The following is a 72,089-nucleotide window of genomic DNA, read 5'->3' as shown; positions in this document are numbered from 1 at the left end:
GTTGGGATACTACTTAAAACACTGCAAGTCTTACACACTGGCATATAGAATCTGTAAAGTCAGTTCTTTGGGTAATGATAGTAGATAGAAGTGGCCCAGAAGGACAGAAGACAGAAAATAGAGCAGAAACTATTTGTCCAGAGGTGACAATGGGTCATAGCCAAGGTTCAAGCATTACGAGGGAGGTGGTGAAAATAGTAATGGGCATAGAGTGTAATAAGTCAAGCATATCTAATGTAGTTTCCAAAGAAGGTTTGTGAAAGACATATAGCTAAAAAGATAATAGGCTGGGAAGTGAAATAATACAAAACATTTGATATATTTTTACAAGGATAAAAGAAGATAGAAATGAACATTAAAGAAGTAGGTCAAATAGAAAAATTGTAAGATGGTTAATAACCTCACAATATGATGAGGCAACTTAGATGTATTTTGTTTAAATAAATTGGTAGACTATATTTAGAGTAGTTTTAAGTTTAAAGAGAATTTGAGCAGAGTATAGAGTTCCCATACACCCCCTCACATCTATTCCCCAAACCAAAGTTTCCCCTATTATTAACGTCTTGCATTAGTGTGGGGCATTTTTTACAATTGATGAGCCAATGTTCATACATTATTATTAACTAATATCGATAGTTTACATTACAGTTTACTCTGTTGTATATCCTATGGGTTTTGAGGAATGAATGACAAGCATTGACCATTACAGTATCATACAGAATAGTTTAAGTGCCCTACCTTTTCCAGGATGTCATATAGCTGAAATCATACAGTATGTATCCATTTCAGTTTGGCATCTTTCATTTAGCAGTATGTGTTTAGGGTTCCTCCATGTCTCTTCCATTTAGTCCTCTTATAGCTCAAGCTGCCATAACATAATACTATAGGCTTGGAGACTTTAACAAGTCACAGTTCTAGAGGCTTGGAAGTCTAAGATCACGGTGCTGGCCAATTCAGTGCCTGGTGAGGGCTCTCTTCCTGGCTTGCAGACAACTGTCTTTTCACTGTGTCCTCACATGGTGGAGAGAGACAGAAAAACTTCTCTGGTTTCTTCTTATAGGGGCACTAATAGAGCCTAATCCTCATGACATCATTTAATCTAATTACCTGCCAAAGGCCCCATCTCCAAATACCATCACTTTGTTAGAGCTTGAATATATGAATTTTGGGGGGACAGAATTCAGTTGATGGCCTCATTCTTCTAACAGTATAAAATATGACTAATAAAGAAAGCTCATCATTAAATTATCTCTTTTCTAGCAATACATAGATATTTACTTGCTTTTTTAAACCATTTGCATATTTTAAGATAAATGAATTAAAGATTTTAAAAAGTCAGGTAGAACAAGATAAGAAATTGTAGGTACAAACATGTTGAAGCAAACACAGATAAACCCCCCAGTTGCATTGTCTCAAAAATTCAGTTAGAGTTCTAAGGTCTGATTTAGGTTTCCACCTCTGGTTCATGCCATTTGCTGTACCACAACAATAGGATGGGGTGGTATGCTAAAGTTAGGACGTTAGAAAAACCATTAGAAAACAGATACCTTGCTAACCTGAATGTTTATTTGGTGTGAATTGAGGCTGTTTTTTCTTAACGATATGATTCACATTAAAACTTGTCAGGACACAGTAAATTAACTAAAAGTAACTTGGGGAGAAGTTTTATTTTTTATTGAGATAAAATTAACCGTTTTAACTCGCACAATTCAATAGCATTTAGTACATTCACAATGTTGTGCAACCCTTACTTCTATGTGGTTCAAAAATATTTTTATCGCTTTAAAGGGAAGCCCTACCCATGCTTTCTTCCACCGAACCCCTGGGCAATCACCAATGTGTTTTCTGTCTCTATAGATATATCTATTTGGATATTTCATATACGTGTAAATTATACAGTATGTGACCATTTATGTCTGGCTTCTTTCACATAGCATAATTTTCAAGGTTCACCCATGTTGTGGTATGTATCATTACCTCATTTCTTTCTTCTTCCCATCTTTAATGAGGTATAATAGAGAAATAAAAATATATATCTCAGATATACAACTTGATGTTTTGATATACTTATGCATTTTTGAAATAATTGCCACAATCAAGCCAATTAACATATCCATCACCTCATATAATTACCATTTTTTTTCTTTCTTTGTGGTGAGAACACTTCAGATCTACCCTCTTAGCAAATTACAAGTACACAATACAGCATTGTTAACTATATGCACATTGTTGTACACTAGATTTCCAGAAATTATTCACCTTGCATAACTGAAACTTTGTACCTCGTGATCAATACCTGCCAATTTTCCCATCTGCTCATCTCCTGTCAACCACTGACTGCACCCCACATCTATGACTGTTTTGGATTCCACATAAAAGTAGTATCATGAAGTGTTTGTAGCTGTCTTTCTGTATCTGGCTTATTTCACTTAGCATAATCTCTTTCAGGTTCATCCATGTTGTCACAAATAGCAGCATTTCCTTCATTTTAAAGGCTGCATAATATTCCATTGTATACAGGCATACCTTGGAGATACTGCAGGTTTGGTTCCAGACCACCAAAATAAAGCAAATATTGCAACAAAACAAGCCACATGAATTTTTTGGTTTACCAGTGCATATAAAAGTTATGTTTATACTATATTATACACATATAAAAGTTATGTGTATACTATATTATAGTGTGTTAATGTGCGATAGCATTATGTCTAAAAAACCCATGTACATACCTTAATTTTAAAGTAATGCTGATTGGGAAAATGGCACCAATAGACTTACTCAATGCAGGATTGCCACAAACCTTCAATCTGTAGACAACGTAGTATCTGCAAAGCACAATAAAACGAGATATGCCTGTGTATTACCACATTCTATTTATCCATTCATGAATCTACAGACACTTAGGTTGATCCAATATCTTGGCTACTGTGAAAAGTAAACATGGAAGTGCATATGTCTCTTCACGATACCGACTTCATTTCCTTTTGCTGCATACCCAGAAGTGGGATTGCTGAGTCATAAGATAGGTGTAGTTTTAATTTTTTGAGGAACTTCCATACTGTTTTCCTTAGTGGCTGTATCAAGTTACATACCCAACAAAAATGCACGAGGGTTCCCTTTTCTCCACATCCTCATCAACACTTGTTATCTTTTGTCTTTTTGATAATCGCCATTGTAACAGGTGTGAGGTGATTTCTCATTGTGGCTTGACTTGCATTTCTCTGACAGTTAGTGATGTTGAGCACCTTTTCATACATCTGTTGGGCATTTATATGCCTCCTTTGTAGAAATGTCTATTGAAGTCCTTTGCCCATTTTTAAAAATAAATTTATTTTGTTTATTTATTTTTGGCTGCATTGGGTCTTTGTTGCTGAGCGTGGGCTTTCTCTAGTTGCGGTGTGTGGGGGCTACTCTGTTGTGGTGCACGGGCTTCTCATTGCAGTGGCTTGTCTCATTGCAGGGCACAGTGTCTAGGTGCGCGGGCTTCAGGAGTTGTGGCTCGCAGGCTCTAGTGTGCAGGCTCAGTAGTTGTGGCATGTGGGCTTAGTTGCTTCACGGCATGTGGGATCTTCCCGGATCTTCCCATTTTGTTAATGTGGTGTGTCACACTGGTTGATTTGTGTATGTTGAACCATCCTTACATCCCAGGAGTAAATCTGACTTGAGCACGGGGTATGATAATTTTAATTTATTGTTGAAATTGGTTTGCTAATATTTTGTCGAGGATTTTTGCATCTAGGTCTATCAAAGATATTGGCTGTAATTTTCTTTTCTTGTAGTGTCCGTGTCTGGCTTTGGTATCAGGGTAATGCTAGCCTTGTAAAATTAGTTTGGAAGTGTTCCCTCCTATCCAGTTTTTTGGATGAGTTTGAAAAGGATTGGTATTAATTCCTGTTCAAATATTTGGCAAAATTCGCCAGGGAAGCCATCTGGTCCTGGATTTTCTATTTTGTTTTTTTTTAAATTATTGATTCAATCTCCTTATTTGTTATTGGACTGTTCAGACTTTCTATGTCATCTTGATTGAGTGTTGGTAGGTTGTATGTTTGTAGGAATTTATCCATTTCTTCTAGATTATTCCATTTGTTGGCATAATTGATAATGGACCCTTAAGATTCCTTTATTTCTGAGGCATCACTCGTATTGTCTCCTCTTTCATTTCTGATTTTATTGAGTTGTCTTTTGTATTTTTTTCTTAATTCTTGTGGCCAGCAGTCTTTCAAATTTATCTTTTCAAAAAACACCACTTAGTTTTGTTTCTATTTTCTGTTGTTTTTCTATTCTCTATTTGATTTATTTCTGCTCTAATCCTTACTATTTCCTTCCTTCTGCTAAATTTGAGATTACTTTTTTCTTCTTTTTCTAGTTCCTTGAGGCATAAAGTGAGATTGTTTACTTGTGGTTTTACTTCTCCTTTAATGTATGCATTTATCACTCTAAACTTCTCGTGTAGTACTGCCTTTGCTGCATCCCATAAATCTTGGTGTGTTGTCTTTCATTTTAGTTTGTGTCAAGATTCTTTTTAAATTCCCCTTTGATTTTCTCTTTGACCCAATGGTTGCTCAAGACTGTATTATTCAACATGATAAATATAATTAACATTGGTGTGTGTTATATATGAAGGTTAAGAGAGTACATCCTAAGAGTTCTCATCACAAGGAAAACAATTTTTTCCTTTGCTTTTATTATATGGCCATATGAGTTGATGTTCACTAAACTTACTGTGGTAATCATTTCTTGATGTACATAAGTCAAATCTTTATGCTGTACACCTAAAACTTATGCAGGGCTCTGTGGCAGTTATATCTCAATAAAATGGAATGGGGGAAAAGAGTATATTGCTTAGTTTCCAGATATTGGTAGATTTTCTTGTTTTCTTTATTAAAAATTTTTTTTGCTGCCTTGGGTCTTCGTTGCTGCATGTGGGCTTTCTCTAGTTGCAGTGAGCGGGGTCTACTCTTTGTTGTGGTGCACGGGCTTCTGATTGCAGTGGCTTTTCTTGTTGTGGAGCACAGGCTTTAGGTGCGCAGGCTTCATTAGTTGCAGCACTCATGTTCAGGAGTTGCGGCACGTGGGCCCTAGAGCACAGGCTCAGTAGTTGTGGTGCATGGGCTTAGTTGCTCTGCATCATGTGAGATCTTTGCTTACCAGGGATTGAAACCATGTCCCCTGCATTAGCAGGCGGATTCTTAAGCACTGTGCCACCAGGGATATCCTAATATTCCTGTTTTGTTACTATTATGGGATTTCTAGTTTCATACCATTGTGATCAGATAAGATACTTGAAATTATTTCAGACTTTTTAAATTTGTTAAGACTTGATTGTGGCCTAACATATTATCTATTCTGGAGAATGTTGTGTGTGTTCTTCAAATGAACGTGTATGTGCTGCTGTTGGATGAACTGTTTTGTATATGTCTGTAAGGACCATATGGTCCATAGTGTTGTTCAAGTCATGTTTGTTGATTGATTTTCCGTCTGGGTGTTCTATCCATTATTGTAACTGGGTTATTGAAGTCCCTTACTCTTCGTGTCCTGCAATCAATTTCTCCATTTAATTTTGATATTTCCTTTAGAGCTTTATGTGCTCTGATGCTGGATGCATATATAATTGTTATATCCTCCTGTTGAGTTGACTCTTTTATTATCATATAGAAACCTTCTTTGTCTATACAGACAATTTTTGACTTAATGTCTATTTTGTCTGTCATGCATATAGGAACTCTCATTTTGTTTTGGTTGCCATTTGCATGGAATATCTTTTTCCATCCTTTCACTTTGAGCCTATATGTGTCTTTTCATCTAAAATGAGTCTCTTGTAGACAGCATAGGGTTGGATATTGTTTTTTTATCCATTCAGCCACTCTATGCCTTTTGATTGGGAAGATTAATCCATTTATATTAAACTAATTATCAATCAGTAAGGACTTACTATTGCTATTTTGTTAATTGTCTTATGTCTGTTTTACAGCTGTTTTGTCCTCTTTCTCTGTAGCTTTATTTCATTGTTGTTTGATTTTTTTTGTAGTGATTTACTTTGATCCTTTTCTGTTTGTCTTTTGTTTAATTATACTAGGCCTTTTCTTTGTGGTTAGCTGAAGGCTACATAGAAATATTGTAGTTCTAAACATCTGTTCTTTTACTCCCACCCAAACTTTGTGTGCTTATACTCAGTTTCCTTCTTTTTCTATTGTTAACAAATTTTAACTTTTATATCAGGGTTAAAGTACTTTATACGGCACCATTACAGTGTTATTATGCTATATTTGTGTGTGTGTGTGTGTATGAGTTTAACATTGAAATTTATGCTTTTGTTTGCTTTTGCATTTCTGTTAACATGTTTTCATTTCAAAGTGATCTCCATTAAGCGTTTCTTATAAGGCAGGTCTAGTAGTGATGAACTCACTTAGATTTTGTTGACTTTATCTCTCCTTTATGTTTAAAGCATAATTTTGCTAGGTATGGTCATTTTTGCTCACAGGTTGTTTTTTTTTTTTTTTCAGTACTTTGAATATATCATCCAACTCTCTCCTGGTCTGTAAGGTTTCTGCTGAGATATTCACAAATTGTTTTCTGGGAATTCCCTCATAGGTGCCAAGTCACTTTTCTCTTGTTCCTTTCAATATTCTCTCCTTGTACTTCACATTTAAGAAGTTGATTATATCGTGATTGGGTGTAGTCTTGTTTGTGTTGATCCTATATTGAGCCCTTTGAACTTACTTCTACTGCTACACTATTTATTTTCTAGATATCTTATATCCTTTTTGTTCTTCACTTCCTTCACTATTACATTCTTTTTGATTGATGTTTTTCCTAGTTTACCATTTTGATTCTCTTCTTATTTCTTTTCTGAATATTTTTGAGGTATTTTTTTTAGTGCTTATCCTAGGGGTTAATGTAAGCATCTTAATGTTATGAAAAAACAAATTTGAATTAATAACATTTTCATTTAATAATAACAAAAATTCTGCTTATTTACATCCTGCATCCTTGTTTACACTGCACTTGTCACAAATTACATCCTTACGTATTGTGTGCCCATTAATAACCTTATAATAACTATTTTATATATTTGTCTTTTAAATCACATTTTGAAAAGAGATGTTACAAACCCTAAATGCAAATGTGTTGGCCGTTTAAACTTAGTGTAGTTACCTTTACCATTGTTCTTTAATGCTTCACATAGTTTCAAGTTACGTTTCATTTCAGCCTGAAGGATTCCTTTAACAGTTCTTATTGAGCAGACCTACTAGTAATGAACTTCTTCAGTGTTTCTTCATATGAGTGTCTTAATTTTCCTTTATTTAAAAACATTCTGGTAAAATATACATAACATAAAATTTATCATCTTAACAATTTAAGAGTGCAGGCCAGAAGCATGAAATATATTTACACTGCCATGCTATCATTACCATCATCCATCCACAGAACTTTTCATCTTGCAAAACGATAATAGTCTGTACTCATGAAACAACAACTCTCCATTTCCCTTGCCCCGTCACCCCAAGAGACCACCACTGTACTTTCTGTCTCTGTGAATTTGATTACTCTATGTACTTCATATAAGTGTGATCATACAGTATTTGTCCTCTTGTGACTGGCTTATTTTACTTAGCGTAATGCCTGAAGGTTGATCCATGTTGTAGCATGTGTCAGAATTCCCTTCCTTTTTAAGAGTGAGTATTGATTTATTGTTTGTATAGACCACATTTTGTATATCCTTTCATCCCTCAATGGACCCTTTGAGTTTTTTCAGCCTTTGCCTGTAGTGAATAATTCTGCTATGAGCATGGGTGAACACATAACTCTTCGAGTTTATAATTTCAATTCTTTTTGAGTATTTAATAGGAACTTGAATTATGGGATCATATGGTAATTCTATTTTTAATGTTTTGAGGAACCACCATACTGTTTTCCTTTCTGTGTGCACCATTTTACATACCCACCAACAGTGTACAAGTGTATACATACTGGATATTAACCTTATCAGCTATAGGATTTGCAAATATTTTCTCCCATTCAGCAGGTTCATTTCATTTTTTGATGCAAGAAGTAGTTTTAAATTTTGAATACCTAGTTTATCTATTTTATTACCTCCACTTTTGGTGTCATATTCAAGAAATCTTTGCCAAATTTCATGTCATGGCTTTCTTCCCAACACTTCCTTCTAAGAGTTTTATAGTTTGAGGTCTCACATTTAGCTCTTTGATTCACTGAGTTAATTTCTGTATGTGATGTAAGGTAAGGGTCTACTGTCATTCTTTTGAATGTGGATATTTTTTTGCCAGTACCATTTGTTGAAATTGCTATCCTTTCCCCATTGGGTGGTCTTGGCACTCCTGTTGAAAATCATTTGGTGATGTATATACAGGTTTACTTCTGGGTTTCTCTTTTATTCCACTGGCCTATTCTCCTTCCTATATGTGTGTTTATGCCGGTACTATTTTGATTACTGTGGTTTTGTAGTAGGTTTTGAAATCAAGAAATTTGAAACTTCAAATTTTCTTCTTTTTACACATTATTTTAACTATTCAGGCCCTTTAAATTCCATGTGAACTTTAGGATGAATTTTTCACTTCTGAAAAAACCTCACTGTGATGTTTAAAGAGATTGCATTTAATCTGTACATCCCTTTAAGTCGTGTTGACATATTAACAACATTAAGTCTTCCAATCTGTGAACACAAGATGGCTTTACATTTATTGGTGTCTTCATTAATTTCCTTCAGCAGCGTTTTCTAGTTCTCAATGTACATGTCTTTTGTCCCCCTGGTTAAGTTATTCCTCGTCTTTTACTATACTTCATGGTATTTTAAATGCTATTTTGTTTTTGCTTTCCTTTTTCCACTTTTCATTGTTAGTGTATAGAGACACAACTGATTTTTGAGTATTGATTTTGTATCTGGCAACTTTTCTAAATTCATTTATTAATTCTAACAGGTTCTTTTTGGTGCATGTGTGTTGTCTCTGAACAAATATAATTTTATTTCTTCCTTTCCAATTTAGATGCCTTTTATTTTATATGTTGCCTGATTTATTTGGCTAGGAATTCCAGTACTGTGTTGAATAGCAGTGGTGACAACAGGCATCCTTCCTTTGTTTCTGATCTTAGGGAGAAAGATTTCACCACTGAATATAATAGCTGTTGGTTTTCTATCTGTGACCTTTATTATGTTGAAGTCATCAACTTATATTCCTGGTTTGTTGAGGGTTTTTTTCTAATCATAAAATGGCACTGAATTTTGTCAAATGTTTTTTCTGCATCAATGAAGATGATCACATGGAGTTTAGTCCCTTCAAACTGTTTACGTGCTGTACTACATTGATTGATTTTCATATGTTGAACCAACCTTGCCTTGCAAGAATAAATCCCATTTGGTCATGATGTATAATCCTTATAATGGGCTGTACTGGCTCTTATTTTTATTTTTATTTTTTTTGCGGTACGCAGGCCTCTCACTGTTGTGGCCTCTCCCGTTGCGGAGCACAGGCTCCGGACGCGCAGGCTCAGCGGCCATGGCTCACGGGCCCTCCCGATCCGCGGCATGTGGGATCTTCCCGGACTGGCGCACGAACCCGTGACCCCTGCATCGGCAGGCGGACTCTCAACCACTGCGCCACCAGGGAAGCCCCTGGCTCTTATTTTTTAAAGGATTTTTGCATCAGTATTCATAAGGGATATTGGTCTTTAGGGTACTTTTCTTGTAGTGTCCTTAGATTTGTAATTGATGTAATGTTTACCTCATAGAATGAGTGAAAATAAATTCTCTCCTCTTAAGTTGTTTGGAAGAACTCGAGAAGGATTGATGTTAATTCTGCTTTAAATAGTTGGTAGAATTCACCATGAAGATACCTGGTGCTGGGCATTCAGTTGTTGGAAGATGTTTGATAAGTGATTCCATATCTTAACTTGTAGATCTGTTCAGATTTTGTATTTCTTGGTAGGATGTGTGTTTCTAGGAATGTGTTCATTTCATCTAAGTTATCAAATTAGTTGGTATACAATTGTTAATAGTACTCTATTTTAAGCCTTTTTATCTCTACAAAATTGTTAGTAATGTCCCTTTCTTCATTTCTGATTTTACATATTTTGTTCTTATCTCTTTTTTTAATAGTCTAACTAGTTTTGTCGATTTTGTTGATCGTTTTCCTCTTTTTACAGCTATTTTGAGGCATAACTGACAAAACTATAATATATCTAAAACGTATAACGTGATTATTTGATATACGTATATATTGTAAAAGGATTCTCGCAATCAAGTTAATTAACATACCCATCACCTGTCATATATTTACTTTTTGTGTGTGAGGACACAAATTCTACTCTCTCAGAAATTTTCGGTTACAGAATACAGCATCATCAGTTAGTCACCATTGTTACACATTAGCTCCTCAGACCTTATTCCTTCATTTTATCCCTCATGTTATAACTGAAAATTTGTATCCATTTACCAGTGTGTTCCCATTTCCCCCCATTCCCAACTGCAGGCAACAATTTCTGCTCTATGTTTCTATGATTCCAACTTTTTTTTTTAGATTCCACACATAAGTGATACCATGCAGCATTTGTCTTTTCTCCATCAGGCTTATTTCACTTAGCATAATGTTCTCCAGGCTCATTCATGTTCTTGCAAGTGTCAGGATTTACTTTAAGGCTGAATAATATCCCATTGTGTATGTTATGTATGTATATTTGTGTGTGTGTGTATCAGATTTTGTTTATCCATTCATCTATTAGAGACAGGCAGGTTCTTTCCATACTATTACTGTGAATAACATTTCAAAGGTTTTTTTGTTTTTGTTTTTTTCCCGTACCACGTGGCTTGTGGGATCTTAGTTCCCCAACCATGGGTTGAACCCGGGCCCTCCCCTCAGCAGTGAGAGCACGAAGTCCTAACCACTGGACAGCCAGGGAATTCCTAAAAAATATTGTTTCTTTTTGCTATATGACCAGAAGTGGAATTGCTGGATCACATGGTATTCTAATTTTATTTTCTTGAGGAATCTCCATACTGCTTTCAGTGCTGGTTGAACCAATTTACATTCCCAACAACAGTGCACACAGATTCCCTTTTCTCCACATCCTCACCGACATTTATCTCTTGTCTTTTTTATAATACACATACTAACAGGTGTGAGGTGATATCTCATTGTGGTTTTGATTTGCATTTCCCTGATGATTGGTGATGTCAATCACCTTTTCATATACCTTTTCCCCAAATATTTGTCATCTTTGGGAAAATGTCTTTTTAGGTCCTTTGCCAATTTTTAAATTGTGTTATATGGTGTTTTTGCTACTGAGTTGTATGAGCTCCTTGTATACTTTGGATATTAACTTCCTTTTAGATAAGTGATTTGCAGATATTTTCTCACACTCCATAGGTTGCTTTTTCATTTTGTAAATAGTTACCTTTGCGGTTCAGAACCTTTTTCGTTTCATGTAGTCCCGCTTGTACATTTTTGTTTTGTTGCCTTTGCTTTTGGTGTCAAATCCAAAAGAACATTGATGAGATTAGTGGCAAGGAGCTTACCCCCTATATTTTCTACTAAGAATTTTAAGGATCAGGTCCTATGTTCATGTCTTTAATTAATCTTGAGTTTTTTTTTATATCTGGTGTAAGGTGACTTTTCCATGTGGCAATGCAGTTTCCCCAAAAACCGTTTATTGGAGAGACTCTCCTTTTCCCATTGTTTATTCTTGACTTCCTTGCTGAAAACTAATTGACTATATATGCATGGGTTTATTTTTGAGCTGTCGATTCATTTTTGTTGATCTGTGTTTCTGTTTTATGCCAATACAGTACTTATTTGATTACTATAGCTTTGTATTATAGTTTGAAATCAGGAAGTGTGATGTCTCTAGTTTTGTTCTTCTTTCTCAAGATTGCTTTGGCTCTTTGGAGTCTTTTGTGGTTTCATATGAGTTTTAGGATTTTTTTTTCTATTTCTTTAAAACATGCTTTGGAATTTTGATAGAGATTGCATTGAATTTGTAGGTCACTTTGGATGGTATGGGCATTTTCACAATATTAACCCTTCCAATCCATGAACACAGAATATCTATCCATTTGTTTGTGTCTTCTTCAATTTCTTACATCAGTGTTTTATGGTTTTTAGTGTGTAGATCTTTCACCCCGTTAGATAAATTTGTTCCTACGTATTTTACTCTTTTTCATACTATTGCAAATGAGATTATTTTCTTAATTTTTCTTCTTATAATTCATTGTTAGTTGATATTCGTTGGTATACAAATGCAGCTGATTTTTGTATATTGATCCTGAAACTTTAAAGAATTCAGTTATTCTAACAGGTTTTTTTTTTTGCAGTGTGTTTAGGGTTTCCCACATATAATATCATGTCATCTGCAAACAGACTTATTTAACTTATAACTTTAAAATTTGGATGCGTTTTATTCATTTTTCTTGCTTAATTCCTCTGGCTAGGACTTACAGTCATATGGTGAATGAAGGTGCTGAGAGTTGCATCCTTGTCTTGCTCCTGATCTTAGAGGATGCTGTTCCTTGTTTCAGCTTCTCACTGTTGCTGTGATGTTAGCTGTAGTCTTATCATATATGGCCGTTATTATGATAATGTACATTACATCTATACATAAATTGCTGAGTTTTTTTTCACACACACTGTATTTTATTTTTACAAGACATAAACTGACACCAAGCATTGTAAATGGATGACCACAACAAAAGCAACAATGATTGCAATTACCAAACACGAAACACACTCATACTATGTCATAATATTGACATTCAGTCCAGTAAACTTCCACTGTAACGGCTCATTTACTTTGCAGTGAAAATTGATTTGTATATTTTTTGCCTCTGAGTCTTTGTGGGATTTTTTTTTTTATTCAAACAAAGTTATAAAAGGGCTTCCTTGGTGGCACAGTGGTTGAGATTCCGCCTGCCGATGCAGGGGACACGGGTTCGTGCCCCGGTCCAGGAAGATCCCACATGCCGGGGAGCAGCTGGGTCCATGAGCCATGGCCGCTGAGCCTGTGCATCTGGAGCCTGTGCTCCACAATGGGAGAGGCCACAACAGTGAGAGGCCCACGTACCACAAAAAAAAAAAAAAATTATAGTCGTCCTCATCAGTTCACTCAGTCCCATGTAATTAATATTTTTCATCTTATATGAATTCATCAGTTTTACACTAGAGTTCTGAAAATGCTTATTCCTTCAATTCAGCAGTATAGTCAGTTACCAGAAACCTGTACTTGTCAGAGTCTTCTCCATGAATGCCTTGAATATGAAACCCTTTTATAGGATCATTTTTGTGAAAGCATCAGAGTACACCCAGAACTGTCTGCAAATGACAAAAGACTTAAAAATGACCACAGTTAAATATTTGATGAAAGTTCATAATAATGCAATTGACAAGGAAATTTAGTTATTGCTGAGATATATTTTTAAAGTAATAACTAGAATTATGACTTGTAACATTATACCAGAACATATAAGATTTTTAGAAATTTCATGTAATGTCTGAAACATTTATATTAACATATTTCCATACAAATAACCCAAAGAAAGTTTAGTATTAGTTGTTTTTTTGTTTGTTTTTTTATACTGCAGGTTCTTATTACTCATCAATTTTATACACATCAGTGTATACACATCAATCCCAGTCGCCCAATTCAGCACACTACCATCCCCAGCCCACTGCGGTTTTCCCCCCTTGGTGTCCATACATTTGTTCTCTACATCTGTGTGTCAACTTCTGCCCAGCAAACCAGTTCATCTGTACCATTTGTCTAGGTTACACATACATGCGTTAATATATGATATTTGTTTTTCTCTTTCTGACTTACTTCACTTTGTACAACAGTCTGTAGATCCATCCACGTCTCAACAAATGACTCAATTTTATTACTTTTTATGGCTGAGTAACATTCCATTGTATATATTTACCACATCTTCTTTATCCATTCATCTGTCGATGGGCATTTACGTTGTTTACATGACCTGGCTATTGTCAATAGTGCTGCAATGAACTGGGGTGCGTGTGTCTTTTTGGATTATGGTTTTCTCTGGGTATATGCCAAGTACTGGGATTGCTGGATCATATGGTAATTCTATTTTTAGTTTTTTAAGGAACCTCCATACTGTTCTCCATATTGGCTGTATCAATTTACATTCCCACCAACAGTGCAAGAGGCTTCCCTTTTCTCCACACCCTCTCCAGCATTTGTTGTTTGTAGATTTTCTGATGATGCCCATTCTAACTGGTGTGAGGTGATAACTCCTTGTAGTTTTGATTTGCATTTCTCTAATAATTAGTGATGTTGAGCGCTTTTCATGTGCTTCTTGCCCATCTGTATGTCTTGTTTGGAGAAATGTCTAGGTCTTCTGCCCATTTTTGGATTGGGTTGTTTGTTTGTTTGATATTGAGTTGCATGAGCTGTTTATATATTTTGGACATTAATCCTTTGTCCGTTGATTCGTTTGCAAATATTTTCTCCCATTCTGAGGGTTGTATTTTTGTCTTGTTTATGGTTTCCTTTGCTGTGCAAAAGCTTTGAAGTTTCATTAGGTCCCATTTGTTTATTTTTGTTTTTATTTCCATTACTCTAGGAGGTGCAGCAAAGAAGATCTTGCTGTGATTTATGTCAAAGAGTGTTCTTCGTGTCTTTTCTTCTAACAGTTTTATAGTGTCCGGTCTTACATTTAGGTCTTGAAACCATTTTGAGTTTATTTTTGTGTATGGTGTTAGGAAGTGTTCTAATTCCATTCTTTTACATGTAGCTGTCCAGTGTTCCCAGAACCACCCATTGAAGAGACTGTGTTTTCTCCATTGTATATCTTTGACTCCTTTGTCATAGATTAGTTGACCATAGGTGTGTGGGTTTATCTATGGGCTTTCTATCTTGTTCCATTGATCTATGTTTCTCTTTTTGTGCCAGTACCATATTGTCTTGATTACTGTAGCTTTGTAGTATAGTCTGAAGTCAGGGAGTCTCATTCCTCCAGTTCTGTTTTTTTCCCTCAATAGTGCTTTGGCTATTTGGGGTCTTTTGTGACTCCATACAAATTTTAAGATGTTTTGTTCTAGTTCCGTAAAAAATGCCATTGGTTATTTGATAGGGATTGCATTGAATCTGTAGATTGTTTTGGGTAGTATAGTCATTTTCACAATATTGATTCTTCCAATCCAAGAACATGGTATATCTCTCCAACTTTGGTATCATCTTTAATTTCTTTCTTCAGTGTCTTATAGTTTTCTGCATACAGGTCTTTTGTTTCCATAGGTAGGTTTATTCCTAGGTATTTTATTCTTTTTCTTGCAATGGTAAATGGGAGTGTTTCCATAATTTCTCTTTCAGATTTTTTATCATTAGTGTACAGGAATGAAAGAGATTTCTGTGCATTAATTTTGTATCCTGCAACTTTACCAAATTCATTGATTAGATCCAGTAGTTTTCTGGTGGCATTTTTAGGATTCTCTATGTATAGAGATATGCAAAGAGTGACAGTTTTACTTCTTCTTTTCCAATTTGTATTCCTTTTATTTCTTTTTCTTCTCTGATTGCTGTGGCTAGGTCTTCCAGAGCTGTGTTGCATAATAGTTGTGAGCGTGGACATCCTTGTCTCGTTCGTTATCTTAGAGGAAATGCTTTCAGTTTTTCACCATTGAGAATGATGTTTTCTGTGGGTTTGTCATATATGGCCTTTATTATTTTGAGGTAGATTCCCTCTATGCCCACTTTCTGGAGAGTTTTTATCATAAATGGGTGTTGAATTTTGTCAAAAGCTTTTTCTGCATCTATTGAGATGATCATATGGTTTTTATTCTTCAGTTTGTTATTATGGCATATGACATTGATTGATTTGCATATATTGAAGAATTTTTGCAGCCCTGGGATAAATCCCACTTAATCATGGTGCATGATTCTTTAGTGTATTGTTCAATTCTCTTTGCTAGTATTTTCTTGAGCATTTTTACATCTATATTCATCATTGATATTGGTCTGTAATTTTCTTTTTTTTGTTGTATCTTTGTCTGGTTTTGGTATCAGGGTTATGGTGGCCTCATAGAATGAGTTTAGGAGTTTTCCTGCCTCTGCAATTTTTTGGAAGAGTTTGCGAAGGATGGGTGTCAGCTCTTCTCCAAGTGTTTGATAGAATTCACGTATGAAGCCATCTGGTCCTGGACTTTTGTTTGTTGCAAAATTTTTAATCACAGTTTCAATTTCATTACTTGTGATTGGTCTGTTCATATTTTCTATTTATTCCTGGTTCACTTTTAGAAGGTTATAGCTCTCTAAGAATTTGTCCATTTCTCCCAGGTTGTCTATTTTATTGGCATATAGTTGTTTGTAGTAATCTCTTATCATCCTCTGTATTTCTGCAGTGTCTGTTGTAGCTTCTTTTTCATTTCTAATTTTATTGATTTTAGTCCTCTCCCTCTTTTTCTTGATGAGTCTGGCTAATGGTTCATTAATTTTGTTTATCTTCTTAAAGAACCTGCTTTCAGTTTCGTTGATCTTTGTTATTGTTTTCTTTGTTTCTATTTCATTTATTTCTGCTCTGATCTTCATGATTTCTTTCCTCCTGCTAACTTTGTGTTTTGTTTGTTGTTCTTTCTCTAGTGCCTTTAGGTGTAACGTTGGATTGTTTATTTCAGATTTTTCTTTCTCTTGAGGTAGGCTTGTATAGCTATAAACTTCCCTCTTAGAACTGCTTTTGCTGCATCCCATAGGTTTTGGATTGTCGTGTTTTCATTGTCATTTGTATCTAGGTATTTTCTGATTTCCTCTTTGATTTCTTCAGTTATCTCTTGGTTATTTTGTAACATATTGTTTAGCCTCCAAGTGATTGTGCTTTTTATGTTTTTTTCCCTGTACTTGATTTCTAATCTTATAGCATTGTGGTCAGGAAGGATGCTTCATATGTTTTCAATTTTCTTAAATTTACTGAGGCTTGATTTGAGACCCAAGATGTGATCTGTCCTGGGGAATGTTCCATGCATACTTGAAAGTTGAATCTGCAGTTTTGGTATGGCATCTCATATAAATATCAATTAAGTCTATCTGGCCTATTGTGTCATTTAAAGCTTCTGTTTCCTTAATTTTCTGTTTGGGTTATCTGTCCATTGTTGTAAGTGTTGTGTTAAAGTCCCCCACTATTATTGTGTTACAGTCGATTTTCTCTTTTAGAACTGTTAGCAGTTGCCTTATGTATTGAGGCGCTCCTATGTTGGGTGCATATATATTACAATTGTTATATTTTCTTCTTGGATTGATCCCTTGATCAGTATGTAGTGTCCTTCCTTGTCTCTTGTAACATTCTGTATTTTAAAGTCTATTTTATCTGATATGAGTATAGCTACTCCAGCTTTCTTTTGATTTCCATTTGCATGGAGTATCTTTTTCCATCCCCTCACTTTCAGTCTGTATGTGTCCCTAGGTCTGAAGTGGGTCTCTTGTAGACAGCATATATATGGGTCTTATTTTTGTATCCATTCAGTTTGCTGAGTTATTATCATGAAATAATGTTCACTTTTTTCATAGTTGCTGATCATATGATTTATCCCTCATTTTATTAATGTGCTATATCACATTTATTGAGTTACATGTGATGAACCATCTTTGCATCCCAGGAATAAACCTGTTTGGTCATGGTGTATGATTCTTGTAATGTGCTATTGAAGTTTGTTTGGTAATATTTTGTTGAGGATTTTGGCATCTGTGTTCATCAAGGATGTTGAGCATTGATTTTATTTTCTTGTAGTATGCTTGCCTGGCTTTGGTAACAGGGTAATATTGGCCTTTTAAAATGAGTTTGGAAGTTTTCCCTCCTCTTCAGTTCTTTGGAAGAATTTGAGATAGAATGGTTAATTTCTTTAAAGTGTTGGTAGAATTTACCAGTGAAGCCATCTGGTCTTGGAACTATTTTTGGTTGAGAGGTTTATTATTTACTGATTCAATCTCCTTACTTGTAATTTGTTCATATGTTCTATTTCCTTATGATTCATTCTTGGTAGGTTGTATGTTTCTAGGAATTTATCCATTTCTTCTAGGTTATCTAATTTGTTGGCATAAAATTGCTCATAGTAATTTCTTCTGATCCTTTATCTTTGTTGTTTTGCGTGGTAATATATCCCCTTTCACTTCTGACAATATTGAGTATTTTCTTTTTTGCCTAGTTAGTCTAGCTAAAGGCTTGCACATCTTTTTTTTTTTTTTCTAACCTTTAAAAAACCAGCTCTTACTTTCAGTGGTCGTCTGTTGTATTTCTAGTCCCTGTTTCATTTATATCTGCCCTAAATTTTTTTCCTTCCTTCTGATCACATTACGCTTAATATGTTGTTTAGTTCCTTTACTTTTTTTAGTTTTTTTTTTAGGTTGTTTATTTTAGATCTTTCTTTTGTCTTAATGTAGACTTTTATCATTATACACTTCCCTCTTACAACTGTTTTTGCTGCAGCTCATAAGTTTTAGTACATTGTGTTTCATTTTCATTTGTCTCAAAATATCTTGTCAATTGCCCTTTGATTTCTTCTTCAACCCTTTTGTTCAGGAGTCTGTTGTTTAACCTACACATATTTGTGATATTTCTGGATTTCCTCCTATAATGTATTTTAGTGTCATACCATTGTAGTCGGAAACAATACAGTGATTTCAGTTATATTATGACCTAATAGATGATGTATCATGGAGAGTATTCCATGTATGCTTGGGAAGAATGTGTATTCTTCTGTTCTGCATATGTCTGTTAGGTCCATCTGGTATTATGTGTAGTTTAAGTCCATTGTCTCCTTATTGATTTTCTTTTTGGATGATGATCTATCCATTGATGAAAATGGGGTATTGAAGTCCCTAAATACTGATTTACTGCCTATTTCCGCCTTCAGGTTAGTTACTATTTGCTTTATATATAATTAGGGTGCTCTGATAGTGCAGGGATAAAAATGTATAATTGTATGTCCTCTTATAAGTAAATTTACTCCTTATCTTTATATAATGACCTTCTTTGTCTTTTGTTACAGTATTTGACTTCAAGTTCATGTAAGTATAGCTACCACTGCTCTCTTTTGGTTTCCATTTGAATAGAATGTCTTTTTCCATCCCTTTACTTTCAGTGTAAGTGTGTCATTAAAGCTGAAATGAGACTCTTGTTATCAGCAGACAGTTGGGTCTTCTTATTAAATTCATAAAACCACTCTGTGTCTTTTAGTGGGAGAATTTAATTCATTTGCATATAGAGGAATCATTGACAGGGAAGGACTTACTAATTCCATCATATTAATTGTTTCCTGGATTTTTGTCATTCTTTTACTCCTTTCTTCTTTTCTTGCTGTCTTTCTTTGTGAATTGATAATTTTGTTGTGTTATGCTTTGATTTTTGTCTCTGTTTTTTGGGTATCTACTAAAGGTTTTGATTCTTTGTTAGCGTGAGCCTTTCATCCAATCTCTTAGAGTTATGACAGACTATTTTAAGGTGATAACTTAATTTTGAATCCATACAAAAGCACTACAATTTTACACTCTCCTTATTTTATGCTTTGATGTCACAATTCACATCATTTTATATTGTGAATCCATTAAAAAATTATTGCAGTGATAGTTGTTCTTGTCTTTAACTTTTATACTAAAGTTATAAGAGATTTACCCATCACCATCTTAGAGTATTCTGAACTATCTTTTGGCCTATGAGTTTTATACTTTCATGTGTTTTCATGTTCCTAATTAATTAACACGCTTTCATTTCAGATTGAAGGACTCCTTTGAACAACTTTTGTATAAACTCCTTCAGCTTTTCTTTGTTTATGAAAACTCTGTCTCTCCAATTCTAAAGGACAAGTTTGCTGGATAGAGCATTCTTGGCATTTTTTTTTCTTTGCACACTTTGAATATATCCTTCCTATCCCTTGTGGGCTGCAATATTTTGCTGAAAAATCTGTTAATCTTATGGGGATTCCCATGTATAAACAAGTGGCTTTTGTCTTCTTGCTTTTACGATTCTGTCTTTAATTTCTGATAATTTCATTATATTGTGTCTATGTGTAGGTCTCTTTGGATTAATATTCTGTGGAAAGTTTTGGGCTTCCTCGATCTGGATATCTCTTTCTTTCCCCACATTAGGGAAGTTTTTAGGCAGTATATCTTTGAATATTCTCTCTGCCCTTTCTTTCTTTCTCTTTCTTGAAGACCTCTAATGCATATATTGATCCACTTACTGGTGTCCCTTATGTGATCTTCACTTTTTTCTATTTTTCTTTCTTTTTGCTCTTTTGATTAGATAACTTCCACTGCCTTGTCTGATTCTTTCTTCCATTTGGTCTAGTCTGCTTGTGAAGCCCTGTATTGAATTTTTCAGTTCATTTATTCTTGAAATCTATGATTTCTGTTTGGTACTTCTTAATATTTTCTGTCTCTTTGTTGAAACTCACACTTTGCTCATGCTTTATTCTCCTGACATCAGCATCTTTATTACCATTATTCTGAACTCTGTTGGGTAATTACTTATATCCACTTCATTAAGGTCAGCTCCTAGAGATCTGTTTATTTGTTTGAAACATCCCCGTTTCTTTACTTTCCTTGACTCTCTGTGTTGGTTTTTGTATAAAACAGCCCCTTTTCCCAGTTTAATCTGTCTTGTGTAGGATATGAACCTCCTTAATCAGCCTGGCCTAGTTGTTGAAATCATTGTCTTTGTTGTTAGTGACTTCCAGCAGTTGAGGGTGTTCCAAGACCCATCAGTGTGCTCAACGATGTGGTTAATGCTCATATGCCTGTTTAGGCTTCTGAACAACTGCCAGTTTCCTGCTGCTTTAACTCCCTGATGCAGGTTAATTGGAAGCCCAAATATCAGGCAGGAGCTGGAAAAGTCAGAATATGACATATGTAGTCTAGCTCCTATGAAGAAGAATTCAGAGCTGGAAGAGTTTCTTCTTCCTCACTCTGCGCTGAGCCAAGGGAAATAATTACTCTGAATGCTCCTGTGTCTGAGTAAAACAGCCTTTGTTTTTAGTGGTCCCAGGCACTCATGAAGGCTGAGCCCTTTCAGGTCCCAGAGCTAGGTGAATTGGGGGCTAGTCCCTTAGGTGGCAGTTGAAAACTGGTGTGCTAGATATGTGGACAAGCTCCTTCAAGGAGAGAAGATAAAAATTTGGTCTTACTTGGAGCTGGGGGAGATAGCAGGGGACATGCTCACCAGCTTTACCAGGCTCCCAAATGGATCCCCGTGAGCTTCCACATGCAGACTAACTGGAAGCCAGAACCACAGGCAGCAGCTACGAAAATATACAACTTCCTTCCAGGGAGAAACATTCTTGCTGGGAGATGGGCATGTTTTTTGTCATCTCCCTCCATGCTGGGTCTGGGTGTATAGATATGGGAAATCCTCATGCATCCATTTAAAAACTTCTTCTTTGTTTGCTATAGTACTGTGGTGCTCGGGAATGCAAGCCCAATTGACTTTCAGAGGTAGGTTATTTGGGGGTCCATCCCTCAGGTGGCAGTTTTAAATGTCAGGGTTCTAAATGTGTAGACAAGCTTCTTCCAGGGACATGCAGGAGATTTGGCTTTATTGTTGAAGGAAGCTGGGGGGAGAGGGCAGAGTAAGTACCCACTGGCTCTTTTGGGCTCTGGGCAGGATTCCAGTCAGCTGAAATGCAAGCTGATTAGAAGCTGGACCCTCAGACAGTAGCTGGGAAAGTATGTAGTCCAACACCCTCCAGGAAGAAATTGGGAGATAAGCATTTGTGTGTGTTCCCTCTGCTCTGCGTTTGGGGAGATAGCCAGAGGGAGTGCTCAAGCACCTTGTAAAAACTGCTTATTTGTTTGCTATAATACCATGGGACTTCAGAAGGGAAGCCCTTTTGGCTCTCAGAGCTAGATGATTTGGGGGCCCATCCCTCAGGTGGCAGCCTTAAAATCTGGGGCATTAGAAATGTGGTGCAAACACTGCACTAATTGGGAAGAGGCTAGAAGTTGGTGGTTTCAGAAAGATTATAAGGTGCTGTTCTTGGGTGGGGTTTATAGTAAGAGTGTGTCTCATCCTTTCCTACACATTTCTGAGTGGGTATTTTCTCAGTTTCCCAATGTGTCGGAGTCACTAAAGTTAGTTTCTTGATATCTTTCAGAGGGAATTGATCTGTGTGTAGCTGTATATTCAGTGCATCCATGGAAGGAGGGAAATTCAGGAGTTTCTTCTGTGTCCATCTTGAGGTACGTGTTGATCTTTTCTAATAACCGACTCCTGGTTTCATTGACTTTCAATATTGTTTTTCTGTTTTGTTTATGTATGCTGTAACATTTATTATTTTTCCCATCTGCTGGCCTTGGGTTAAGCTTTTTCTACTTCTTTAAGGAAAATGTTAGATTGTGGATATGAGATCTTTATTCTGTTTTAATGTAAGCCTTTACAGCTATAAATTTCCCTCTCATCACTGCTTGTGCTCCATCCCGTAAGGTTTGCTATTATGTATATTTTTCTTTGGTCTCAAGGTATTTTGTAGTTTCTCTTGTAATTTCTTCCTTGACCCATCGGTTGTTTAACAGCGTGCTGTTTAATTTCCACATATTTGTGAATTTTTGTTTCCCTTCTGTTACTGATTTCCACTTTTATCCCATTGTGATGGAAAAAGATTCATTGTATGATTTCAGTAGTTTTAATTTTTATTAAGAATTGTTTTGTGGCCTAACATATGGCTATTCTGGAAATGTTTCACGTACACTTGAGAAAAATCTGTAATTTACTGTCTTTGGGTAGAGAGCTGTGTATATATGTGTCTGTTAGGTCCATTTGGTTTATACTCTTGTTTAACTTTTCTGTTTCCTTACTGATCTTCTGTGTGGTTGTTCTCTCCCATTTCTGAATGAAGGCTATCAAAGTCTTCAACTCTTACTGTTTCTCCCTTCCGTCAAGGTTTGCTTCATCTGTTAAGGAGCTCTGGTACAAATGTTTATAATTTTTATTTTTTCTTAGAGAATTGATCCTTTTCTTATTATATAAATTCCTTCTTTGTTCCTTGTAAAAGGTTTGACTTAAAGTCTAGTTTGCCTGATATTAGTATAGGCACCTTGTTCCCTTTTGCTCACTATTTGCATGGGATAGTTTTCCATTCTTCACTTTCAACCTGTGTATGTCCATAAATTTAAACTGAATCCCTTGTAGACAGCATAGACAGCTTATAGTTGCATTCTGTTTTTTATCCATTCTGCCAGCTTATGCATCTTAATTGGTGAGTTTAATCCATTATTCTTAAAGTAATTACTGATAGAGAAGGACTTTTTTTTGCCATTTGTGACATTTGTTTTCTGTATGCTTCATTAAATTTTTGTCCCTTCTTTATTGCCTTCTTTTGTGTTTATTTTATTTTTTTTGGAGTGACACGTTTTGATTCCCTTCTCACTTCCTTTTCTGTATACTTTGTAAATATTTTCTTTTTGGTTATCACAGGGATTACATACAATATCCTAAAGTCATAACAATCTGTTTTAAACTGTCAACAGCTGAACTTCAATAACATACAAAAATTCTACTCCTTCACAGCACCACTCCTCCAGTCTGTCATTGATGTTAAAAAATACATCCTTATATATTGTGTATCCATTAACATAGAAATTATGTCAGTTTTTAATTTTTTTACTTTTAATCCTATAATATATAAAAAGTGTGATTACCAACCCACGTTGCAATACTCATGTTTTTTATATTTCCCCACTTATTTACCTTAACCAGACAGCTATATATTTTCTTCTAGCTTTGAGCTACTTGTCTAGGATTTTATCATTTCAACTTGAAGGACTCCCTTTAGTATTTCTGGTAGGGAAGGTCTAATGATAGTAATTCCCTCCAAGTTTTGTTTATCTTGGAATGCCTTAATTTCTCCTTTATTTTGAAGTACAGTTTTGCCGATATAGGATTTTCAGTTTATAAGGCTTTTTTTTTTCACTTCAGTACTTAAAATACATCATCCCAGTGCCTTCTGGACTGCAAGGTTTCTGCTGAAAAATCTGCTAAAAATTTTATTTGGCATCATTAATACATGATGATTCAGTGTCTATTGATTCTTTCAAGATTCTTTGTTTTTTACTTTTGTCAGTTTGATTATAATGTGGTTTAGTGTGGGTCTATTTGATTTTACCCTACAGTTCGTTTAACTTGTATTTTTCTATCCAAGTATTTCACAGTTTGGGAAGTTTTTGTCCATTATTCCTTCAGACGAGGTTTGTGCTGTTTTCTCACTCTTTTTTCTTCCTGGATTCCCGTAATGTCTTCTTTTTTGGATTCCCATAATTCCATTAGGGTCTGTTCACGTTTCTTCATTCATTTTCCTTTTTGCTCTGAGAGCTAATAATTTCAAATGATTTTTCTTCAAGTTTACTGATGCCTTCCTCTGCCTGTTTCAGTCTGCTTTTGAACCGCTCTTGTGAAATTTTCAATTTAGTTACACTTTTAACTCGTCATTTGCTTTTTTAAAATAAATTCTGTCTCTTTGTTGATATTCTCACTTTGTTGATATATCATCTTCCTGATTTCCTAGGCAGTTGTTTTCAAGAGTTCATCTAGCAACTCTGAAGCCTGTGTTTCTTTAGTGTCACTTTCTAGAGATTTATTACGTTCCTTTGAATGGGCCATGTTTCCCTGTTTTTTTCTGTGTTTTGTGAGCTTTTGTCAAAAATTGCATATTGAAAAATACAGCCACCTCTCCCAGCCTTGTAGACTGGATACTTGCAGAGGAAGGCCTTCACTAATCAGCCTGGTGTAATGACTTAAGGTCTTCTCAGATCTTTTCTGAGGATGTGCCTTCACTGGACCTGTGTCTGCAGCCCAGCCACAGCCCCCTAATTCTGCCACACACAGATGTTTCATTTCCCCAAGAGCCGCACCCCTGTCTTCTTGGCCCTTAAATGTTCTGTTGTATTCCTCTGTCAGTAATCTCTGCCTTCCAAGTGTGTGCAGGTCTACAGTTGCCATGAAGTTTTCATGGGCCATTGAATCCATCATTGCTTTCACAGCCGCCAATCTGATATAAAAAATATTCCACTATTCCTATCTCAGCTGTGAGTCATGTGAGACAGAAATCAAACTCTCAGACATTGCCTGGCATGCCACACATTGCAATCAAGTTGCACTCTTTTACTTTTCTCCCAATGGAGGACCAGTAATTGGGCAGCTTTCGCTCTACTGCACCATATTGAGTCAGGAGTGGGTTAGGATAAGAGTGAGCAAAAATGTCACGAAATTTGCTATCATTTTGAGAGTGACTCTTTCTTGACTGGGCATTCACTTTGTTGCTTCAGATTACTGACTGGTTTCTAGAGCTCCCACAAAGCTATTTGTATTCTATTGTTTAGTTCAGTGTTTTCATGGGGTTACAGACCTGGAGTTTCCTATTCTGCCATCTTACCTATATCACTGCTGTCCTTCATTTTTGAAAGATGGTTTTACCAGATATAGAATTCTTGGTTAACAGTGTTTTTCTTTCAACACGTGAATATGAAATCCACCAGCCTTCTCCCTTGACGCTTTCAAAATTCTCTTTGTTGTTAGTTTTTGCAATTTTAAAATAGTGTTTTCATGTAGATCTCCTGTTGGAGTTCACTGAGTTTCTTGGATATGTACTTTCATGTATTTTATCATATTTGAGGAGTTTGGGACAATTATCTCTTCAAATATTTTCCCTGATTTTCTATCCCTTTCTCTCCATGCAGCATTCCTATTATGGATATGTTGTCATACTTGATGATGTCTTGTAGATCTTTTACGTTCTGCTCGTTATTCTTCACTCTTTCCTCTTTCCACCTCTCAGAGTGGATAGTCTCAATCAGTTCTTCTTCAAATGTGCCAATTCTTTATTCTGCCTGCTTAAATCTGCTAGTGAATCCCTCTAATAACTTTCTTATTTCAGTTGTGGCACTTTTCAACTCTAGAATATATATTTGATTCCTTTTTGTAATTTATTTCTCTTTATTAGTATTTGTCACTTGGTGAGGCACCATTTTCCTGATTTCCTTTAGTTCTTTGTCCAAAATTTCATTGAGTTCTATGGGAATATTTAAGAGAGTGATTTAAAGTCTTTTTAATGCCTGGACAATGTGTATATGTGTATGTCCACATTGTGTGGACAATGTATATGTATATATATACACACACACGCATATTATATATATATATATATACACATTTTTTTCCTCATTCATGGATCAAACTTTGTTGTTTGTTTTCATACCTCATAACTCTTTGTTGAAAATTTATATGTTAAATAATATAAAGTAGAAATTCTGGAAATCAGATACTCCCTTCCTATCAGGATTTTCTGTTACAGCTGTTTGTTACTGTTGTTGGTGGTGGCGGTGGTATTGCTCCTGTTTGTTGAAATCTAGCTTGCATTTGGGAAGATGTAATGGTTGTTACAGGTTGGAAGGAAGCTTTATGATATGAGAAGCCCATCACATTTTTTTGTGACTTTATTTTAAATTAATATAAAATGATGTTGGTTTTGTTGGATATATTTTTATGCTCCATGCTACTAATGTTTAAGATTCAAACATTTGACAAAAGTGTATTTAGGACTTTTCATAAGTATTGGATTGAGAGTATTTAGTGGTGATATTTTGTTTATTGTATATACATGGGTCTTTTTCTGGGCTCTCTAGTTTGTTCTATTGGTGTATATGTTTGTATTTAACCCAGTACTATTCTGTTTTAATTACTGTAGCTTGGTAATATGTTTTTTGGTTTTTTTTTTTTTTGCAGTATGCGGGCCTCTCACTGTTGTGGCCTCTCCCATTGCAGAGCACAGGCTCCAGACGCTCAGGCTCAGTGGCCATGGCTCACGGGCCCAGCTGCTCCGCAGCATGGGGGATCGTCCTGGACCGGGGCACGAACCCATGTCCCGTGCATTGGCAGGTGGACTCTCAACCACTGCGCCACCAGGGAAGCCCAGTAATATGTTTTGAAAGCAGGAAGTGTGATCCCTTGAGCTTTATTCTTCAAAAGATTGTTTTGGCTATTTGGGGTCTTTTGTGGTGCCCTATGAATTTTTGGATTGCTTTCTCTATTTCTATATTGACCATTGGGATTTTAATAGGGACTTCATTGAATCTGTGGACCACTATGGTATTATGTACATTCTAAAATTAGTAAGCATGAACATGGGATGTCTTTCCATATTATCAGTGTCTTCTTTAATTTTCCTCATCATTTTTTTATACTTTTGAGTGTACAGGTATTTCACCTCTGGTTACATTTATTTCTAAGTATTTTATTCTTTGTACTGAAGTTGATAATGGGATTTTTTCTTAATTTACTTTTCAGATTTTCATTGTTTGCGAATAGAAATGTAGTTGACTTCTGTATGTTGATTTTTATGTATTTCCACTTTAGTGAATTCATTTTCTGTGGAGTTGGTAAGACTTGCTACCAAAGAAATTGTGTCATCTACAAAGATAATTTTACTTCTTCCTTTCTAATATGAATGTCTTTTATTTTTTTTCCTTACTTAATTTATCCATCTAGGATTTCCAGAACTATGCTGAATAAAAGTGGCAAGATTGGACATCCTTGCCTTCATGTTCATAAAGGAAAAGCTGTCACTTTTTCACTATTGAGTTTGATATTAGCTGTGTCCTTTTCATATTTGGCCTTCTTTATGTTCATTTCCTTCTATTCCTAGTTTATGGAGGATTTTTATCTGAAAGAATGTTGAGTTTTTTCCAAATCTTTTTTCTGCATCTGTTGAGATGATCATGGGGGGGTTGTTTTTTGTTTTTTTCATTCTGGTAATGTCATGTATCATGACATTGATTGATTTATGAATGTTGAACCAAACTTGAATCCCAGCATCATATGTATAATCCACTTGGTCATATGTATAATCCATTTAATGTGCTGTTTAATTTGGTTTGCTAGTATTTTGATGAGGTTTTTAACATCTGTGTGCATCAGGGATATTTTATCTTTTCTTGTAGTGTCTTTGTCTGGTTTTGATATCAGGGTAATGCTGGCCTTTTAAAATTAGTTTGGAAGAGTTCACAGTTTTTCAGTATTTAACAAGAGTTTGCTATGGTTTGAATATGTCCTTCCAAATTTCATATGTTAAAAACCTAATGCCTGATGTGATAGTAAGAGTAGGTAGGGCCTTTGGGAGTTGCTTAAGTCATGAGGGTGGAGCACTCATAAATGGGATTAGTGCCCTTATTTTTTTTTTTTTAATAAAAGCCTCCAAAGATACCTCTAGTCCCTTCCATGATGTGAGAACACAGGGAGAAGTTACCAACTATGAGTCAGAAAGAATAGTCTCATCCAAGTGTGATGATGCCATAATGTCAGACTTCCGGCCTCCAGAATGGTGAGCTGTTATTTATAAGCTACTCAGTCAGTGGTATTTTGTTAGAGTATCCCAAATGGAGTAAGCAAGAGTTTCAGAAAGATTGGCATTAATCTTCTTCAAATGGTGACAGAATTCATCTGTGAAGACATCTGATCTTGGGCTTTTCTCTGCTGAGATATTTTTGATTACTGATTCAATCTCCTTACTAGTTTTAGATCTCTTTAGCTTTTCTATTTCTTTTTTACTTAATCTTGTCAGGTTGTGTGTTTCTAGGAATTATCCATTTCTTCTAGGTTATCCAATTTCATGGCATACAATTAATCATAACAGTCCCTTATAATCCATTTTATCTCTGTGGAATCCATTTTATGTCTCCTTTCATACCTGTTTGATTTTATTGGGATCTTCTCTCTCTCTCTCTCTCTCTCTCTCTTTGTTAGACTAGCTAAGGATTTGTCAATTTTTGTTTTTCTTTTTAAAAAACTCAGCTCTTGGTTTCATTAATCTTGTCTCTTGTTTTTCTAGTCTGTATTTCATTTATTTCTGCTCTGCTCTTTATTTCCTTCCCTCTGCTAAATTTGGGCTTACTTTGTTCTTCTTTTTTCTAGTTTCTTGAGGTATGATGTTAGGTTGTTTATTTGAGACTTTTCTTTTATCTTAATCTAGGAATTTATGACTATAAACTTCCCTTGTAAAACTGCTTTTGATGTATCCCATATGTTTTGGTATACTGTTTTCATTTTAATTTTTCTCAAGACATTTTCTAATTTCTCTTTTGTTTTCATTTTTGAAAACAAAATAATCTTTCTCAAGATTATATTATTTAATTTCCACACATTGTGAATTTTCCAGCTTTTTTTTTATTTTTTTAAATTTTTTATTTATTTATTTATTTTTCTGTGGTACGTGGGCCTCTAACTGTTGTGGCCTCTCCCCTTGTGAGCACAGGCGCCGGACGCGCAGGCTCAGTGACCATGGCTCACGGGCCCAGCCGCTCCGCGGCATGTGGAATCTTCCCATACCAGGGCTCGAACCCGTGTCCCCTGCATCGGCAGGCGGACTCTCAACCACTGCGCCACCAGGGAAGCCCTCCAGCTTTTTTTATGTTGCTTTTTATTTATATTCCATGGTGGACAGAAAAAATACTTAGTATAATTCAGTCTTGCTAATTTTATTAAGACTTGTTTTGTGACCTAATATGTGATCTAGGAGAAAGTTCCATTTAGAGTTGAGAATAATATCTAACTGTTGGGTGGAATTTTCTCTATATGGCTCTTAGGTCCATTTGGTTTATAATGTTGTTGAAAGTTAGCTTTTCCTTTATTGATTTTAGGTCTGTATGTTCTATCCATTATTGGAAATGTTCTGTGACACTTCAAAAATTTGTATCAGGGATTTCTCATTGACTCCATGCTGGCCCACAGTAAAGCTAAAAATAGTATTTCCTGCAGGCATTCTTTTTCTTTAAGCTACAATGCAAAGAGACAGAATGACAGTCTCCCCTTTTGTTTCTGTTCTATTTTTTTTTATATTTACTTATTTGGCTGCTCCAGGTCTCAGTTGTGGCATGAGGGATCTTCGTTGCCACATGTGGGATCTAGTTCCCTGATCAGGGTTCAAACCCAGTCCCCCTGCATTGGGAATGTGGAGTCTTTTTTTTTTTTTTAATCGGAGTATATTTGCTTTACAGTGTTGTGTTAGTTTCTGTTGTACAGCAAAGTGAATCAGCTATACATATACATATATCCTCCCTTTATTGGATTTCCTTCCCATTTAGGTCACCACAGAGCCCTGAGTAGAGTTCCCTGTGCTATACAGTTGGATCTCATTAGTTATCTATTTTATATATAGTATCAAGAGTGTATATATGTCAATCCCAGTCTCCCATTTCATCCCACACCCCCTTTCCCCTTGGTGTCCATGCGTTTTTCCTCTACATCTGTGCCTCTATGTCTGCTTTGTAAATAAGATCGTCTATACCAATTTTTTCAGATTCCAAATATATGTGTTAATATACGATATTTGTTTTTCTCTTTCTGACTTACTTCACTATGTGTGACAGTCTCTAGGTCCATCCACATCTCTACAAATGACCCAATTTTGTTGCTTTTTATAGGTAATACTCCACTGTATATATGTACCATATCTTCTTTATCCATTCCTCTGCTGATGGACTTTTAGATTGTTTCTATGTCCTGGCTATTGTGAATAGGGCTGCTGTGAACATTGGGGTGCACTTGTCTCTTCTTTCTCTTTAAGCTACAATGCAAAGAAACAGAAGAACAGGTGTTTCCCTTTAATTACTTAGAGTTTGACACCGCCCCCCCCCTTTGTTTCTGTTCTGAACACTGGCCACAAAATAGTTACAGTTTGACACAATACTTGCCAATGAAATACCACCTGAGAGATTCTGAGAACTTACTTGTTTTCCTGATCCAGCATGGCTCCTTCCAACCTCTGTTGTCCTTTATAGGTCAATCATGCACACTTGAAAGCAAAAGAACACTTTCCAAAGATGATGTGGCAGGGTGATAAAACTTACCTGAGTCCTTCATCACATCATTGAGCTATCTCTCCAGCCCTGGATTTCTTATTAGGTGAGAAGGATAAACTGCAATATATTTAAGCCACTGCTGTATAATTTCCTGTATTCTTGGTAAAGAATGACCCACCTGGAAATGGCATTTCGAGGTGCAGACCTCAATATTTAAAGTTGGCTGAATGGGGGTAGAAGAGAATATTCAGTTATTCCAGGCAAGAAAATTAGACATCTTTATTACATGGTGATGAAAATGTGTGATCGAACAGATACGTACTTATCCTGGGACACAAAATATAGGGTAAGGAGAAATGATAAAAGAAAAAAATCGAGAATTTTAACTTGGGTGTGTTATATTTTGCTACTTTCTATGCAGTCCTCAAAGGCAGGGATGACTTCAGACTTCAGACAACCATTCTGCTCAAAACATGGAAGAATGAAATATAGCTTTGCTAAGGGAACATTCTCTAACTGCAGGCTGTAATGTATATTGAGTCAAAGAGTCATGATTTGGATTTCTGTGAGTTGAAATAATAACAGCTAACATTTATATGACACTCCCTACATGCTAAACACTGTTGTAAGCACTTTACATTTATTAACATATTTAATCCTCACAACAGCCCTGTGATGGGTGCCATTATCTGCAACATCAGAGGGAACCATGTGATCATTGTAGCCACCAGCTGACCCTACAGCCACCTTGTGCCTCCCTTGGTCCCACCCAAGAATTTCTGAGCCTTCTTTCTGGTGAGTCTTGTGGCCTTTTCTCCCTCATTGTGAATCCTCCTGCCAATAAAACATGCTGTGAATGTTAACAAAAGGAAACCTCAACTAGAATTGGAGTCTGGAAGGCCGCCCCATAGAGGGAGCTCTCATGCCGTGTCACTCATCATCAATTACCCCAACAGGTATTGACAGATTTCTAAATGGAGGCCCAGAGAGGTTAATTACTGGTTGTACTGGGTCTCCCTTATTTTTTGAAGCTGCATAATTTAGTCTCTCATTTCACTAGCAAAAGTTTTGTTCAGACCATATATCAACTTGTTTTTGTTTGTTTGTTTTATTGAAGTATAGTTGATTTACAGTGTTGTATTAATTTCTGCTGTACAGCAAAAGTGATTCCAATATATACATATATACTCTTTTTTATATTCTTTTCCATTATGTTTTATCTCAGGATATTGAATATTGTTCCCTGTGCTATACAGTAGGACCTTGTTGTTTATTCATTCTATATGTAATTGTTTGCATCTGCTAACCACAAACTCCCAGTCCATCCCTCCCCCAACCACAAGTCTGTTCTGTATGTCTGTGAGTCTGTTTCTGTTTTGTAGATAGGTTCATTTATATATTTTATTGATAGATTCCACATATAAGTGATATCATATGGTATTTGTCTTTCTCTTTTTGACTTACTTCACTTAGTATGATAATCTGTAGCTCCATCCATGTTGCTGCAAATGGCATGACGTCACTCTTTTTTATGGCTGAGTGTTACTCCGTTTTATATATATACCATGTCTTCTTTATCCATTCACCTGTTGATGGACATTTAGGTTTCAACTTGTTTATTGTTTTTTGGGGTTTTTTTTTCAATTTAAGCCAAATTTAACAAAAACCCAGCCACCTATGTTTTCCTAGGCCTTCTGCCCAGATCCTCCTAGGACCATGCCTGGGAAATGTACCAGTGCCCCTTAAGACTCCAAGTCTTAAGTAAAAACAGCTTGAATAAAACTCAGGATCATCACTCAAACAATGAAATCTGGATGTCAGAAGAACTCACCAGAATACCTGAGGAGTACTGAGAAGCCAGTGGGGCTCAATGGGTCCATGCTTGGTACCAAGCACCAGTTTGGGGTGGACTCCAGGTGTCCTCTGGTGGGTATCTCTGATATCCTGCTGGCTACACCATGCATGTTTGAAGAAAAAATTAATCAGTTGACCTAAGAAAAAGATGGAAAATTTTATTTGAACCACCCTGAAGATTACAACCCAGGAAACAGGCTTTCAGAAAGCTCTGAGGCTGTGACAAAGTGAGAGAGTGACATTGACATATATACACTACCAAACGTAAAATAGATAGCTAGTGGGAAGCAGCCGCATAGCACAGGGAGATCAGCTCGGTGCTTTGTGACCACCTAGAGGGGTGGGATAGGGAGGATGGGAGGGAGAGAGACAGAAGAGGGAAGAGATATGGGAACATATGTATATGTATAACTGATTCACTTTGTTATAAAGCAGAAACTAACACACCACTGTAAAGCAATTATACTCCAATAAAGATGTAAAAAAAAAAAAAAGAAAGCTCTGAGGACTGCACCCATTAGAGGTCAAAGCACAGTTAAATAAGTATTTGAGATAAAGGGTTATATGTCAAAACAATATGTATTGTTAACAGTTTACACAATCCAGATGTACACATACAAAGCAAGTATCAATAGAAGGTCATGGGTCATCATAGCCCCTTACAAGATAAAGATGAAAGGTTATCTCCTAAGGAGTTATGATCCTTGATGAGATTAAGATGGAATGTTATCTCCTAAGAAGATCTGGTTAATGCAGATGCACAACACACACTAAAGGGGTGGGAGGAGGCCCAAATGGTCAAAGAAAATTTTTATGTTTAAATTTTTCTTATCTTGTCATAAAGTATGAATTTTATTTCATCAGGAGGGAGAGAAGGAAACTGTCATCAGGTAATCTGTCACCTACTAGTTATTCAGTTTCACTGTATTTTCTGCGGTTTCAATGAGCTCCTTGGAAACATTTTTTATTGAGTTTTTCTTTCTTTAAATTGTTGCTTTTGTATAGGTGGTACCCTACAAAATAGTTTCAGAATTAACTCCTCTCTCTCCTTATGTAAAAAAGTTTTCACCTGTAAAATTTGGTTCTGCTATTAAAGTAGGCATTCAGTTTAAAGTAAACAGGTTTATTACTTTCATAGACTCAATATTAAATATTACCACTTCAATAAGATAAAATTTGAACATCAATATTAGACAAGGTTGTCACATGTAATATCAATTATACATTTTTAACCCACTGGACCAAATAATGGGCATGCAGTTAGTAACACAGTAGAAGGATATGATGAAAACCAGAGCTATTTGTGTTGTCAGAAATGAGTATTCTAAACGTTTATTTTAAGGACAAAATGTGCTCCTCCAAAATGGGATAAGAGCCACTCTAAAATGAGAAGTCATCTCACTTGAATACAGTTTATTGGAAAACACTCACCAGGGGTCAATTCCTGCTTCAGCTGGTAGAGAACTAAGCAGACTGTGATATGTCATCGCCAGATTCCATTCAAGGATTAATGGCTCCAAAGAACAAGATGCCTCTCTAAGTCTTCCTGTAACTTTACACCCAATAGTGACTTGTCCCTCCATTCTAGTCGCCTTTGCACACCGAGGGGCAGAGGATGGCTTTTCACAAGTCTCAGAGGAACAGGGCACATGGATAATCCAATACATGTTCTAAATCATCTCTTTTGGTTCAGGCCAAGTCATGGCACTTGTGGGATCTGCCAAAACAGAAGCTCCCCTGCCCTGGGGTGGGTGGGATAGCAAGAGATGGAATTTGTTTAGAGCCATCTCTCACCACAAGGGAAGGCTACAATGTCCCTGGAAAGATAATTGTCTGATTCTGCTACTAATTTGGTTCAAATGACCTTGGAAGGCTGAGGGATTTCTGTAACTCCTCCACTCCATATATAAAGAACTGTAACAATGAGATTTCAGGACAGCACCTGTGGTCTCCACAAATCAGAGCTGAGGATCCAGGAGTGGGACTCTGAGACTTGCCCTCCTTTGCATCCCAGCAGGATATCAGTTCACCTGTAAATTCATCTTTAAGGTACAGTGTGTTCAGCTTTGTGTTGTCAGGTGTGGGAACAGCTTACATCTGGGGCTGGGAGTTGAGTCCCAATTTTTATACATGTGTCCTTTTTGGCCATTTGGACTCATTTTTTTCCCCTCACTTTGAACACCCCACCCTGTACCTGTTTGGAAATAGAGTTAGACAGGCCAATAGGACTTTTCCATCTCTTGATTTCTACATGTCAGTTATGCATGAATTTCAAGTTAAAGAGTGTGAAAAAAAAATCAGAAATCAGTTTTTTATCTCACTGAACAAGGCTCTCTTAAGATTAAATAAATAAAATACAGAATACACCTCATGTTGATTAATGGATAACTTAGTCTTTCCTTTTAGCACAAGAATGCAATAAAACTTGTTAAAATTTACATTTATTTGTTTAAATGAGTTTTTTTTTATGTTTGAACACAATTGACTTAAAACACATGCTAACTCTATATTGGCACTGCCGTGGTTTGTTTATCCATTAATTCAACAAATATTTTTTGGGTGCCAACTACTTTCCAGGGTCTATCTTGGGGTGGCACATTCACATATGTTCTCCTGAGTACAAGACTAGAAGCTGTGCTTTCATCTTTTCACTAAGAGCTGAATACATTTACAGTCTGGTATTTTCTGCCCTAGTAGAGACTAAAAGCACCGCTATAGAAGATGATTATCTAAGTCCATAAACTTTCCAACATTTCCATAACTGCAGAGTGCAATATGGAATTATACATTCAACGTTTAATAATACATAGCCTTTGACCTGCAGTTATACTTCTAGGAGTTTATGCTCCATATATACTTATGAACAAAATGTATGATTCACTCTGTAATTTTTTTGTCCAAATAAGAATTAATTTAATGTCCATCAATACAAGAATGCTTAAATAAATTATGGCATATCCATTAAAAGTGGCAACCATGAAAAACAATACGGGCTGGTAAGGAAATATTTTTTGAAGTGAAAAAAGAAAAATGCAGAACAGTGTATATAGTATGGTTCTACTTGCAAAAAGCATGCACACATGTGGTTTCATTAAAATGGAAATATAAATAAGACATCATTAACAGTGGACAGCTTTGGGAAGTGTATCTGGCAACAGCAAGGAAAGAGAAGATTTTGAGTTTTATATCCTTCAGTACTTTTTGAAATGTTTTGCTGTGTACTACTCTATTTTCACATTCTTTAAGGAGCATCTTTGCTTATAGTGTAAAACTTCAAAACTGGTTGACCAAATTATTTGGGGGATTTTCTGACAAGAAAGATTGAATAAATTGTGGCATGCAATAATTTTCATATGTATCCCCAATATATGGACCATCACAACAAAAGGGGAAAAATTTTAAAAGTGACCTACAATACTCAGAGAGAAAAAGGAAGGTGAATGCTGCTCTAAGTCTCCATATTTTGGTCTCAAGTGTCTTATCTCCTTCAATACCACCACCAAGTGTGCCAACTGTGTTTGTCCTCCTTGTCAGCCATGCTCACTGTTTTCTCCTCACACTCCAGTCTTCCAGAATTTGTCTGTTTGGACACAGCTGCCTCTCTCACATCTCTTGATTTTCTAAAGAATTATGCTTTATTGATCATAATGATCCAGCTTATTTAGAACCTGCTCTCTGTGGGGCAGAAATGTGAGATAACAACCACCATGATTTTATTCTCACTCAGCAGAGCAATAAAAATGATTAAGGAGGTTTGTTCCATATATTCCACTTTCTAAAAGAAAAAGAAATGTTTCTAGACATGCAACTATTTGGGAAATCAGACTCTGGCTAAAACCCACTTTTTTAAAGAAGATACACAGATCATTTTCTGTCCAGGAAAAAGTAACATTGATTAATGACAGTCAAGTAGCCACTGGGCTGGAATTGGGGATGGGGGGAGAAATGATATTTTAGCCAAATTTTATATCTTAGCCATCTTACCACTTACTTTTAAAGATTTTTTTTAATGGGAGTAGAATATAAAATTTGCTAGAGAAGTTATCACTTTTAGCTCAAAATTCTTTGGAGAATTTTGACTTACCAGATGAGTGATGTCATCATGAGGGAATCATAGGTGTTTTGTCCATTGGGCAAGAAAGTTTACGGTGCACTGGGTGAAGGGTGTTCTATTAAGCAAGGTCCTTGGCCCACAGTATTTAGAGTTTGGTTAATGGGAAAAGGGGATGGAGACCTGGCTCTTGGTCCCAACTCAGCCAGACACAGAGGCTCTCTGTGCTTCAATGGAGTTGGGCAAATGCAGACCCAGGGGCTTCTCAGTGACTGGCAGGATGGGCTTTATGGCCCCCCAGTTCCCTTCCAACCCCAGTAAGGTGTCTAGACATCAAATGGAACAGCCTAGATGTGACCAATATAAACCTACAGTGGTTAGCAGTGACCAGGGAGGTGGAGGAGGCTAAACTCTGTTTGCTTTTGCTTTGTAGTGTTTTATTTTAACTCTACACGTGCCCAGTGTATATTTTTTCCTGGAGTCTAAGGCATAGCTACATGGTTCACGGAGAACTCCAAGGTTTTTCCCATTAGACCATGTAGGACTCAGAAACTGGTGACCGAAAAGCCAAATCTAGCCAACAGACATTTTCTGATATTCATACAATGCTTTAAAATGTCTTAAATTCATTATCAACATTTTAAAAATAAGGAGATAACACATTTTTAGAAATCAGAATTTTTAGCTTGTCTTGAAAAACTTTTGGCAGCTCTGGGACCAAGCTCTGCTGGCAACAGTCCGTTCGAGCTGTGTCTCCTTTAAATGGGCCATGCATTCTAGAATTTGTTACAGAGCCATCTAAATGCACCTGGACCCTGCAGGCTTCTGAGTCTGTGGCCCCTGACTTGTAGGCAGTCAATGTTATGGATATGAATTAGACCACCCAGGATTTTATTAAGCAATTACTCTGTCAGGTGCTAAATACTTATCACAGCAGCTTTTTCAGTTGAAAATTAATTTAATCTTGTGAAAGTATGTATTGTTCCATTTTACAGATGAGAAAACAGACCTGGTTCAAGTAACTTGCCCATGTGGAACGTAGAGTTCTCCTAACTCCTAGTTCACGGCTGTTTCCATGACTCAGGTAGGGTTGTGCTCCTGGAGGGGTTAATTCTGAGCTCATTGAAAAATGTTCCTCTGCTAGAGAATGGTCCATAATTCATAACTGTCAGTAGTGTCAGGAAGATGCGTGTACTTGATATAAATTTTTTTTAACTTTTTATTTTGAAATCATTTTAGATTTAGACAAAGTTGCAAATCTGTCACCCACTTTTCTCTAATAGTAACATCTTACATAACCAGGTACATTTATCAAAACTATGAAATAAAAATTGGTACAATAAAATTAACTGCAGGGCTTCCCTGGTGGCACAGTGGTTGGGAGTCCGCCTGCCGATGCAGGGGACATGGGTTCGTGCCCGGTCCAGGAAGATCCCACATGCCACGGAGCGGCTGGGCCCGTGAGCCATGGCCGCTGAGCCTGCGCGTCCGGAGCCTGTGCTCCACAACGGGAGAGGCCACAACAGTGGGAGGCCCGCGTACCGCAAAAAAAAAAAAAAAAAAAAATTAACTGCAGACTTTGTTCTGATTCCTCCACTTTTTCCACTGATGTCCTTTTTCCTGTTTCAGGATCCAATCCAGAATACTACATTGTATTTATGGTAACTAGATCAATTCCAGTCTGTGACAGTTTTTCAGTCTTTCCTTTGTCTTTTGTGACCTTGACACTTCTAACAAGTAGTGATCAGGTATTTTGTAGTGTTCCAGAATTTGATTTTGTCTGCAGTTTTCTCATGAATAGACAGACTTAACTTTCTGGTGTTAAGGAAAGTATACCACAGAGGTGATGTGTCCCTCTGTCTTATATCAGAGGACATGTGATATCAATATTGCTTATTACTAAAGATGTGAACCTTGGTCATGTGGTTAAGGGTGCTATTTGTTTCTCTACTGTAAAGTTACTATTTTCCCTTCAGTCACCAAGTCATCCCCGACTCAAGGGGAGGGGAATTCAGCTCCATTCTCAGGATGGGGGCCGGTAATCAAGAATTTGTGGTCATATGTTAAAATTACCACAGTGGTTACCGAATTTTTGGAGAGATTTTTTTGAGGCTATGCAAATACACTATTTCTCCTTAAAGTTTCATCCACTAATTTTATCATTCATCAAAGGATCCTACCTGCAGCAACTATTGTGGTATTCTCATGATGATATTTCTATTCCCCTCATTCCTTCTACATTTATTCATTGGAATTCTTCTGAAAGGAATGTGTTCCTTCTCCCCCATTTATTTATTTCACTAATTTATATTGGATCCATTCTTTGGTCATAACTAATATCATGTCATTTGTTGCTCAAATTGTTCCCAGTTTTAGATATTGGGTGCTCTTTCAAGTTGGCGTCTCATCTTTCTTCAATGCCCCTCAGTTTTTTAAGCCCTTTCTTACTTTTTGGCATTACAAAATGCTCCTCGGTACCAAGGATTTTAAACGGTAATGTGTGTCCAGGATTTATTCAGTGCTCTGCATAAGAAGTTGGTGGGGGGTGGGAGGGGGCAGTAAATGTGAGAGAAAAAGGTAAATAACAATTTGTCTCTTGAAAGAAGAAAAGAGTAATTTTTATCTTTTTAACTTTTTATTTGGAAAAAAATGTCAAGATTGTGAAATGTTACAAGAATAGTTCTGATCTAGTTACCAAGGCTCCCAGTCTAACCCCACAGAGACACAAAAACTCTCAGGATTGAAACTGTAGGTTGGACCTGGGTGAGTCCAACAAATGCCCTTGCAGAGAATAATTATATTCTCTGATGACAGAAACTAAGCAGTCTTTAGTTTTTCTAGGGTAGGTGAACTTTCCCCTAAATGAGTGGGGAAATTGGTTCAAACTGTGGGAAGTGATGACAGGACCTTTGGAATCAGACAGCATAGGTTCAGAGCTCAGCACCAGCATTAACTTGTTCTGTGATGTGAACAAAAATTTAAAACTTCTAAGCCTGACTTTTTGTCTGGTAATAGGAAATAATAAGACCTACTTCCCAGAGCTATTTATATCATCAAATAAGATAATTTTCAAGATCTCGTTAGCAACTGCAAAGCATGATTCATCACCCACTGTTACTTCTGTGTGATGTCAACACCTGATGAGTGAATAGACCAGGGACCCTGAAATCCACAGGTCTGGGCTAGATTCGTGGATTTCCCCGTTATTAGCTCAGTGACTGTGGGTAAGTCTCTAAGCCCCTCAGACTCACTTTTTCATTCACAAATACAGAAATAATAAAACCTACCACAATATTCTGAGGATTAAATGAGATAACAGTTAGTACTGTACTCGATGCAAGTCGATAATTTGAATATAGAATGATGAGGACGATGATGAGTGTTTTCCCATAGGTCACATATTATGTTAAGTGTTTTAGATGCTAATCTCATTTACTTCTCACAACAATCTTTTTTTTTAATTTATTTATTTATTTATTTATTTATTTATTTATTTATTTATGGCTGTGTTGGGTGTTCGTTGCTGCACGCGGGCTTTCTCTAGTTGTGGTGAGCGGGGGCTACTCTTTGTTGTGGTGCGTGGGCTTCTCATTGCAGTGGCTTCTCTCATTGTGGAGCACGGGCTCTAGGCACAGGCTTCAGTAGTTGCGGCACCCGGGCTCAGTAGTTGTGGCTCACAGGCTCTAGAGCACAGGCTCTGTAGTTGTGGCACACGAGCTTAGTTGCTCCGCGGCATGTGGGATCTTCCCAGACCAGGGATCGAACCCGTGTCCCCTGCATTGGCAGGCGGATTCTCAACCACTGCGCCACCAGGGAAGCCCAGCAATCTCTTTTTTTTGTAGAGAAACTTAAACTTTAGAAAGGTTATTTAAGTTTCCCAAGGTCACATGGACTCAAGGCCACTTCCTTACTTAATTGTTAGCTATTTGCCTAGTCATTATTGGCATCCCTCCTTCATGACTTTGTGTCATTTCAATTAATTCAGATAAATCCCAGAGGAAACAACAGGGCTGAGTTATTATGGGCACGTTCAATATAAGCATTTTTTTCTTATTAGTCTTCTTTTACTTAAAATGCTCAGCTATCTCAGAACTCACTCGTACTGCCACAGGCAGTCTTTTATTTCACCTGCACCTTTTCTTAAGACCCAAATATCATACAGTGGGCAAAAATCTGAGGTGGCTTTGAAGTATATTAATTGCAGGGAAAACTATGGAGAGGGACTCAAGACAAATTTAAATAGCCTTTAAGAGGAGAGGGGAGGTTAAAGAGAAAATGTTTTCTGAAAAAGTGCTAAACTGAGAAGTGCTTTCACATAATCCTCCAACTTCCAACTGCAAAGGAGGAGACGGTAAGAAAACTCACTTTACTCTCATCCAGGGGGGCCCAAAGGTGGGATGGGAGGAGAAACCCATCAAAATATCTCAGAGCCACTGTCAGTTGCAGTCATCTTAGCAACTGGTACTAGGAACATCACTCCTAAAGTTATTTTCACTATCGGTGAAAAAGACAACCTGAGAGGAGATGAAGTGGTAGCTGTGTCCCCTGACACTTTTAGAGGCAGAATTTCCAGGTGATGGGATCAGCATTTGTGTGGGATGGGGGAAGGGTGCCTCTAGTTTGTGTATGTGTATTTTGGTTCCTATCATGATGCACATAAAACTGATAATGGTGGGCACCTTTCATAAAGGTACTGGAGAGAAGAAGGGAAGTTTGTCTTAATTCAATAATCATAAAATAATCTTGGAAAAAAATTAATCTAGCTCTGCCTTGAGAAAGAACTAATGATTTGTATATCACTCAGAACAAATTTAACCAGGGCGTATGCTTCTCGCATTACCCAGCTCTTCCCATGAGTTGCCATCTTTCTGATGGGCTGACTGGGAAGTGTGACTGTGATGAGCACAGGCTTTGGAGTTGGGTAGGGTTTGAATCCCAGCTCCATCACCATAGATTAGGTGACTTTGGGCAATGGCTTGCCTCTTTGCATGTCTTCAGTCAAATATGGATAAGAATAGTGTTTTAAGAAATGAATGCAAGATATAAAGCATTTTGAAAAATGAAGGTGTTCAGTAAGTATTCAATAAAGAGCATAAAAATAAGCCAGAGATCACAGACTAGCAGCCCACCAGCCAGTAGCGGAAGGCATGGCAGCAGGTTTTTTCTGGTCCCTTCATGGGGGCATGAACTCACTTCATACCTGAACTTGCTTATTTCTTATTTCTGTGACTATAAAAGCACCACTGATCTGTCCCACAGGAGATCACAGTGGTTTTCCCTTCTTCCTGACTCTACTCAGAGAACAACTTGGGAAAGTAATACCTTTTCATTCTCATTGGAGCCCCTACAGGGGCAGCACCACATACATAGTTGAAGGACCAGGTGAAGATGCAGAGAAAGTAACTCTCAGTGCTTAGGTTTCTCATCAGTACCCTTTAGGAAAACTGGACACCTTTTATTTTCTGTTCCCTGTCTCATTTTGATATTTTCCTGAAAAAATGCGTTTCTAAAGTTACTGTCAATTCTGTTTCTTGAGGGTACAAAGGAGAGGATACCAGCTCCTACCATGCTGCTCACAGCACAGTATATAATGCAACAGATGTAAAACAAGTAAAAAAAGAAGTTGGTGTGGCATAGCTCATGCAAAACAAAATGCATTTCCTCTTATAGAAGTTCTTACAAGTTGTCATGATCCCAAATGCTGAAGTTCAATTTCCCAGCAGTTTCCAGCAAAACAAGCACTTAGTTTATGAAGTAGTATGGGAGGATTGAGTCCAAACTTTAGCAGAGTGGCAACTGTCAACTGTAGTAAGACAATCACTTCTTAAACATATTGGGCATCACTTAGTGAATATAATTATAAGCTCTGACACCAAAGGTCCCCAAATATAGCATCCTAAGTGATATAAGGGCGAAACATCACGAAGAGCTTTTGTTAAAGTGTTCTCTGTTCACAGTCCAACCCTGGGCCTTGGACAAGAAGGGAAGCCTCTTATCCCTGAGGTGTAAGGGTTTCTAGTTCTGACAGCTCAGCAATAGAGATAAATAAACCTTAAATATGGTCTGAGTCAAGAAGGAGCAAAGCATTTAATATCATTTATAAAATAGAGACGATGAGAGCTTATTTAGGTGATGGTTCAAGTTCAGTTAACATTTTTGATCTCTTACCAGGGATGGGACAATAGACTGTGAGCTCCCTGAGGGCAAGCATGTATTGTATTGGTAGATGAACATTTGGAGAATGAATGGCAGTGTATTAGGTGCTTTCCTCTGTATTGCCACATTTAAACTCTAGTTCATGGATAATGAAACTGGGGCTCAGAGCACCTGAAGGGGTTATTGCCTAAAGTCACAGTAGTGACAACAGTCCTCCGTCCTCCTTCTTAACTCCCTGGCCATCCTGGCTGTCAGAGCACAGCCTCCAGGTCTGGTGAGTGAGACCAAAACCGAAGTTGTGTTTGGTAGGTAGCTGTGTCCACATGTCCTCTAGTGAGTGAGGTGAGGCTTGGTAGAAAGTTTCAATCCCAGTTGCTGCTGGGATGACAGCAAGAACCAGTGTGGACAGTGAGGATGCTATTTGCACATTCAGGTTTGGAGGCAGGAATGTGTAGGAGGAAGGGAGGCAGAGAGAAAGTGAAATAGTTCAGAATGCCCTTCAGGGAGAGCCTTGGGGAGGAGGTTTTGAGAAAAGCTAAGGAAGAAAGACATAAAGCTAAAGCTACAGATAGAGAATACATCCCTTAAGAGGAGCAACTAGGGAGCCATCAGACTTCATGTAACCGAAAACCCTCTTTTCTTCAGCAAGCACAGTGTTCGCCTCCTTGAATAGGATGTCTTGAAGCAAAGCATGTGCTCTGCAGATGACCACAGTGCCCACTGCTCCCTGTTGCTCAGATCTAGTAGCTTCACTTCCTTATGAGTAAAGGGAGCCTGGCCTGGCCCCTGAGGACGTCTGAGTTCAACCCTTCCTCAAGTCCTCCCAAAGGTCACAGCCTCAGAAGTGCTTCCTGACCCAAAGGGAACAGGAAGGAGAGCCAGATGCATGCAACAGCATGCATCAGATTCTTCAGAGACTGCTGCCTGATTTCCCAAAGGCTTACGCTGATTTAATTTATTCCTTGGATATATAGATACTACCCTGCTTTCAGCTGTTTCTCTTAACCTAGCTCATAATTACACAACTACAATGTTTTTTAGAATAAATCCTCCTTCCATATCCAAACTACACCTTTTATCCAAATGGAATGTGTGTGAAATGACATGATGAAATGATGATGTGAACAGTCTGTGTTGCTGAATAGACCTCTTTTTTAAAAAATGAAAATCTCTTTAGAAAAAAATATTAATTCAAAATTTCAAGAAAAAAAATTAATGAGTTCCTATTAGACCAAATTATCCTTTTTTGAATACCAGATACCTAACATAAACTTTAAATTTTTAGGGACATTTTGTAATAAAAGAATGTGTGAATGAATCTTGCATTACCTTTTGTCTACTTAAATTGCAAGTCTGCATTAACACCTTCCTCCCAGTTCAAAGCAAGTGCTACTTTCTTATCTAGCATTTATAGAGGCAGAGGTCACATCAGGAAAGTGAGAGTCTTAGACACTCCTGCAGCTTGAAATTCACAGGAAACCTAATTGCACACATCCTAGACTCTAGTTCTATGAAATAAAATTTTAAATATGATACATACTTTTTAAAGTCTGACATATGCTTTTGTTAACAGCTCTTTTTTTAATTGGAGTATAATTGCATTACAATATTGTGTTAGTTTCTGCTGTACAATGAAGTGAATCAGCTATATGTATACCTATATCCCCTCCCTCTTGGATCTCCCTCCCACTCCACCCCCCATCCCACCCATCTAGGTCATCAGAGAGCACCGAGCTGAGCTTCCTGTGCTTTATAGCATGTTCCCGCTAGCTATCTATTTCACACATGGTAGTGTATATATGTCAATCCTAATCTCCCAATTCGTCCCACCCTCCCCTTCCCACCCTGTGTCCACATGTCCATTCTCTAGGTCTGCATCTCTATTCCTGCCCTGCAAATAGGTTCATCTGTACCATTTTTCTAGATTCTACATATATGCCTTAATATACGATATTTGTTTTTCTCTTTCTGGCTTACTTCACTCTGTGTGACAGACTCGAGGTCCATCCACGTCTCTACAAATGATCCAATTATTTCCTTTATATGGCTGAGTTATATTCCATTGTATGTATGTATCACATCTTCTTTATCCATTCATCTGTTGTTGGACATTTAGGTTGTTTCCATGTCCTGGCTATTGTAAAGACTGCTGCAGTGAATATTGGGGTAAGTGCGTCTTTTTGAATTATGGTTTTCTCAGGGTATATGCACAGTAGTGGGATTGGTGGGCCATATGGTAGTTCTATTTTTAATTTTTTAAGGAACCTCCAAACTGTTCTCCACAGTGGCTGTATCAATTTAAATTCCCACCAACAGTGCAAAAGGGTTCCCTTTTCTCCACACCCTCTCCAGCATTAATTTTTTGTAGATTTTTTGATGATGGCCATTCTGACTGGTGTGAGGTGATACCTCATTGTAGTTTTGATTTGCATTTCTCTAATAATTAGTGATGTTGAGCATATTTTCATGTGCCTCTTGGCCATCTGTATGTTTTCTTTGGTGAAAGGTCTATTTAGGTTTTCCAGCCATTTTTTATTTGCATTGTCTGTTTTTTTGATATTGAGCTCCATGAGCTGTTTGTATATTTTGGAAATTGACCCTTTGTCTGTTGCTTCTTTTGCAAATATTTTCTCCCATTCTGAAGGTTGCCTTTTCGTCTTGTTTATGGTTTCCTTTGCTGTACAAAAGCTTTTAAGTTTCATTAGGTCCCATTTGTTTATTTTTGTTTTCATTACTCTAGGAGCTGGGTTAAAAAAGATCTTGCTGTGGTTTATGTCAAAGAGTGTTTTTCCTATGTTTTCCTCTAAGAGTTTTATAGTGTCCAGTCTTATATTTAGGTCTTTAATCCATTTTGAGTTTACTTTCATGTATGGTGTTAGGTAGTGTTCTAATTTCATTCTTTACATGTAGTTGTCCAGTTTTCCCAGCACCACTTATGAAGAGGCTGTCTTTTCTCCATTGTATATTCTTGCCTAATTTGTCTTAGATTAGGTGACCATATGTGTGTGGGTTATCTCTGGACTTTCTATCCTGCATCATCGATCTATATTTCTGTTTTTGTGCCAGTACCATACTGTCTTGATTACTGTGGCTTTGTAGTATAGTTTGACTTGAGGGAGGCTGATTCCTCCAACACTGTTTTTCTTTCTCAGGATTGCTTTGGCTATTTGGACAAATTGTAAAATTTTTTGTTCTAATTCTGTGAAGAATGCCATTGGTAATTTTATAGGGATTGCATTGAATCCACTCTTGCCACTCTTATTCAACATAGTTTTGGAAGTCCTAGCCATGGAAATCAAAGAAGAAAAAGAAATAAAAGGAATCCAAATTGGAAAAGAAGAAGTAAAACTGTCACTGTTTGCAGATGCCATGATACTATACGTAGAAAATCCTAAAGAAGCTACCAGAAAACTACGAGATCTAATCAATGAATTTGGTGAGGTTGCAGGATACAAAATTAATGCACAGAAATCTCTTGCATTCCTATACACTAACAACAAAAAAATCATAAAGAGAAATTAAGGAAACAATCCCATTTACCATTGCAACAGAAATAATAAAATACCTAGGAATAAACCTACCTAAGGAGGCAAAAGACTTGTACTCAGAAAACTATAAAACACTGATGAAAGAAATCAAAGGTGAAATACGTGGATGGAGAAATATACCATGTTCTTTGATTGGAAGAATCAATATTGTGAAAATGACTATAGATTCAATGTTAGCAATTCTTTCAATGTCAAGTGACTAGGAATTTATTAGAAATCTGTGTGCTGAATCCATTAGCCAAGGACAGATAATAAATGGGAAATAATGTGCTTACAGGAGAGAACATGTGCTCCTATCAGGCTGCAGGACGGGCCCTGCTCCACTCTTCAGAGCTCAGGCTCAGAGAGAACCTGGAGAGCCAGGGTACAGTGCCCTCCCACACGCTTCTGGCACAGTTTTGCCCAAGTCAGTTGTGGCTACAGAAATGACCAGATGAATAGAAGATGGGTCTAGGAGGAAAAATAGGAGTGGATTTTTAAAAAATCTTTACAGAATACTCAAAGTTGCCTTCAGTTGCAGAAAACAAAGTTTCTTCCTACTTTAGGACATTTATATATCTCTACAAGTGGGAAGGTCTTGCCACCTCTGGCACAGGTGTCAGTCTGTTATTATAAATATAATATAAATAAAATATTCTATGTTATTCTGTATTATAAATAATTCTATATTATAAATTGCATATTCTATAGCATAAAAGATTATAATTCTATAATGTAGAATTACCATTCTATATTATAAATATGAAATAATAAATGGGTTATTTATTCCCTGAAAGCTTTTCTAAACTTCTCTCTCACCCCCAATCCTCTGGGCTGCCCGCCCCCCCAGACAATCCAGTTTGAATGGGATCACTGGGATTCTGTAGCAAGGGAGTGAAGGTCCAGGTCCTTTCCAGTCTCCAGCCAGGGACAAAGCTCTTCTCTGAGCAGGCACTCACCAGCTGGCAGAAAAGGATTTGTTTTGCAGTCCTTTTCATCTACCTGCCCACCAGAGCCACTAAGGTCTGGAAAACGGGCAATGTTTAAGTAAAAAGTAAATGTTTTTTAGTAGTAAACATGTATACTTCCAAATACAGTCACCATTTCTTGTGATGAGGATTGATAGAATAGAGGGCATCCACTTTGAAGATGGACAGACCTAGATCCAAATTTCTGCTCTTTCATGCTCAGTTATGAGGCTATAAGCAAGTTCTGTCTCTCAGTTTCCTCATCTGAACAATGAATTCAGAATCACCCATCTCACAGAGTTGTAGTGAGGATCAAATGGGACAGTGTGTAAGAAAAGCCTATTGCACATTATATGCTCAATAAATGGTAGATGTTATTATGTGAGGAAGGATGGAAAGAACATAACATTTTCTGTGTGCCTGTTATTTGCCTTGCGTTGTGTTTAGAGCTTTGCATACACCATCTCTTTCTACACACACACACACACAAAGCTGTGAAGTAATTGTTAAAGGATAATTTTTTAAGTTAAAACCATGACTCTCATACAAATATAAAATGAACTTGTATCAAATATTTTACTTAACTTACTATAATTAATAAGAAAACTAGTAAGATACTACAACTGATTCAAGGAGAATTAAAAAAACACATATATAGACAATCAAGAATATTAAAATGAATTTATAAGTAGATGAAAATTGGTTGATATTCACAGCGATATCAATCACATCCCACTGGACAAAATATATTTGAATCTCTATGTTCAAAAATCATTTGCATTACTATACTTTTTCTATAATTTACAGAGTTGTAAAATAGCTCAAAGGCATGAAAGGGGCAGGCCCTTGTAGAATCAGATAATCTGGAAGGGTTATCAGACATCCTTTGTATTTTTGCTCATTTCAAAATTTTTCACAGTGTATTCTGACATTAACCATTATTATCCCTATTTGCAGTTGACAAACAAAATCATAGTGACTGTGATTTGTCTACAGGCACAAAAAGTGTAATTGGCAGTGTATGGATTCAAACTCATTTTTCATCACTCCAAAATTAGAGTGGCTTTATTTGAAGTACTTGGGTTTGTTTTTTCTTTAATTTTCAGAGGATGAACAATCAATACATACGTCGAGAAGTCTTCTGCTGTGAAACTTGTCATGAGCTCAAAAGCTTCTGGGAGAAAGAAATTAGCAAACAGACTGGTTACCGGGAACTGGAGGAAGATCGTCAGGGAAGAAGTGCCCTGAGAAAGTATGTGGATTGTTTCTTCACTATTTTTTAAGGTAGATTTCCCCAGAAACATACCAGATGTGAAGATGGGGAAACTGAATTGTTTTCATTACCTACTTTTCTAATAATGCAAATATTGGAGGTGGTATGGTCAAGTCGGTGTAGCCACAGACAAAATGAGAATGAGGCTTAGAAGGAAGACATCTATTATACACACAGCTTTCAGAGAGAGTATCACTGCATGCCACTCAGGGCCACAGGTTTTGGCCACGTGGCAGAAGATGAAAGCAGAGGGAAAGTCTAAGCCAGAGCCTTTATCAGGGTTTCCAAGGAAAGGCAGAGTAAACAGTTTAGGATTGGCTAGTTTGAATAATTCCTGAGGGTTGTGGGATTTAGGGATGGTCTCTAGTTGTCTGGTGCCTGGCCTGGTCTTGGGATGATATAGGGCAGGGGAAATATGGCTTTATCTATGAGAGTTAGATAAGGAGGTGCTTAGGGCCACAGACTCAGGATTGGTTGACATGCAGAAGAAGGCTAGCCCTGTCAAGGGCAGCCAGAAAGCTTTTTAAGATGTCAAAATATCATAAAATATAAAAAATTAAAGACATGATTAATTCATCTACTCATTTAGTCTTGCTACCATCTATACCAGAGTTTCTCAACCTCAGCACAACTGACATTTAGGGTCTTATAATTCTTTGTTACTAAGGCAGCTGTCCTATGCTTTGTAAGATGTTTAGCAGCATCCCTCAAAACATTAGATGCTGCTAGTACTCCCCTGCCACATTGTGACAACCAAAAATATCTCCTGACATTGCCAAATGTCCTCTAGAGGGCAAAGTTGCCCCTTACTGAGAACCAATGACTTATAGATATGAACAAGCTTTTTCTTTGTGTAAACAAAAATGAGTTTCTGTTATTTATGTCTTAATGAACTGAAAAAATCTCTTCCTCACCCTGCCTCTGTTGCAATCCTCAGCACACGAGGATACACTAAATTTCAGAGTTAGGTCAACAGATGTGTATAAGTGTGAAAGATCCCACATCTGAGATGATACATATTAAATTTCTTGGGGGAAGAATAATGTGATCTTCCTCTTACTGGCAGTTGAACTTGTTCTAGTCAAAGAAGTCTGCTGAGAGGGGAACATTTATTTATGTGAGAAGACATGTGTCACAAGTGTCAACATTGCTCTGACTAAAAGGGCCAGCACCTGCCCTCACACATGTAGTGCCCTGGAGCAGACAGATCAGCTCAACTTTTCAGGGACTGTCTGGGTTCTCTGTCCCTAAAATGGGAACAGCCCAGCCAGGCTGTCTGTTTGCTGAGATGCCCACTTATAAGTGGAATCGCATCTGTGTGTTCTGCTGGACAGCAAGGCATGTGCTTCCATGTTTCTGAGTATGCTGAGCTACAAACATGTGTAATTCACATGTGTTGCACCAACATTAACTTCTAAAACCTTTTCTTCAGCTCCTGAGGGGAAATAGCCTCTCTCTATATCCAGAGAAGAGCTCTACCATTATTCCAGTTACATTCCTGGTTGTCCAGCAAGAAAAACCAGGTTTTTCTAAATGCTAAAAGAGTTACATGTTAGAGCACCCAGTCCTGAAGAGTCCAGGGGAGCAAGAAGAGTCAGTTGTATGGTCCCTGCCATCTTCCTCCCCTAGTCCTGGCGCACAAGCCCACTGGGAGCCAGATCCCCACGTGAGCCCTGTACTGCATCTTCCTTTCCAGAAGCCCTGGGGTGTGGGATTAAGAGCAAAATTTGCAATATGATCTGACTTTTTTAATGTATAGATGCAGTTTATCCATATGTATAGGGAAAGATTAGAAGAAAATACTCTAAAAATATTAAGAGGGTTATTTTTGACTGGTGGAATGGCAAATTTTGTGTGCATGTGTTCTTCTATTTTTTCCAAAGTTTCTAAAATGACACTACCCTATTATAATTAGGAAAAAAGTTATTCAAAAAAGCAACCATTTGCAAATGGCCCATAGAACAAATGAATTAATTATCCAGGTTCTAATGTGCCCCCTAAAAAGACTCCCTTCAGAGTTTGGAGCAGTTTTCTCTTCCTTCTATAGCCAAGAGAATAAATCTTCAAAATGTGCTCATCATGAAACGTTTTAGCATTGTCTTTCCCAAATAAACGTTTGAAGATGGAGACAGAGCTGCTGCCTTGCTCAGAGAAGAGGAAAATCAGCAGAGGCTGGGGGAGGAGAGGGAGGTTCTATGGTCTCCTCCTCTGTTCTTGAGTCTCACTTACCAGAGCTGTTGCCCCCTATCAACTATGAATATAAAACTCAAAAAGCCTTCTTAATTTGGTAAACAATGAATGACAACATAGTGGTTTTGTTATTATTTTTGTTAAAAAACGAAAACAAAACAAAAAATACAGCCACATATATCCCAGATGAACCAAGTTGCACAGAAAGAATATAAATATTTTTAAACCCAAACCAGAATGTCAGAATATTTGCTTAAATATTGCTTATGTAAGCAAACAGTTTGAAATATTGTCCTAAAATAATTATCTTCCAGGATACACTTGACCAGACCAATGAATGGCATAAAACCTTGGGTCCCTATTTCCCCTAAGGCTATGGCTTTCCAAAATGCTTATATGTAAGTGCATAACCTGAGACACACACATAACACTGACACCTTTTGTTATTTTACCCTCCATTTATAAAAGTGGCAATTTCAAGCCACTGTGCAATCAAGAAATGTTCTAAATAAACAGTAGAAGACAAAAACCTCAAAAACAAACTCAAAATTTTCCACCAACGCCTTTGCTGATAGTAGAACAGAGCCAATAATGCCTTATGTTCCTCAGCTGGGCTAACCGGCAAGGCCTTGTGCCAAAGCTGAGTAGAGTGGAAACAGGTGTTTCACCATGGACATGCTCATTAGCACATGCCTACGGGTTCACTGACTGAGAGGAATGCAGCCAGAGCTGCAGAGAATCCATTTACCCTAGGAACACATGTGTGTGGAAGAAGCCCTGGAGGTGAGATCACAAGCCAAAGTGGGTGGCCTCAGAACTAGAAACCCTCTTACTCTCTCTGAGTCTGGCTAGAAAGAAGCAACACAGCAGGCGTCAGTCCCCTGGAGAAGTTGAAGTCTGTTTGCAAATAACTGATTGAGGCAATTTGAGAGAAGTCAAGTGTACTGTAGGTACAATGAACAAATCTCCTGGTGTGTTGGGACAGTCCAGGTGTATGTATATCAATTTGTTATAATTATGAATTGTGCTCCCTTTTATTTCCAAAGTATCTCAATTTAGATGATAAATTATATGAACACCTAAGCCTAAATAACCAGTCTGTAACTATAACTGAGTAAATGTACAATGCTTATATGAAAATAATAATGTTTTAATGCAAGAAGTATGATCTTCAAAATACCTCTTCAGAATTTAGCAGAGCTCAGAGTGTCTAAGTGAGGAGAGGGGTTTATCAGGCCTCACCCCAAGACCACTCACCTCCCTCTGCTTTGATTCCTACTTATCAGTTATGTCAATCAGGATGCTTTCAGAAGCAGGTAACAAAATATCCAACTCATAATCTCCAAGCCAGATGAAATCATCATTTCAAACTTTTTATAAGATTTAGTCTACGAAAAATAACCAGTGAGAAAAATTTTAGTTAGTTTTTTCATTCAAACTGAGGGGGTGAGGTATATGGCTGGTAAACTGAGTTGTTCAGAGCAGTATGCTGAGCTGCCCCGTGACCAGACCAGCTGGTGAGCTGAAGGTCAAAGGGAACCAGGATCAGGCCCATCTCTCCCTACTATGAAAAAACCACTGTAAAGGCATGTTCATTATTACACAGGAATAGGGGCAGCAAAAGCATCATCTGACCTTTCATATTAAAACAAAAGCACAGAGATTATGATTATAGTGTGAAATCTAAATTGGGAGATCAAGGACTCAGTAAATTATAAATTCCTTGATGACAAGGATTATTATTTTACTGCTCTTCTTTACATATTGAGGTAGCCACAGAGGTGCTCTAAACTTGCAATGGGGAGAAAGTTGACTAAGAGCCCTAGGTGTTGCCTTTCTGGGTCTGCCATTTTATTTGAGCTGAGGCCACATTTACCCCTGACTGCTCTAGCCAGTGACTGAGCATGGCAGGAGTAGCTAGTCCTGGTAAATTCCTGTGTGACAGAACTCCTCTACTGGGAAACTTTTACCCAGGGACTCCTCATCAGCTCAGCTAAGCTTTCTCAGAACTATGCTGTGGTTCGGGCCTTTTCCTACCCAATCATTCCTTACTTCTCACTCTCCTTTCACAGGTGTTAGACCAGCATGCTAATCTGAAGGCTATCCCTTACCATTTCTGTTTCTTCCCCCAACCCCTGCTTTATTTTTCATGGTTGATTCCTTTGAATCTGCTTCTTGGAGGACCCAAACTGGCACATATCTTTAGGGCCTAGCAAGCACATGATAGAAAAAAAAAAAAAACTAATTATGTGCCCAGTTGATCTTCTGTGGTTCTTAGTAAGGACATTGTGATTCTGGTTTGTGATTCTGGCTTATGGTTCTTAAAAAAAGTCCTCCTTTCTAGTCAAATCCCATACTTATCAAGCAGAATCTGTGTTCCTAGATATTAATTACAACTCCTCCACTAATCAGATGAATCTAGAACAATAAATAGTAAATATCATTTGGTCTCCATTTGAAAAGTGAGGTCAGTATTTCTAGACTTAAGGAAAAAAATGTTCTCTTCAAGTTTAATGTCAGTTTTATTGCTCCTCTGCTGTATCTGACTCTGCATACCAATTTTTAAGCATTATCTTTCTCATATTGACCTTCCTTACTATAAAAGAAAAGATCCATATATACACTTATATTCACCAGCTTACTGAGAGCACAAAGATAAAGGGAAGCAACACAGTGATGAAAGATATTGACCAGAAAGGGGCAGGAAACAGTCTAAATACTCATAAAATAGGATTTAATGGGAACTAGGTAGATAGTGGCATCTATCATCCATCTGGCAATAAATGGTGATATAGATAATACAAAAAGTGAATAAATGTGTCATAAACCCCAGATTCCTAAATTCTGTTCCTAGAATAAATTCATCATTCCAAATGTGTTAATTTGGTTCCTCCAAGAAGCAGAGGGCAAGATGAAATTAGATGGGTGTGAGCTTTTTTTTTTTTTTTTTTTTTTTTTTGCGTTATGTGGGCCTCTCACTGTCGTGGCCTCTCTCGTTGCGGAGCACAGGCTCCGGACATGCTGGCTCAGCGGCCATGGCTTATGGGCCTAGCCGCTCCGCGGCATGTGGGATCTTCCCGGACCGGGGCACGAACCCATGTCCCCTGCATCGGCAGGTGGACTCCCAACCACTGCGCCACCAGGGAAGCCCCGGGTGTGAGCTTTATTGGGGAAAGCACCTGTGAGAGAAAAATGGGAAGCAAGTTATGGTGTGCTGGTAAACATTTAATGACTGTCTCTCTGTGTAAAAAATGTATACACATATATATGTACATAATTTTATTATGAATTTTACTTTTATAAAGATGTGTGACATATACTTTACAAATAAGAATAAAACATGCAATGCTCTTTATTACACATTTCATATATCCAACTGATTCTCACAACATCCTTCTATTGGTTTTTGCCAACCTTTTGTCTCTATAGCCAACATATGGTTGCAATTCAGCCATGATAGGACAAAATCAGACAACGAATAAATGTTTAATTACTATACAATTCAGCAAAGTCAGATTGTTAAGGATTATAGTTTTCTAGTGCCAGAAGAGCTTTTCCACATTCTTTTTCTGCCATTCACAACATAATAGTTATAGAAGACAGGGCACACTTCTAAGTTTAATCTGCATTATTAAGATTTTCTCCATCACTTTCTTAAATCTAGATGAGGGGGCGGCAAATATTTCCTATAAAGGACAAGGTAGTAAATATTTTGGGCTTTGTGCTCTATGTTGCAACTACTCAATCCTGCCATTGTATGAAAGCAGTCACAGACAATAGTCACAAATGGGCAGGGCTGTGTTCTGATAAAACTTTATTTACAAAAACAGGCAATTGGCCAGCAGGATCTCTGAGTAATACATTTTCATACCCACCACACCAAGGAAAAGTTAAAGCCCCTTTAATTAATGATGAATTCACATTATATTATGCCCCTACAGTTCAATGAAACATACAGGCAGCAGCCTTTATTACTGAGCTTTAAAAGACCCCAGGTGACAAAAGTCATGTACTTTTGGAGGCAGATTTATTTACAGAGCCTTTCAGAGATGCTTAACAACGGGAGCTTGTGAGCTTGGATATTTCCCAGGTTGGAGAGGTTGATTGCAAATAAAATAACAAGATTATTACTTAATAACCATAATGAAGGAATATAATTATTAAAATTACTAATAGGTGGATCTCAATACAAGGTCATATAATCTCAATAAATCATCACTTCTTAAGAAAAATGTGCATGGACCTATGTCCACTAATGGGAGAGCAGCAGTTCCATGTTTTATCTTCCCTTTCAAACCGGCAAACTATATTTCTATGTCATTCATTCTATTTAAAGTTGAGGTAGAATGAGGATGATATCCCCCCATGTCCCTATTCTCTCAGTATTTCAACTTTTAATTCTTGGTTGCTCATGTGCTTAAGCAACATCACCACCAAACAACAGGCCAACATTCCAAATTCTTTCCATTCTTTCTTGGGCCCATAATTGAGCAGAGTTTTACGTAAGAAGTTTCTTGAAGTCAGTTTGATAATAGGTGCCTACAGCTTTCAAAATATTTATACCCTCTAGTTATTCACCTCTGGGGATCTTTTCAAGGAAAGTAGACTGGTATATGGAAAGAGTATTAATTATTATCATACTCATTTTAGGGTTATTTACAAGAGTAAACAATTAAGGTTGAATCCAATTTTTCTTTATTCATTATTGTGTATTCTAATTTATCCATAATAATCATGCATTGCTTTAGCATTGTTATGAATTGTTTCCCCCAGATTCATATGGGAAGTCCTAACCACCAGCACCTTAGAATGTGACTGTATTTGAAGATAGGGCCTTTAAAACAAGTGACAGTTAAAGTGAGAGCTTTTAGGGTGGGACCCGATCCAAGTAACTGTTGTCCTTATAAGAAGAAGAGGTTATGATACACAAAGAGACACCAGGGATGCACAAACACAGAGGAAAGGCCACATGAAGATGGAGCAAGAAGGACATCTGCATGTAAAGGAGAGAGGCCTTGGGAGAAATCAAACCTGTTAACACCTTGATCTTGAACTATCACCCTCCAAAACTGAGACAATAATTGTCTGTTGTTTAAGCCAATCAGCCTGGTATTTTGTTATGGCAGCCCTATTAAATGAATAAAATGATTTATCCAACTTAAGAAACTAACCAAGCATATTTTTTAACATCTTTATTGGAGTATAATTGCTTTACCATGATGTGTTAGTTTCTGCTTTATAACAAAGTGAATCAGCTATACATAAACATATATCCCCGTATCTCCTCCTTCTTGTGTCTCCCTCCCACCCTCCCTATCCCACCTCTCTAGGTCATGGCAGAGCACCAAGCTGATCTCCCTGTGCTATGCAGCTGCTTCCCAGTAGCTATCTATTTTACATATGGGAGTATATTTAGTCCATGCCACTCTCTCTTCGTCCCAGCTTACCCTTCCACTTCCCCGTGTCCTAAGGCCATTCTCTAGGTCTGTGTCTTTATACTTGTCCTACCCCTAGAATCTTCAAAACCATTTTTCTTCAGGTTCCATATATACATGTTAGCATATGGTATTTATTATTCTCTTTCTGACTTACTTCTCTCTGTATGAGAGACTCCAAGTCCATCTACCTCACTACAAATAACTCAGTTTTGTTTCTTTTTGTGGCTGAGTAATATTCCATTGTATATATGTGCCACATCTTCTCTATTCATTCATTTGTCAATGGACACTTAGGTTGCTTCTATGTCCTGGCTATTGTAAATAGAGCTGCAATGAACATTGGGTACATGACTCTTCTTGAATTATGGTTTTCTCAGGCTATATGCCCAGTAGTGGGATTGCTGGGTCATATGGTAGTTTTAGTTTTTTAAGGAACCTCCATACTCTTCTCCATAGTGGCTGTATCAATTTACATTCCCACCAACAGTGCAAGAGGGTTCCCTTTTCTCCACACCCTCTCCAGCGTTTATTGCTTGCAGATTTTTTGATGATGGCCATTCTGACTGGTGTGAGGTGATACCTCATTGTAGTTTTGTTTTGAATTTCTCTATGATTAGTGATGTTGAGCATCCTTTCATGTGTTTGTTGGCAAACTGTATATCTTCTTTGGAGAAATGTCTATTTAGGTCTTCTGCCCGTTTTTGGATTGGGTTGTTTGTATTTTTGTTATTGAGCTGCATGAGCTGCTTGTAAATTTTGGAGATTAATCCTTTGTCAGTTGCTTCATTTGCAAATATATTCTCCCATTCTGAGGGTTGTCTTTTCATCTTGTTTATGGTTTCCTTTACTGTGCAAAAGCTCTTAAGTTTCATTAGGTCCCATTTGTTTATTTTTGTTTTTATTTCCATTTCTCTATGAGGTGGGTCAAAAAGGATCTTGCTGTGATTTATGTCATAGAGTGTTTTTCCTGTGTTTTCCTCTAAGAGTTTTATAGTGTCTGGCCTTACATTTAGGTCTTTAATCCATTTTGAGTTTATTTTTGGGTATGCTGTTAGGGAGTGTGCTAATTTCATTCTTTTACATGTAGCTGTCTAGTTTTCCCAGCCCCACTTATTGAAGAGGCTGTCTTTTCTCCATTGTATATTCTTGCCTCCTGTATCAAAAATGAGGTGACCATATGTGCGTGGGTTTATCTCTGGGCTTTCTATCCTATTCCATTGATCTATATTTCTGTTTTTGTGCCGGTACCATACTATCTTGATTACTGTAACTTGGTAGTATAGTCTGAAGTCTGGGAGCCTGATTGCTCCAGCTCCGTTTTTCTTTCTCAAGATTGCTTTGGCTATTTGGGGTCTTTTGTGTTTCCATACAAATTGTGAAATTTTTTGTTCTAATTCTGTGAAAAATACCATTAGTAGTTTGATAGGGATTGCATTGAATCTGTAGATTGCTTTGGGTAGTAGAGTCATTTTCACAATGTTGATTCTTCCAATCCAAGAACATGGTATATCTCTCCATCTATTTGTATCATCTTTAATTTCTTTCATCAGTGTCTTATAATTTTCTGCATACAGGTCTTTTGTCTCCTTAGGCAGGTGTTTTCCTAGTTAATTTATTCTTTTTGTTGCAATGGTAAATGGGAGTGTTTACTTAATTTCTCTTTCTTATTTTTCATCATTAGTGTATAGGAATACAAGAGATTTCTGTACATTAATTTTGTATCCTGCTACTTTACCAAATTCATTGATTAGCTCTAGTAGTTTTCTGGTTGCAACTTTCAGATTCTCTATGTATAGTATCATGTCATCTGCAAACAGTGACAGCTTTACTTCTTCTTTTCCGATTTGAATTCCTTTTTCTTCTCTGATAGCTGTGGCTAAAACGTCCAAACTATGTTGAATAATAGTGGTGAGAGAGGATAACCTTTTCTCTTTCTTATCGTAGAGGAAATGGTTTCAGTTTTTCACCATTGAGAACAATGTAGTCTGCAGGTTTGTCACATATGGCCTTTATTATGTTAAGGTAAGTTCCCTCTATGCCTACATTCTGGAGTGTTTTTGTCATAAATGGGTGTTTAATTTTGTTGAAAGCTTTTTCTGCATCAATTGAGATGATGATATGATTTTTCTCCTTCAATTTGTTAATATGGTTTATCACATTGATTGATTTGCGTATATTGAAGAATCCTTGCATTCCTGGGATAAACCCGACTTGATCAGGGTGTACGATCCTTTTAATGTGCTATTGGATTCTGTTTGCTAGTATTTTGTTGAGGATTTTTGCATCTACATTCATCAGTGACATTGGCCTGTAGTTTTCTTTCCTTGTGACATCTTTGTCTGGTTTTGGTATCAGGGTGATGGTGGCCTCGTAGAATGAGTTTGGTAGTGTTCCTCCCTCTGCTATATTTTGGAAGAGTTTAAGAAGGATAGATGTTAGCTCTTCTCTAAATGTATGATAGAATTCATCTGTGAAGCCATCTGGTTCTGGGCTTTTATTTGTTGGAAGTTTTTTAATCACAGTCCCAATATCAGTGTTTGTGATTGGTCTGTTTATGTTTTCTATTTCTTCCTGGTTCAGTCTCGGAAGGTTGTGCTTTTCTAAGAATTTGTAGATTTCTTCCAGGTTGTCCATTTTATTGGCATATAGTTACTTGTAGTAATCTCTCATGATCCTTTGTATTTCTGCAGTGTGTGTTGTAACTTCTCCCTTTTTATTTCTAATTCTATTGATTTGAGTCTTCTCCCTTTTTTTCTTGATGAGTCTGGCTAATGGTTTATCAATTTTACCTTTACAAAGAACCAGCTTTTAGTTATATTGATCTTTGCTATTGTTTCCTTCATTTCTTTTTCATTTATTTCTGATCTAATCTTTATGATTTCTTTCCTTCTGCTAATTTTTTGTTGTTGTTGTTGTTGTTCTTTCTCTAATTGTTTAGGTGTAAGGTTAGGTTGTTTATTTGAGATGGGTTTTTTTTTTTGAGATAGGATTAAATTACTATAAACTTCCCTCTTAGAACTGTTTTTGCTGCATCCCATAGGTTTTGGGTCATTGTGTTTTCATTGTCATTTGTTCTAGGTATTTTTTGATTTCCTCTTTGATTTCTTCAGTGATCTCTTGGTTATTTAGTATAGTAATGTGTTGTTTAGCCTCCATATGTTTGTATATTTTACAGATTTTTTTCCTGTAATTGTTATGTAGTCTCAGGGTGTTGTGGTCAGAAAAGATACTTGATATGATTTCAATTTTCTTCAATTTACCAAGGCTTGATTTGTGACCCAAGATATGATCTATCCTGGAGAATGTTCCATGAGCACTTGAGAAGAAAGTGTATCCTGTTGTTTTTGGATGGAATGTCCTATAAATATCAATTAAGTACATCTTGTTTAATGCATCATTTAAAGCTTGGGTTTTCTGATTTATTTTCAGTTTGGATGATCTGTCCATTGGTGAAAGTGGGGTGTTAAAGTCCCCTACTATGATTGTGTTACTGTCGATTTCCCGTTTTATGGCTGTTAGCATTTGCCTTATGTATTGAGGTGCTCCTATGTTGGGTGCATAAATATTTACAATTGTTATATCTTCTTCTTGGATTGACCCCTTGATCATTATGTAGTGTCCTTCTTTGTCTCCCTTAATAGTCTTTATTTTACAGTCTATTTTACCTGATATGAGAATTTCTACTCCAGCTTTCTTTTGATTTCTATTTGCATGGAATATCTTTTTCCATCACCTCACTTTCAGTCTGTATGTGTCCCTAGGTCTGAAGTGTTTCTCTTGTAGACAACATATATATGGGTCTTGTTTTTGTATCCATTCAGCCAGCCTATGTCTTTTTGTGGGAGCATTTAATCCATTTACATTTAAGGTAATTATCAATATGTATGTTCCTGTTATGATTTTTTTAATTATTTGGGTTTGTTATTGTAGGTCTTTTCCTTCTCTTGTGTTTCCTGCCTAGAGAAGTTCCTTTAGCATTTGTTGTAAAGCTGGTTCAGTGATGCTGAATTCTCTTAGCTTTTGTTGTATGTAAAGGTTTTAATTTCTCTGACGAATCTGAGTGAGATCCTTGCTGGGTAATCTTGGTTGTTGGTTTTTCCCTTTCATCACTTTAAATATGTCTTGCAATTTCCTTCTGGCTTGCAGAGTTTCTGCTGAGAGATCAGCTGTTAACCTTATGGGGATTCCCTTGTATGTTAGTTGTTGTTTTTCCGTTGCTGCTTTTAATATGTTTTCTTTGTATTTAATTTTTGATAGTTTGATTTATATTCGTCCTGGCATGATTCTCCTTGGATTTGTCCTGTATGGGAATCTCTGCACTTCCTGGACTTGATTGACTCTTTCCTTTCCCATATTATGGACATTTTCAACTATAATCTCTTCAAATATTTTCTCAGTCCCTTTCTTTTTCTCTTCTTCTTCTGGGACCCCTATAAATAGAATGTTGGTGAGTTTAATATTGTCCCAGAGGTCTCTGAGACTGTCCTCAGTTCTTTTCATTCTTTTTTCTTTATTCTGCTCTACAGTAGTTATTTCCACTATTGTATCTTCCAGGTCACTTATCTGTTCTTCTGCCTCAGTTATTCTGCTATTGATTCCTTCTAGAGAAGTTTTAATTTCATTTATTGTGTTGTTAATCAAGGTTTGTTTACTCTTTAGTTCTTCTAGGTCCTTGTTAAACATTTCTTATATTTTCTCCATTCTATTTCCAAGATTTTAGATCATTTTTACTATCATTACTCTGAATTCTCTTTCAGATAGACTGCTTATTTCCTCTTCATTTGTTAGGTCTGGTGGGTTTTTACCTTGCTCCTTCATCTGCTGTGTGTTTCTCTGTCTTCTTATTTTGCTTAACTTACTGTGTTTGGGGTCTCCTTTTCACAGGCTGCAGGTTCGTAGTTCCCTTGTTTTTGGTGTCTACCCCCAGTGGCTGTTGGTTCAGTGGGTTGTGTAGGCTCCCTAGTGGAGGGGACTGGTGCCTGTGTTCTGGTGGATAAGGCTGGATCTTGTTTTTCTGGTGGGCAGAACCACGTCTGGTGGTGTGTTTTGGGATGTTTGTAACCTTATTATGATTTTAGGCAGCCTCTCTGCTAATGGGTGGGGTTGTGTTCCTGTCTTGCTAGTTGTTTGACACAGGGTGTCCAGCACTGTAGCTTGCTGGTTATTCAGTGGTGCTCTGTCTTAGCGTTGAGAAGGAGATCTCTGGAAGAGCTTTCACTGTTTGATATTACATGGAGCTGGGAGGTCTCTGGTTGACCAATGTCCTGAACTTGGCTCTCCCACCTCAGAGGCACAGGCCTGACACCCAGCCGGAGCACCAAGACCCTGTCAGCCACATGGCTCAGAATAAATGGGAGAAAAAAAGAGAGAAAAAGAAATAAAATTATTAAAATAAAAAAATTTAAAAGTATTAAAATTTAAAAAATTAGAAAGTGATTATAAAAGAAGAAAGAGAGAGCAACCAAACCAAAAAACAAATCCACCATAGATAACAAGCATTAAAAACTGTATTAAAAAAAAAACACAGAAAAACAGACAGAACCCTAAGACAAATGCTAAAAGCAAAGCTATACAGACAAAATCACACAAAGAAGCATACCCGTACACACTCAGAAAAAGAGAAAAAGGAAAAATATATATATATATATTTTTTAAAAAAGAAAGAGAGCAACCAAATCAATAAACAAATCTAGCAATGATAATAGCAATATTATAGCAATAATAATCTAACAATAATAAACTCTAACTACTAAACTAAGATAAACATAAAACCAGAAATCAGTCTGTCGTATACAGCAAACCTCAAGTCTACAGTTGCTCCCAAAGTCCACCGCCTCAATTTTGGGATGATTCATTGTCTATTCAGGTATTCCACAGATGCAGGTACATCAAGTTGATTGTGGAGATTTAATCTGTTGCTCCTGAGGCTGCTGGGAGAGATTTCCCTTTCTCTTCTTTGTTCGCACAGCTCCTGGGGTTCAGCTTTGGATTTGGCCCCACCTGTGCGTGTAAGTCTCCTGAGGGCGTCTGTTCCCGCCCAGACAGGATGGGTTTAAAGGAGCAGCTGATTTGTGGATTCTGGCTCACTCAGACTGGGGGAGGTCGGGGTACGGAATGCGGGGTGTCTGGCTCACTCAGGTTGCGGGGAGTTCGGGGTACAGAATGCGGGGTGAGCCTGTGGCAGCATAGGCCAGCGTAACATTGCAATAGCCTGAGGTGCACCGTGTGTTGTCCCAGGGAATTTGTCCCTGGATCACGGGACCCTGGCAATGGTGGGCTGCACAGTCTCCTGTGAGGGGAGGTGTGGATAGTGACCTGTACTTGCACACAGGCTCCTTGGTGGCTGCAGCAGTAGCCTTAGTGTTTCATGCCCGTCTCTGGTGTTTGTGCTGATAGCCGTGGCTCACGCCCGTCTCTGGAGCTCATTTAGGCAGTGCTTTGAATCCCCTCTCCCTGCGCACCCTGAAACAATCTCTTGCCTCTTAGGCAGGTCCAGAGTTTTTCCCGGACTCCCTCCCGGCTAGCTGTGGCACACTAGCCCCCTTCAGGTTGTGTTCACACAGGCAACCCCAGTCCTCTCCCTGGGGTCTGCCTCTGAAGCCTGAGCCTCAGCTCCCAGCTCCTGCCCACCCCGGCGGGTGAGCAGACAAGCCTCTGAGGCTGGTGAGTCCTGGTTGGCAGTGATCCTCTGTGTGGGAATCTTTCCACTTTGCCCTCTGCACCCCTGTTGCTGCGCTCTGCTCTGTGGCTCCGAAGCTTCCCCCACCCCCTGCCACACCCCGTCTCCACCTGTGAAGGGGCTTCCTAGTGTGTGGAAACTTTTCCTCCTTCACCACTTCCTCCCAGATGTTCAGGTCCCATCCCTATTCTTTTGTCTCTGTTTTTTCTTTTTTCTTTTGCCCTCCCCAGGTACGTGGGGGAGTTTCTTGCCTTTTGGGAGGTCTGAGGTCTTCTGCCAGCATTCAGTGGGTGTTCTGTAGGAGTTGTTCCACATGTAGATGTATTTCTGATGTATCTGTGGGGAGGAAGGTGATCTCCACATCTTACTACTCTGACATCTTGAAGGTCTCCCCAAGTATATACTTTTTAATACCAGTGTCCTTCACACTTAGGCTCCTAGACCTGCTCTCCAGAGAAAACTGACATCAACAGTTTCTCACATATATCTCTCCAAAACTTTAGTTTTTCTAAGCAAATAAATAAGTGTGCTGTATTTTTATGCAAAATAGGATCTACACAATCTTCAATATTCTGCACTTTCCTTTTTTAATTTTTAAAAAAATTTTTATTGGAGTATAGTTTCTTTACAATATTGTTTTAGTTTATACTGTGCAGCAGAGTGAATCAGCTATACATATACATATATCCCCTTTTTTTGGATTTCTTTCTTATTTAGGTCACCACAGAGCACTGAGTAGAGTGCCCTGTGCTATACAGTAGGTTCTCATTAGTTATCTATTTTATACATAGTATTAATATGCACCTTCCTTTTTTAACTTATGCTATCTTGGAAGTTTTTCTATATTGGCACTTTCAGTACTTCTTTAATGTTTTCCACAATAATGATGTGACAATTAATTTAAACAATCACACTGAAGGACATTTAGGTTGTTTTTCATTTTTTAGCTTTACAAACAATGTTGTAATAAGAATAGTTGTACATACATTAATCATACATGGATAAGCATTATGGGATAAGTTCATAGAAATGAAGATATGTCAAAAGATGAGTGTTTTAAATTTTGATAGCTATTGCCTCCTTGTCTTGCAAAGAGGTTGTTTTAAACTTCCACTCTAAGTATGGGAATGCCAATTCCCAGTCACTCACACTGTGTGTTGTCAGACTCTTAATCATTGTTAATCTGACAGGTGAAAATGGCATCTCACTGTTTTAAAATGAATTTAATTAATTACAGGTTTGGTTGAGATCTTTTCATATGCATAGGAACTAGCTGGATTTCTTCTTCAGAAACTGCCTTTGTATAGCCTCTGCCTGTTTGATTATAGACTTTCTTTTTCTTAATTGATTTATAAGCACCATGCATTTCTTTTCTTTTTGCGTACAGATCTGTGAGTTTGACAAATGCTCAGAGTCATGTAATCACCACAGTCAAGATATAGAATAGTTCCATCACTCTGAAAAATTCCCTTAAGCTTCTCCTTTGTGGTCAACTCCTCTCCCAATTTCCAGTCCATAGCAACCACTGATCTGTACTTTATCCCTATAGTTTTGCCTTTTCCAGAATGTCATAAATGAATTATACAGTATGTAGTCTTTTGTGTCTGGCTCTTTTCACTTAGCACAATGTACTTGGGATTTTTTCTTCTTGTTGTGTTTATCAGTTGTGTACATCCATTCCTTCTCATTGCTGAGTACTTTTCTGTGGTAGGGATGTATCACAATTTGGTGATCCACTCCCCATTGAAGGACATTGAGGTTGTTTCCAGTTTTGGGTGACTATAAATAAAAGTGCTGTAAACATTCACATATAGATTTCTGTGTGAAGATAAATTTCTATTTCTCTTGAGCAAATAGGATTGAAATTACTGGGTCATAGGGTAAGTGTATGGTTAACTGTATAAGAAACTGCCAAACTGTTTTACAAACTGACTGCACCGTTTTGCATTTTAATAGCATGTAAAAGAGTTCCAGTTAGTCAGCATCCTGGCCAGCACTTGGTTTGAATTTTGTTGTGAGGGTTTTTTGGTTTGGGGGGTGGGGGTTGGATTTTGGTTTTGCCAGGGGAGGTAGGGGGAAAGAGTTGGTTTTGGTTTTTTTTGTTTGTTTTGGTACCTCATTGTTGTTTTAATTTGCATTTTCCTAATTATGTTGAGCATCTTTTACGTGTTTATTTGCCACCCATATTACTTCTTTAGGAAAATGTCTGTTCAAATATTTTCCTCATTATATTATTTTCTTATCATTGAGTTTGAAACTATATATATTCTGGAAATAAATCCCTTATCAGATATGTGACTTGCAAATATTTTCTCCCTGTTTGTGGCTTGTCTTTTATTCTCTTTACAGTATCTTTCACAGAACAAATTGTTTTAATTTTGATGAAGTCCCAAATTTTTTATTCTTTTATGAATCATGCTTTTTGTAATGTATATAAGAATTTTTTCCTTATCCCAAGGTCATGAAGATATTATTTTGTGGCTTTTTTCTTGAAGCCTTGGTCTTACATTTTACATTCATGTCTATGATCCATTTTTAGTTAATTTTGTATAAGATGTGGAGTGTGGATCAAAGGCCATTTTTTAATATGGATATATAATGTTCCAGCATCATTTATTGAAAAAAAATACTATCCTTCCTCCATTGAGCTGCCTTTGTACTTTGTCAAAAATCAATTGGCTATATTTGTGTATGTTTATTTCCACACCATTCTGTTCCATTGATCTGTTTCTTCCTTCACCAATGCTACACTGTCTTGATGATGGTAGCTTTACATTAAGCCTCAAAATCATGTAGTATGCGTCTCCCATCTTTCTTCTACTTTAAAATTGTTTTGGCTAATTGACTTCTTTTGCCTTTCCATATAAAATTTAGAATCAGGTTGTTGATAGCTACAGAAAAGTCCTGCTGGGATTTTGATTGATATTACTCTGAATCCGCATACCAATGTAGGAAGGAATAAATTTTGGAGAAAACTACATATTCATAGACTGCTCATTACTCTACTGATTTTTTTCTTCATTAATTTGTAAAAGCCACTTATTTCTCTTAAAAAATATTCTTCAGAAGGAAAAAAACCCAAAAAACAAAAAACTTCTCTGGACCAGCAGATGTCTAGACAAATGCACTAACCACGTATATTGTTTCCCCTCCTCAGGCTCAGAGAAGAATGGAAGCAGAGACTGGAGAAAAGGCTGGGGATGTTGGACAATCCTGATGGGAAGGAAAAGCAGGCAAACACTGTGGGCTGAGAGCTTCCTGCCTCATCCACTTCAAAGATAACAAGCCACCAAGGGCACTTTTCTAAGAGAAAAAACTAGCACCCAAATTATGTTGACTTACTAAGCAGGACACTCTCTATTTGCTCTCGCATTTGTGAGGGGATTTACATGTGAAACCTCCCCCAGTGCTAATGAGAGTCTTTATCCAACTCAATCCTCCCTGCCACAGAGGACAGGATGACCTCCAAAGGGATAAGAAGCTCGGGTTATCTAATATAAAAATCTCTTTGAGTTAACATGTAATGTAATTTATTTCCACATTTTCTTCTCATGTAAAAAATCTTGTTATTTTATCCAAGCTTACCAGGGGCAATGACCTTGTTGGGAAACTGGCTTACCTAGGTCTTCTGGAAAAACATAGTCATACAATCTGTTTTCCTGTTCTCCCTTTTTTGTGAAGACAGAAATGCTACTGCTTACAGAAAGAAAGCTGTTATTATGAAAAGAATAATTTTTTAACATTATGGTTTGAAAATGAACTGAACTAAATTATTTTCTCTTCATATAAATTGGGTCTTTTTAAAATAAACATTTAATTAGAAACATGCAGTGAAAGCAAAATAATGCTTAATAAACTTGGTTGTCGTGCCCTCCCTGGTGTGTGCCCTGTGTTAACCCCTCACGCCTGTCGTGGTTAGTTCTCTGCTGCTATAGCAAGTGTCAGCTCCAAGCTGTCTTTAGAATGTTTTGGAATTTAAAGTCACTTTCGCTGCAGCCTCCTCTCAGGCCCAGAGCATGATCATGGTCACAGATCAGGAGGGACTCTGACAATCACAGGAACTAGGGCTCCTCTTCTCCTCTACCCAGGGATTCCTCACAGGGGACAGGAGCAGAGTGGGAAGCCTGAGGCAGCCAAGGAGCACAGATGGCCAGAGGGACCCAGAGAATGACACAGACAATCCTGGGGAGGGTATCACAGCACTCACAGATGCTATGTGGTGGCATAAACTGCTGTCCCTATAAAATTAAAAGAGATCCTTATGGCTGAGAGGTCCACAGGGTGGCAACAGGGTTGGAGAGGTGATTCCACATCCCCACAGTTATGAGATCCAGGGTACAATGTTCAGGTCTTTGCTATAGGCTCTTATCCAATTCAGATGTAACAACTAAGCAGTAAATTACAGCTGGGAAAATCTGAGCAAAGTTTGGGAAAAGAAGCTAATAATAAAATAGAATTTTAGTAAGGACAGAGAACCATGGGAATAGATATCAGGATACATAACCACATCTGAGAGTCAGCGAAAGCCCCCTGAGAAACTGATGTGTAAGCTGAGACATAAAAATGAGTCATGCAGAGTCATGCAGAAGAAAAGAAACAGCATGTGTGAAGAACTAAAGAGGAGCAGGAGGGCTGCAGAGTGGAGGGCGCCTGGGGGTCCTGGGAGGTGAAGAACCAGGAAACGTGTCTGTGACACAGAATGAGGAGGGCAGCTGTTTTATAGGAGGGTGGAGACATGAGCAGGGGCCTCTGGGGCCCAAGCCAAAGATCCTGCATTGATCCACAGGGGATTAGGAAGCCATTGACAGATTTTAGGTAGAGAAATGAACAGATTAGGTTTGCATTTTTAATTTTTTCAGATTTTGTCTATACATACATATGTATATAATTTTATATAAGTGCATAAATTTGATCATATCACATATGCAGGTATGATTTTATTCGTTTTTATTAACCTTTTATCCCTTGTCCTTACTGTCTTGACTTGCTCCCTCCCTTTTTTTTGAAGCTCCACATCCATGATGTGAATGTTCCATAATAAAGTCAACAGTTCTTTTAGGGATGGACAATCATGCTACATCCAGGTTTTTGCCATTTGAACAATGCAGCAGTAAATACTCTTGTTCACAGGTCCTTTATTCTAATGGTTTTGAGCTGGAAAGTAAACTGATTTCCAGGAATGGGAAATTAGAACAAACAGTATTGCAGTTTCTTTTAAAATGTTACTAGAACACTTCCCAAAAAGGCTGACGAAACTTCCCTATGAACCAGCAGTTTACAAGAGTACTCTTCTCCCACATTGCTGCCAGCAATATGTATCATAGTTGTTGTTTTTTTTAATAGATCCTTACTGGAGTATAATTGCTTCACAACACTGTGTTAGTTTCTGTTGTACAACAAGGTGAATCAGCCATATGCATACATATATCCCCATATACCCTTCCTCTTGAGCCTCCCTCCCACCCTCCCTATCCCACCCCTCTAGGTCATTGCAAAGCACCGAGCTGATCTCCCTGTGCTATGCTGCTGCTTCCCACTAACTGTTTTATATTCGGTAGTGTATATATGTCCATGCCACTCTCACTTCACCCCAGCTTCCCCCTCCCACCCCACCCCATGTCCTCAAGTCCATTCTCTACGTCTGTGTCTTTATTCCTGCCCTGTCACTAGGTTCATCAGTACCTTTTTTTTTTTTTTTAGATTCCATGTATATGTGTTAGCATATGGTATTTGTTTTTCTCTTTCTGACTTACTTCACCCTGTATGACAGACTCTAGGTCCATCCCCCTCACTACAAATAACTCAATTTCATTTCTTTTTATGGCTAAGTAATGTTCCATCGTATATATGTGCCACATCTTCTTTATCCATTCATCTGTTGATGGACATTTAGGTTGGTTCCATGTCCTGGTCATAGCTGTTTTTAATTTTTTCTAATCCGAGGGGAGTTGAGTGACATCACTTTGTTTCTTTGACCATTAGTGATTAGGGTTTCTTTTCATTTATTTATTAGTTTAATTTCCTCATCAGTGAATTACCTACTCATGCCTATTGCCCATTCTTCTGAGGTTTGCCTTCCTACGTCAATATGTACAAACTCTTTATTCATTGTAAAACTTAACCCCTATATTTTCATTTGCATTAGAAGTCTAAAGGGCAGGGAAGGCTCACTTAAACACCCATTATCAAGTCTGAAAACCTCAAAGCTATAAAGGTAAAATTAGGCATATTTTTATATGTAAAAATGAAAAGCTTATATATGGTAAAATATACCACGAGCAGTGGCTTTGGCAGATTTGCAAAGTTTAAATGATTACTCAGCTACAGTTAGGAAAACAGATTAGAGGTGAAATGGTAGGAGACAAATTAGAAGGCTGTTTCCGAGGTCTACATGGCAGAGAATGAAGATGGGCAGATAGAGTGGGTAGGTCTTGCAGGTTGATTGAATGTAAGGGAGCAAGGCACAGAGATTCTAAAAATATAGATGTTAACTTATTTTAACTAACATTTAATTAACATGAGTTAAGTAAAAAGAATGAGCCTAAAAAGACAGCAGAGCTGGTTTTGTTACCAGTGGGAATCTTGGACAAGGGCCTAACCCCTTTAACTGTGGTTTTCTTGTGTATAGTAATAGGCTTGGGCTTGCTATAATCTATTTCTTGAGGTGGTTGAGATTAAATGCACAGATGTAAAATCTCTTAGAGAGGAGCTGATACACAGTGAGTCCTCCATGTACCTCAACTCTCTGCCTCATTCCATTTCTTGCTCTCACTGGGCTGGGTCCATGGAAAATGCAATGGGGCAGTGGTTACCAAGCCTGCCTGCTGGTCAGAATCACCTAGAAAACTGATTAAAATGTATGGATATCCGGACTCCCAGAGATTCTGATTCTGTTGGTCTGGTATGGGGCTCAGGGATTTTTGTATTTTTATCAAGCTACCCAGGAGACTCTGAGGCTTAGCCAGACTTGGGAATGTCTTCTCCAGAGGGCACAGGATTGAGTGGAGAAAAACAAACAAGTCAGTCACAAGGGTGTACACTAGATCTCCAAAACTTAGTCATCCTGCACAACTGAAACTTTGTACCATCTTCCCATGTCCCCCAGGCCCCAGCCCCTGGCAACCACTGTAGTTTAATAGTACTATATTGTATATTTGAAATTTGTTAAGAGAGTAGACTTGTGTTCTCAGCACACATGCACATACAGATAAAGGTAACTATGTGAGGTGATGGAAATGATAATTAGCTTGACTGTGGTAATCATTTCACAAAGTATATATGTATCAAAACATCACGCTGTATATCTTAAATATATACAATTTGTCAATTATACCTCAGTGAAGAGGGGTGGAAACTGAGTCAGCATGGAAGGCCATAATAAGAGCACATGAGATGCTGTAGAGGGTCCAGCCTGGGAGAGGCATGGAGGTCCCACAGAGAGGGTGAGAGTAGGCCTTGAAGGAGAGGTAACAGCATTCTTCCTCAGGAATGAGCTTTTTTTAACTGGAGAGGTGGGTTGGGGTTAAACGGGGAGGCCCTTGAAATGCTGGCTAAGGAGTTGATGAGTCTCCAAAGGCAATGGAGACACATTAGAGGCTTTTAGGCAGGGCAGTAACTTGCTAAGAATTTGTCTTAAGTGACTGCGTGAAACACCCTTGGCAGCAGTGTGGAGAATGCACTCTACAGATGCTAGGGATAGTCTTTGTTAAAACTATGTTTATCCAAACAACTTGATTTGGAAACTATACCCCTTATGTGATCTCTACTCCATTCAAGGTGAGTGAAACTACAAATAAAAATGTGTTCTAAAGTGATTAAATATAGAGACCAAAACATGACTAATTTGCCTTATGCTGTGACTCAAAAAAAACCCCTTAAGCTTACAGCTTTTTATTTCAAAATTAATTAGCACATTTCCTTTAATAACCCTGTGTGAAACAAACTGAAAATGGCAAAATCTTGAATTGCACCAAACTAGAGATGAGCTCAGCCACCCAAAAAGGCTTTACTGAATTTAAACCACAGCTTTATTTATGATTGATAATAAGAAGTTATAAAAGGCCTTTTGTCTTTTGGACAAATGATTTAGTATCAGTGACAGAAGAAATGAAAGCAGAAAATATCTCTTTTCACAAAAGCAATTAAACAGTAAAATTGTGAAGAGCTCTCAACATCCAGATCAGCGCCCAAGCCCTCAGGCTGTTTTTGGTTCAGACAAGCGGAAACACACGCCCAGCCAGGAAACAACGCGGCACTTGAAGGCTTTGCTACCAGAGACATGGTGGATGGGCATAGAGTGAGGGGCGGACACTGGTTAGAAAAGATTTACTGTCCTACGCTTTCAGACGAGATGGGCAGCACCCAAAGACCTAATAATCCTTAGATAAATCAAAGGATTATTTGCAACTCTGGGCCACCTCCCCCAAACACCATGAGCACTGAAACACTGCTGAAATGCAGGTGAAGAACAAAGCCAGGCTTCCCCAGAGGACCACAACAGGACAGGAATGAGGAGCCCCAGGCAACCCACTCAGCTTCTGCTTGCCAATGTGCCCCTTGAGAACATAGATGCTAAAGGGGGAAGATAGGATTCCCCCACGCCAGGAACCTTAGATTAATTATCTTAGAAAATAATAGTTTTCTTTGAAGAGAGTAAATAATTGCACTTGTAATAAATAATTTTTGATTGTAAAAATAGACAAGTTTGTGGTAAAATTTCAGGAAAGTAAAAAGCTTATAAAAATCACCCAAAGTTCACCAACCAGCAATAAACACTGTTAATATCTTTTAAACTTTCAAGCATCCCTCTATTTAGATATATTATCTTTCAAAAAGATAAATAATTTTTCAAAAGTGTAACCTTACCACAAATTATTTTTTACCTGTTTTTCCATTCAACAGTATATTCTGGACATTATAAAATTGATTAAAAAATCTTTTGTACACCATACTTTTGTTGGCTGTGTATTATTTGGATGTAAATAATTTAAACAATTCCCTTTTGACAGACTTTTTAGTTTTTCACTACAAAGGACGTTTCAATGAATGTTATTTTCTTTAATATTTTTTTAATATATCTGTCCAATTATCTACTTAGAATAAACTCTAAGAGGTGGAACTGCTCTGTCAAAGAGTGACCATGCAAGAGAAGACAACTCCTG

At 37.4% G+C, this 72,089-nt stretch overlaps 1 protein-coding gene across 1 annotated transcript; it reads left to right on the top strand.

The window, feature by feature from the left end:
* Nucleotides 1-48,457: 48,457 nt before the first annotated feature.
* Nucleotides 48,458-66,179, top strand: FAM240B (family with sequence similarity 240 member B; the record flags this gene model as incomplete). Its single annotated transcript, XM_082842526.1, has 2 exons — nt 48,458-48,600; nt 66,086-66,179. 2 exons carry the CDS (start codon nt 48,458-48,460, stop codon nt 66,177-66,179), a joined length of 237 nt encoding a protein of 78 aa, XP_082698652.1.
* Between the last annotated feature and the right edge of the window lie 5,910 nt (nt 66,180-72,089).

Source organism: Leucopleurus acutus (assembly GCF_964270905.1).
Source record: "Leucopleurus acutus genome assembly, chromosome: 7".
Lineage (NCBI taxonomy): Eukaryota > Metazoa > Chordata > Mammalia > Artiodactyla > Delphinidae > Leucopleurus > Leucopleurus acutus.
The sequence above is the reverse complement of the archived record's forward strand: the minus strand, read 5'-3'. Positions and strand labels throughout refer to the sequence as shown.